At 37.4% G+C, this 72,089-nt stretch overlaps 2 protein-coding genes across 2 annotated transcripts; one reads left to right on the forward strand and one right to left on the reverse strand.

Annotated features, from left to right (window-relative positions):
• Positions 1-15,645: 15,645 nt before the first annotated feature.
• Positions 15,646-38,407, forward strand: PNPLA4 (patatin like domain 4, phospholipase and triacylglycerol lipase). Its single transcript, XM_009485182.2, has 8 exons — positions 15,646-15,945; positions 16,703-16,829; positions 22,522-22,706; positions 26,692-26,786; positions 26,954-27,089; positions 30,519-30,584; positions 36,155-36,307; positions 38,276-38,407. The coding sequence occupies exons 1-8, from the start codon at positions 15,787-15,789 to the stop codon at positions 38,405-38,407; spliced, it is 1,053 nt and encodes a 350-aa protein (XP_009483457.1). The 5' UTR covers positions 15,646-15,786.
• Positions 38,408-48,793: 10,386 nt separating this feature from the next.
• Positions 48,794-54,026, reverse strand: LOC142594162 (uncharacterized). The gene is made up of 3 exons (XM_075715625.1): positions 53,549-54,026; positions 52,146-52,249; positions 48,794-49,042 (listed from the first exon to the last, which is right to left on the reverse strand). Exons 1-3 carry the CDS (start codon positions 54,024-54,026, stop codon positions 48,863-48,865), a joined length of 762 nt encoding a protein of 253 aa, XP_075571740.1. The 3' UTR covers positions 48,794-48,862.
• Between the last annotated feature and the right edge of the window lie 18,063 nt (positions 54,027-72,089).

Genomic DNA, 72,089 nt, shown 5'->3' on the forward strand with positions numbered 1-72,089 from the left:
GTAAGGAAAGAAATATTTTTAGTTTGACTTTCACCTGTAAAAATTCCTGCACTCCGAAGTTATTTTGTTGTTCCCAAAGTGCTGTCCCTGAGGCTTCCCAGTGGTGACAAACCTTGCCTCGGTGTAAGAAAGGTCTGGGCTGAGAAATGAGAAGTCCTTGTACATGGGCACACCTCTTTGCTCCTGCTTAGGATTCCTGAGAATCAGAGTCAGAGAATCATCATCTGCTGGCAGCTCTTGCTGCTTGCTGCCACTTGTGACCCAGATTCAGAAAGACTTGACCATTTCCCTGCTCTACAGTGGAAAACACTATGAGGTTACTTATGCAATGTCTATGAGGTCCATGCAAAGGCTCCTGAGGATACACAGCAAGAAAATATAATCAGAGAGGATTGCCATGCAAAGACAGAGGAATTTTTCAACAAATTGTTTTTACCTACAGCCACAGAACCGTTCAAATGAAGTCTTACTTAGAAAAAATTCTCAGGATAAGAAGGTAGAATAGTGTGGCCTCCCCCCAGAGTGACTTCATGTTTAGACAATGGTCTTCATTCTAAACCCAGCTCTGCCCCATCTGGAACAGATTTCAACTCAGATGAGCTTTTCATCACTTAGCTGTTTCAGGATAGGTATATTTCCACAGTTTCTGTTGGAGCTAAGCTATTTAAATGCCTACTGAATTTAAGTATCAAGAAAAAAATGTTAGGGAGATGGGAAACAATACGACCAAAGAGGATTTTTTATGTCTAGAATTCACATCTTAGAAATATTTATAAAACACTAGCACTGACAACACAAGTTAACTGATGGAAGCAGAGAGTTCTTTTATCCTTTTCATACAAGCCTTATTTAGACCGTTGTTAACTTCATCTTCCCTACATTCCCCCGCAGTAAGCTTTCCACTTGTTTCAGGATATCTTAAGTCACACAGAAAACAGTATTACTGGATTAAACTTCATCAAAACACCTGCTTTGTCAGGTTAAAATCTTGATCTCCTGGTAGATAATGTTATCAAAATAATCACACTTTGTTCACCTTTACCTGTCAGGAACATTTGGTGAATCTGTCAGAAAATGTTAGTACAGCAGTCATGGTTAGCAAAGATATTCCAGAGAGTGACAGATTCAATTTTGCATTTTTTTAAGACACCAGATAGTTTAAAGTAAACATTACTAAACTGTTGATATTTCACATTTTTTTCTGTCTGGCTTCAGTTCCTCACTAAATTTCTTCGAGTCTGGTAACTGTTATTATTTTGTGGTCATAGTTGGAAAGTGGAGGATATACACAAAACATTCAGCACCTGAACTTTGTGCAGGTTGCTTTGAAGGACTGAAATTTTACATCTACTTTTGCCTCCTTTTTAAACTATTTGTTGCATGAATATATTGTATTTATACACATGTGTCTATTACAAGATCTCCAAGTCATTTAAGCAGATACTTACTATAAAAGTGCAGTCTTTATGGTGGTAGAATCCTAAGAAAGGAAAGGTCCTGCAAACAAGTCATATTTATAGGTTTGTTCTGTCTCTATCGTAGAGTACAAATTAAATCTGACCTTGATATACTACAGTAATATAGAAAGAGCTTAAATTAGCAAGTGTTTGTCTTATGCATATATTGTTCCATAGCTTTTAATGAATCTGCCAAGTATCATTACAATAATGTCTTTTGCTCATTTTACAGTGATGGAGATGATTTTTGCTAGTAAAGTTTACTGGCATAAAATGCAAAGTGAAAAATAGAGCTGAAGGAGATGTGGAGCTAAAGCAGAACTCAGCACAGGCAGAACTGATATTTAAAAAAAATACCTGAATCCATATGTGCGAAAATAGATCAAAACATGAATAGCAATTCAAAAAATGTTGTCTTCTATCTCCTTCTGTCTACAGAAGCTCTTATTCAATCTTACAGAGCCCTTTCCTTTTGCCCTGGTCAGCAAATTTTCTCTTGCTTTGCACTGAACTTGCCGCAGTTCCTTGCAAACAGTTTATTTTTAGCTAAAGAAGCATGCTTTGTCATACTAAATCAACAAATAACTTCTTCTCTCAGTCTCATACTGTCTCAACCAGAAAAGGAGACATTTAAGTTAAATGTTAGTGATGCTGTAGTTAATAGTATCTGTAGATAGTACAACGAGATCATGTGCTCTTGGGGTGTGTTACCTGATTGAGAGGACAAGTCACTTTGGTCACTAAATACCATTTGTGAGCACTCTGAGGCTGTGTTGACCCATCACATACTGTCTGCATGGAAAGAGGAAGCTGTGTTTTCACAAGGAGGGGAGACAATAGGTCATTCGGCGATCAAAAATGGCCCAAAAAAGCTAGGGTGATCATTCATGTCTTTATTCAGGGAGTCTGTTTTTTTCCTCACTTCTTCGTATTTTTACAATGATGAAATTCTTGCCTAAGTACAGGAATCAAAGTCTTATCTGTCCCTTTTACCTTTCTATGCATAGAAATAGAAAACAAAGATGAAAATGCATTAGTATGTTGAGAGCTCTGTTTTAACATCCAAACATTTTTTATGTCTACAAACTCAGTTATGACCTTTTTAATTCTGAATCAGTAGCTACAAGGAATTAATGAGGCCTAACTAATCCACTTCATATTCACACCATTAGTTTATTTAGATAAATTTTCTTTAGTGTTCCTATGTGGACAAAAGCTTAGCAAAGACCAATAAATTGATAGAAAGCATATTACAAAAAATAAACTGAGTGGTAATTTGCTTAATTAGTCACTGAAAGACAAATGTTGTTACCAGCTACACTATTTTATAAATGTCACTTGCAAAATGTAGTGGATACATGGGAAGTACTTATGAAGAGATATGATGTAAGCACACTCATTAAGTTCACCACTGTACATGCTTTCAGTTGGTTTAACATGTGAAATATAGACAAAATAAAACAATGGGAAGGTGTGATAAAGGGTCAAAAGAGGACAGATGGCAAGACGATGAAAAAAACAGATTAAAAATAATGACTTCTGGTAACTGCACATACAATACATTATGCAATACAGGGAAGTTATCAATAGTATAAGGATTTTAAAATCTTTTCCAATTGACATAAAAGATGTTTTCGCAAAGGTAGTACAGGACTGGGGGAAAAAAGATAATTTCATAGAGAAACAGGCAAAAATGTAATAACTTTTAACAATCTCCTATGGTTGAAGTATTAGGGACTGTGAACGATGTAAAAAACCTAACTACTTGCATATAGAACTGGAACTTGGAAAGGAATGATAGCCTACACATCAACAGTGGTGATTATGAGCTGTCATTGTTTACAAACACATCTCTTCTCATTCCTGTACTGAATCTCAGTTACTCATATTTAACAGAAGAAACAACAAACCATCATCTACAGAAGGGTTTTCAGACGAAGTGGTAGGGAGAACACCACAAAATCACAGAATCACAGAAAAGTTTGGTTGGAAGGGACCTTTAAAGATCATCTAGTCCAACCCCCCTGCCATGGGCAGGCACATCTGTCACTAGATCAGGTTGCTCAAAGCCTCATCCAACCTGGCCTTGAACATTTCCAGGAATGGGACATCCACAACTTCTCTGGGAAACCTATTCATGGGCATGGCAGCTGTGAACCTGAACACAGGCATCCGTGCAGGCTGTGACAAGAGGAAAAAGATGGAGTGCAAAAGTAGACACTTTAAATAATGTGTTAGGAAGTGAAATGAGACAAATTGTGAGCAGATGGAGTGACTTAACAGCAATGTGCCATTCCCGTTCTATATTGTCCATTTTTCTGACTGAATTTTTCATTTAATGGATGACTTCAGGTTTTGCTCTCTGGCTTCCAGACACTAATTCATCTCACCTCAGAATTTCAAGTGATGGTGGACTCAGCATTTGGCAGCCAAGTGAGTCTACACTGGTGCCAGGACAGAGGGTCCTTCTGCCAAACTTCAATCATTTACCTCTGAGGCGGTTTTCTTAGACCTTCTTCAATGTCAATAAAGAAAAATAAGCAGTTTTAGAGAATGATTCACCTAACATATTTTAAAAGTTTACTCTGGGTTGAAATTAATTCCTTTCCAGAAATATCTGTTTCTCTTCACTGACCAATGAGGCAGCTTAGAATGACTAGCTCAAATATCCATGTCTAGACTGTAGCCCATGCCTGCATTCCTTTGACGAATCCCACCCAAGATGACAAAAACTGAGAGGGAAAGCATGAAACTGTCTGGTTATATGAAAACAAACAAGCAAAAAATCGCTGGGCCTTTTATGAACTATATGGACATTTATGAAAGATAACCCTTAATATCAAACAACATGCATACCTTAAGGATGCAAAAAAAATTTGTTTGGGGGAGATTAAAGAACCAAGAGCAATTCTAGACTGCCGAACAAAAATCTTCATTGTCACTTAGGTCTTTGGCTTCAGCTATAATAAAATCAAGCAAAAACAGAATAGAAAAAGAACAAAAAAGCAAAACCACTACCCCTGTTGTGACTGCTCCTAATTCCATTGAATATTCCTGTGTTTTGTTCAACAGATCATAAATTACCAGGAAATTTTTAAGGACAATTTGCAACATATGAGAAAGATCTTCTTTATATTTGCAGATTCTTAATAATTTCTTGGGGCTTTTTCATTGACGTTTTTCCCCCAAATTAATCCCTTCACAATATTGAACATATCTTTTTATTATTTTTATTTAGAAAAGATTTGCATGTCAGATTTCAGCTTGAATCCTTGGCCAGATCAAGGGTACTATGGAAGTGGGAATTGGAAAAGGCAAATGCCATTTATGTTGACAATATTGATCTGTGAAGACTAGACAAACAGCAGTGCCACCTACTGTTTAGACTTTAAATACAGAAACTCCTGCAAGCTCGGTCCAGGTACCTTATGCACGGTTTGCAGTAGGAAGTTCACTTAAAGAAGGAATTACTTTCTGTAACTGATACAGCATAGCTTAAAAAAATAAGTTTAAAAGCAAAATTAAAAGCAAAGAGCTGTGCATGGATGGGATCACTGTCTTCCATTTCTGTCTTATTTTTTCATGCAGATTATTCCAGTCAGGGAAATAAGAAATTTAAAAATGGTTTTACATTAAGGAATAAAGTGGGAAGGCAACTGCTTTCATAGCCAAGTAATCCTTTGATTTGTTACATGATTTTGGAACGTATCAGCAGTGCTTGACCTTCGTTCTCTCTCTCTCTTCCCTCCTCCCTTCCCCCTCCCCCCACCCTCCAAATGGACTTGCAGATGGAGGTATTCCTGAAATTAATCATGTGTTCTCATACAGACAACTTACAGAAAATAATGTTATTTTCGTATTAATTGATAAAAGGCACATAAAATATTAGCAGACCTTATTTGGAGGAAATGTTTGTACTGAAATGTTTAATAAGGTAACCAGAGGCAGCTCTTACCGTAGGGGTAGCGGGGTCCATCCACAGAGGAACTTTATAACCCCTCAGTAAATCTTTGAGTCTCATTTCATCCCAGCATCAGGCCAAGGGACAGCACATGCCAGGACAGAGCCCGGCACCACAGATGCCAGGATAGGATGTGCACTGAGCCTGTGCATCAGCGCCCCCCCCCCGGTGAGGATTTCCCTACTATCCCCCAAAACCCCTACTTCTGCCAACAGGCCTGGGGCAAGTGGGGCTGAGCATGGAAAGTAGCACAAATGAAAACGTTACTAGGTCCTTTGGGAAATAATGGCCATTTCTGGGGTTGGGGTTGTTTTTCCAACTTACAAGAACTACCTGTCCTCCTGTTATATTACCCAGGTAGGGAATAACCTACAGTGCTCATTTCGTGTGTTTGCTCTCTTAAACCTCAGTCATGTTACACACGGGTGCACATGTACACACCAGCCTGTTACAAAATTTTCTGTTGAGATCATCACCAGCAAAAATAGCTTTAGAGGGGCTTCTGGAGACACCATTCTAGAAAGCTGGAAATTTTAGATTCCCCATCCCTCTTGTAAACTTAATACAATTACAATATTCCAGTAATATGCGAGTCCCTAAATGTAGGATACGTGCTAATAGTTGGAACCACCTGACAGTGAGGCTTCTAATTCAACCACCTTGGGTACCTGAAAGAAGAGAGGCCATTCAAAGGGTGACTTGCTTCATCTTAAGATACGATACGAGCTGATTTAGCTTACTGCAAATGAATGTCAATGTTTACCTTACCTTAAACAAATAAATGAATAAAAAAAATTAGCCAAACTTAATAGGGCAGGAAAATCTTTAATATGGATCTTTCAAAATAAAGAATTTCAATTCTCATTTCAGAGCAATGCTTTATTTTAAAATTCATGACATTTATTTTTCACAGAATAAGGTGTACCTTGACCTGGAGTTTTTTGTTTTGGGTGTAAAACAGTAAGTGTCTCTATTCGCTATCATTCCTTTTGAACAAACTCCTCAGCACATTTGCTATGTGTGGCAAAGAAAAGCACAGATTAGCTTTACAGGCTACATGTCAGTGAAGACAAATTTTCTTATCAGAAGTGGTCAGTTGTATACCACAAAGGACAAGCAAACTCTTATCTTATTTCCCGTATCTGTGGTACAATAATAATCAATACTGAAAACAACTTTTAATATTATAACTAGATGATAATATAAATTATGTAAAGGCCCAACCTAAACTCTCAGAGACCACTGGGAGATGTAGAGCTCCTAAAAGGCTGATCTAGTAGAGTATCTAGTATCTAGTAGAGTAGGTGGCAAAATCAGATCAAATGCATGATTTAAATAATGTTACTCTGTTCAGTCGAGATACATGAGGCCTTTGGAAACTGAGGAAGAACCATCTTCTCTTTGATATTTAGAAGTAACTTGAACATGTCATTTTTGGACTAGATAGCAGCTGTGAGTCAACCCAGGGGAAATCTCACCCTCGGTCTTTTTGTGAACTGCTGTTACTCAGTTTTAATTAAAAGAATGCTCCAGATAAAGCACAGATAGGTGCAAGGGAATAAAAATGAAGAGTACCTTGTCTACTCAGCTTGATCAAAGTAAATATAAGTGGCACCCAAGTGATAAACTGGGGGCAGAAAGGAACAGACAGAAACCAAGATAAGGACAAACTTTAATCAATAAAACCATGAAAAACTAGTGTTACATGTTTCCCATAAACAATATTGTGCCATTTTATTTAAGGAGCCTTAAATCACACAATGTCTGTCTTCACAATATTTCTGTTTTGTTTAGTTAACTATGCCAATTATAGCCTCAGTTGCTGCTCAAATCAACTACAGGCTGGTCAGCCTCCAAGTTATATCATATAAAGCTAGTATGCAATGTTGGATATGACCAAACTCAAAACAAATTCCTTCAGGCTTGGACTGAACCTCTGGTAAGGTTCAGCATATCTAATCAAGTAATACGTACTACCTATATACTATATTGTGTAGTATCTTTTTGTTCAGAAAGGCTGAGACTGTTAGCCTTCTGCCTTGAATGCTTTTCTTGGCTTAAATCAGCTAAGTAGGAGAACTGTCTCACACTTTATATATATATATTTTTTTGTTGTTGTTCTGATTCCATCTAAAAGGCCATATTACAGGGCTGCATCAGGAAAGTCCATTGTTCAATGGACTTCTGGTAACCTATGTTCCAGCTTTCTAAGTTGCAGCTTGAGATAGGTTCTTATTTCATAAATATGACAAATAGAAGACTTCTTGAGCATTCCTAAGAACAGTTGAAATTATGCAGTTTAGGGGTTTTCCCCCTTTAGTCAGAATTCTATGATAAAGGCTTATTCACCCGTTCAAGTTTTAGATTTAAAGGATAACAGATTTTAGATTTCTAAACTTTATTCAAACTAACGATGTCTGTCCAGCTGATAATGACGGTTTTCTTCTGCTTACACGCTGTGGAGAGACTTGGCTTCAAATACTGGGAGACACTGCAATTATTCAGCTTATAATCAAAAGAATAGTCAGAAACTGGTAAGTAGTAATTAATAATACAATGCCATGGTAATTACTATTGTAACTAAAGTTACTTGTTTTCTTAAGCAGCAGTTAAATCCACTTTCTTCTTCATTATTTTTGCATGTTTTTCTGACATTGATATATCACCATTTTCCTTTCCTCTTCACACTTTTGGATCAAATGTGGTATAACTTTCTGGAACTTTTAACTTCAAACACATGCATCTAGCTCTTCTTCCCAGTAATCAAAAATCTGTTTTCTTTTTTCTCTGGAATTGTACTCTTTTTTTATTTGCAGTGACAAACGCAACAATTAATGCAAGCTGCACCTGTTCTATAAAATTCAAGCCCACCCTTAATAGTGGACTGTTCCTTAACTGTTGGCTTGGCTTCAGTAATGTTACCATTTACTAACAAAGTTCACTAGCAAAGATGTAGGCCCAGTGTTTTATATGTGTTTCCCACAGACTTGAAAAGAAGCAGGTCAGGAACTGGAAAAAGCAGTTAATGAAAAAAATAACTGCACTTCCTGGTCTGAGAAATTTTCTTCCCATATGATGACCCAAACTGCATTTCACCTTCACATTTATTTATAGTCAAGCTAAGTCTTTTTTTTTTTTTTTTTTTCTCTCTTGTAGATATCATTCACAAAATACATACTTTTAAAAAGTACTTTTTCCTGAAAATTCTTTTCGGCACTATGCCTTAGAAAGATTCCAGTCATGACTTAATGACACATTGGATCTATTTTCACCTTGCCTTTCAAAAGGTGAACTTCATTCTGGGTTTTTTTTCCCCCTTTTTATTAAATATTTCAATATTATGTCTATATCATAGAGAAGATCTTTGCTAGAGGTTGCTAACTGGCCTTCCAAGCCAGTTGTCGAACTTTACGTTCTGAAAGCTTCCTGCTATGGTTCTTCTATCTCACGAGCCTCAAAACAGCTTCAGCTTTGTTAACACCTCCTTTCTCACACAGTTCCATTGTAGCTAGACATTTCCACCCTAATTCCCCACCCCCCTTCCACCCTATGAAGTCATCAGTCTCCCTCCAAAACCAGTTGGTTTTTATCTGGAAGCACCTCTGTTCTTTTGAGCTCACTTTTTGAGGGGACAATTCCTACACTTCCTTTACCTGTGAACTTCTATCTACTGTAATCATTCCTCTTGGGTCACTGTTTGGACACCACAGCCAAACACAAAGTGATTCTGCTAGCAGGATATACCCAGCTTGGGGTATAAAAATTATTTGTTTGTTGTCATACACAAATGATCACTGATAGGTTAGGCATTAATACGCTCAACACCTTTTATAAGGCACGTGCAGAGTCTGCTACTGCTGTGGTTTAACCCCAGCCAGCAACTAAGCACCACACAGCCGCTTGCTGTGGGATGGGGGAGAGAATCAGAAGAGTAAAAGTGAGAAAACTCGTGGGTTGAGATAAAGGCAGTTTAACAGGTAAAGCAAAAGCTGTGCACGCAAACAAAGCAAAACAAGGAATTCATTCACTACTTCCCATCAGCAGGCAGGTGTTCAGCCATCCCCAGGAAAGCAGGGCTCCATCACATGTAACGATGACTTGGGAAGACAAACACCATCGCTCCAAACGTCTGCCCTTCCTTCTTCTTCCCCCAGCTTTATATGCCGAGCATGACGTCATATGGTGTGCAATATCGCTCTGGTCAGCTGGGGTCAGCTGTCCCAGCTGTGTCCCCTCCCGACTTCTTGTGCAACCCCGGCCTACTCGCTGGTGGAGCAGTGGTGAGGAGCAGAAAAGGCCTTGACCCTGTGCAAGCACTGCTCAGCAATAACAAAAACATCCCTGTGTTATCAACACTGTTTCCAGCACAAATCCAAAACACAGCCCCATACCAGCTACTACGAAGAAAATTCACTCTGCCCCAGCCAAAATCAGCACAGCTAGCCAGGCAGGCAAGAGTCAGGAGGAGTGGGGCAGTTCCTGCAGCTCCTGGGAGCACAGCCGCAGTGGTGCCATCTTGACACCTTGGTTTTTCTTTATGATTTTATACTTGCCAATGTTGGTATTTTTCCTTGTCTTATACTGTCTGCAATTTCAGCTTTCTCATCTCACACGAATGTCCTCTTCAGACTTTCTGACAGCTTTGTTTTTTTCCACAACTCAGCAATTTCCTCAGAAGTCTGATCCATCGTTATGTAGCTGTGCAGTATCAGCAACAGGCCTGTTATCCTTAGAGCACAGATGCCCGAACAGACTTCAAGACAGAGGGAGTCACACTCTTCTTTTTTAGCACTGAGATGACTGTGACACAGGAGGTAAGGAAATGGATTAGTTCTAAGTGGCTACCAGTCAAACCTGTAGGTTTGAGTATCAGCTGCTCAATGGTAACCTTCTATATGTTCATGCTTACCCCATAAGAAAAGCTTATCCTTTTCCTTGTGATACACCATTAGGCGTTTCTTCAGATGTTAATATACTGCAATAAATCACTACCTTTTCTTGAACTTCTCAATCCATGTATCAGCATTTGGATCTAGGCCAATTGAATTAATGTTGCAAAACACTGCATTAAATCCTTTAATGACACCTATCCAAAACAAGAATCTTCCATCTTCCCCATGAAAATTTATTATGCAGAGCTCACAGAAAAGAGACATTCAGTAGGAGACATAATTTTAAAATATATACAATTCTGAATATTATGCATAACATCTTTGTCAGTCTTCTCTTAAGACTTTCAAGTTAAGTTTCACTCTCAAAGACTTTCTTTATATGTCTCCTCATTTTCCATGTAGGACTCAAATCTGTGACGTAAGAATTCAGTCTTACTGGCAGAGACATATTATAGCAGTCACACCTCTAATCAACTTAATCATGCTGACCGAAAATGTAACAAAGTTAAAGTCACATTACCAAAAGCTCCTTTTGCTGCTGTAGCTTAGCCTGTTAAGGGAACTGATTTTACACACACCTCCAAATCACTTGAACTTAACTATATCGGTGCTCCAAAATACCTATTCTGGCAAACACCATGTTGTAAAATCACCTAAATGTTTATATAGCTTATGTAAGCCCTTTTTGGTGCATTTTATTCTTAAGAAAATGGCAGAGTATTACAAATAACAACTATTAAAGGAACAAAGAATGAAAAATACGTCATGCTATAAAAATTTTGAATATGGATAAATATATCTAAACGTGAACACACAGCAGATAAAAGAAGTTCTGACACTTGAAGGAAAAGGGTCTGAGCAAGTCTAGCTATGGGAAAGGGAAAGAGAAAGGAATGAGTTGAGATAGGGAGCCAAAGAAGTCTTATTTACACTTTCTTCTAAAAGGGCAATAGAGACACAAGTGCCAGCTGCTACATTTGAGAGACACTATCTCCATTTGCTGTCCTTGGCAATGACCTGCTTTGCCTATACTTGGACCTAGCCCTGAATAAAGGTTTAATTCTCACCAACTCAGAAAGCTTAATCGACATCACTCATTTTCCAATTCATTAATAGATCAGACACAGTACAGAAGGAACAAGAAGACAACTAATGTACTTGAGTCCACATCTGGAAGAATGAGAACAAAAAGGGTTCTCCTGCCGTGTTTGTGACCTTTGTACTTGCATAGACATCAACCAAAGTATTAATTTAGATGCAAGTATAATTAAAGCAAGATTTTTTTTTCCACCACTAGGGCTCATCTGACATCCTCATCTAAAAGCTTGTCCTGTAAATATGGGGAAAGAGTGCAGGACGATGAAAAGAGAAGGCGGTAACTCCACCACAAGACAGTTTGCTTGTTGTAACACAATCCCAGGGCTCTCTTTTGCAAGTATTTCTTTTTACTGTGCATTTGGGCTGCAAGTCAGTTGCTGTTATTGCTGCTTCCTCTTCCTGCCCATACAAAATATTTGCAGTACATTACAGTTTAAGTAAATCCCAAAACCCAAAAACCACCCACAACTCCTTTTGTAAAGTATTAAAGGACTATTTCTTATGAACACTGAAAATTCAAAGGACATAGTGTTTTATGCAGAAAGATTTTAGTATAACTTCCATGAATACCATGGAATATGTTCCTGTTTTATTGCAAACTGAAGTTCAGTAACAACAGTGATTCAGACTTTGCTGTTTTCACTTCCGTCCAAAAGTTGGGTGCAGAACTTCCTACTTTTTGCAGAGATGGACAGCACTATATTATTCAGTGTAGTGATCTTTCTTTGGAGATGGGCCTGTTTTATAAATGCATGTGTGTCACAAACAGGTTTAATAAAAGTTAAATAAAAGCTTGTAGGAAACTTAATGACCTCAAATTCAGTATTGGTCTATGATTACAATTGTATTAACACAGTGAAATAAAAAGAGGCTCCTTTGTTTCTTAAGTATTTTCTATTTCCCATCCTGAGCAATGAGAGGAACAATGTATTTTACTGATCAGCTGAAGTAGCATCTAATATTGCTAATCATGCCAATCATTTAAATTAGGGTAAGAATGAGATAAAAGCAACGGGTAGCAGGAATGTGGAAAAGGTAGAAAGAAGGGGAGGAGAAAAAGGGAGTGCGTTAGTGGGAGATGTACTCAGGTCTGTAATTTTTCTTTTTTGTCTAGCTTTTGCAGATCACTATTCATGTAAAAATATCAGAGATCCACTTCGTGTCCTTGTGAAAACTGAGACTGAAACCTCAGATATTTCTGTATTGCCCTAATGAGAAGCAGTTTTAGGATTATGCCACTGATTAATTTAATTCTCTTTCCTCTTCCTTAAAAGCAGTATTTTAATTTATAGATTGATAACATGCACTAGCTATCACACAGAAAAAAAACAGACTCACAGTAAGCAATTGCAAAGTCATGTTGAACAAGATGCCTGTAACACTTAACATTTTGTCAACGTTCATATTTCACTAGCGTGAGTCACATTAAATGAGCTTTTTCCTTACACTGAGAAGTAATATGTAAATCAGTATCTTCCAATGTTCAGACCCGCAGATGTATACCTGGTGTTCTCATTTCTAACCATCTTCAAGTTGCTGATAACATACATACATAAGTGAATTTTCCTATGATTCACCTTTTAAATATTACAAGCCCTTTCCTGTTGAAACTCTGCTAATTTATGCTTCATTATAAGCTAGGAAGTGCAATTGTGGATTATGCTGCAGTAAGGTCTGTAGCCTCTATGTAAGAGATACGTGCTTTGCATGATTCCATGTAGAAACTATCCTGCAAACTTTTATTCCAGTATTTTCTATCTTAGCATACCATCATTACAAGCCTACATCTGTTAGTAAGATGTTGGGGTCAAATTCATTAGTGGGAAAAAAGACATCAGTATTATGTGCATATTCTGTTTCCCACAGGCATAAATTTGATAAGCAGCAAGTTACAAGTCAAATTTAAGGACACTGAAAGTTTGAGCTCTCTAAAGGAAACGTGGCCATTCTTTAATATTATAAAGTCTACAACAGACTAAGCTGAAGCACAAATTAACTATTACTTATTAAAGCAAATACTTTAAGAGTAGAAAATTTAGCAGTTGAAAAGATGACTAAATTAAATGGTACACAACCATTTCAGACAACAGAAGTTGTTAAGGTTCCCCCCCAAAAGTTGCACCTCCTTCTATCCCAAACCTGTACCAGCCCCTCTCTTACAGCAGGAAAAAGTAAGAGTAATAGATGCCAGAAGTGGAAACTAATCTTCCCGAAAACTAAGGTGGTTTTGTTTTTTTTTTTTCCCCCAGCTAGTTTAGTTTTAACCCCAGTCAGACCCCTGGGAGAGTTCACACATCTACACTTTTATCTCACAGGCCTCTTTGTTCTCCCTAGTTCTCTTCATCCGCTGTTGGCTACAGGATCCCTCTCCATCTTGAATCTGTACGCTCTGTTGACTCTGGCGCTCGTCTGCCAAAAGGGTCAGCAGAGTCACCTTATTAAAACACACACACATCAAAAAAAAAAAAAAAAAAAAAATCAAGTTCATGGCCTCCCTGAGGTCAGCCCTTCAGCAGCAGGAAGCCCCTCCCTACAGCGCCCGGCCCGGTACAAGGGCCGTGCTCAGCGGCTGCGGACAGCCGCCCACACGACGTCTCCCGGTGACAGCGGCAGCCCACAGGGTGACGGCGTGAGGCGGGCGGAGAAACACCCCGCGGGCCTTGTCCCTCGGGAGGCCGGAGGAGGAGGCGGCGGCCCGCCCGCCCAGGCAGGCAGGGAGGGAAGCAGGGAGGGAGGCAGGGAGGCCGGCTGGCCGGCGCAGCCAGCACCTGTCGCCCAGGTGGCGGAGGGGGAGCGGGCCCACCTCACCCGGCGACAGCCTCCCCTTGAGGGCTGCGCCCCGCGGAGAGGCCGCTCCCCCACGGCTCCGCGGGCGCCCCCGTCCCCCTCCGCGCCGCAGCGCACCGAGGCCGCGCCGCTGCCGCCGCCGCCGGGGGAGGTAGCGCGGCGGGGGAGCCCCGGGCGTCTCGCGAGCTTTGGCGCCAGGCCGCGGCGGCTGGGCCCGAGCTGGCGGCGGCCTCGGCTGCTCCCCGCCGGAGGCGGCTCCGCGGCCCGTAACGAGGGAAGCGCCGCCCTTCCGCGGCCCGGGGAGCCGGGCCGGGGGTGGGGGGTACGGGCAGGGCGCCGCCGCTGTGTGGCCTAGGCCGCGTTGGACCCCGGGGGGGTGTGAGGCAGGAGCCTGCGCGGAGGGAAACGGGGAAAGATGGGGGGGGGCGGCTATCTTGAACCTAAAATTGGAAGGGATGCGGCCCGCTAAAACATCGCCCTTCTGTCGCACGTTTGCTAGTTCCGAAGACGCAGTGACTTTTCTTAATGCTGTGAGCGCTTCACTTGTCACTTGACTGTGTTTGTTACGTGTACAAATTTTGTCTCACAGTTTCAGCTCAGCTTTGCTTGTTCATACTGGTTGTTTACTGAGCAAAGCAGAGGGAGGAAAAATCAAATTGCCTTGCGGGCCTCATCTCGTGGCACACAAGATGAAACCTGAAACTTCCTTACTTGTTTTGGGTTAAATTTGAAGTTGGTAGTATACCTCCGAGACCTGCCTACACGGAATCACACTGGGTTTGTTTGCCCTGGTAGTCAGGGCAGTAACCTGTTTTTCTTTTCATGTGAACAAGTGCATTTCCATATGTTATTCTTTATGGTCAAAGTCTTGCTAGATGTAAACCAGACTTACATTTGACTTGTGTGTCACTCCTACGATACCCTTGTAGCATAGATGATCGATTACAAGGCTTGCCTTGTAGCAGCCAGCATGCTGGAGTTTTTCTTACTAAGATCTCGACATCAGCACTTTGTGAACAGTTGGTTTGAAGTCGCCGGAACACTCCTTGCACGTTTTTCCGCTGAGGTAGAAGGAACAGTGTATTCATGTTTTTAATTACAAGGGACAGTTTGTTCACTTGTTCTTTGCATTATTAACAGTTTTAGTCCTTCCTGTTTTGGAAATGAGCAATGGACTTTATGGTTGGTGGTGAACAACACAGTGCCAGATGGAGGCTGGTGGGAGAGACAGTAGCTACAGAACAAAAGTTCTGCCTAGAACCGTTTCATTGTCAAATGAATCAACTGTTAACGCATCTGTGTTTTGGGTCGTGATCCCTTGAAAGGTGACCGTGAGAGGGTTGTGAAAAGGGCCTTGTTACAGTGTCAGGGCTTTGATGTGCAGCTACCTTTTAGCTACTCTTTTTTTTCTTCCCCCCCTCCTTAATGTTTTTAAACAGGTTATGTTTAAAAGAAAGTTTCTGCTGTGTACTTCTGCGGTGTCCATGCTCATCTATTGATACTTCCTTTGTAACACCATGGTAAAAAAAAGATTCTGAGAGTATTAGTTAGGTTGCCACATCATCTGGATCCAGAGGTCACTTTTAAGAAAATGTGGACTGCTAAAAGTCTTTGCAGTGCTCAAATACTGTTGCTTCAGTTGAAAGAAGGCAGATTGTGTAGTTGCATGTTTCCAAAAAGTCAGCAGTTCTGGACTGGAATTCTAAACTATTGCAACATAAGAGTGCCACATAACAGAGTTGAATTCCAGGTAAGTGTTTTTGTGGTGCTCTAGGTATAAGTGATATGCATCAGTATAGTGATAATATCATTTCTTTTAGAATGTACAGAGCTAAGCTTTTGATCTTGCAGCCTTATTTATGAATTGAAGATGCCTATCAAGGTAAAGGGGCGGGCAGCAAGAACTTGAGGGAGAGCCAGTGTTTGAGAATGAACTTTTTGTGTCTGATAGTTCTAAGCTGGGGAGAAATACTAATTTTTTTCAAATTATACTTCAGAGAATACTGCTTGATAACTGACAGGCTTATTAGTTAGAGTGACAGCTGTTTAGTGAAGAGTAGGACCAGAGTTCTCTGGAAAACTTTTTACTAATGTAATATTGCACAAAAAAGGGGGGGAAAAGTCAATTTTTATTGGATCGGAAAGGGAGGATAAAAACATAAAAGTTTGATTATAGAAAAAAAATCTGTGGATATAAACAAAAATAGTGGGAAAGGACACAAAATTAAGGCTAATGTTGGACTTTGGCACTTCCAAATGGCAATGTTTTTCTTTTTCTAGATGTCTAATTAAGTTAATCTTTAAAATATAAATTGCTGCATGTGCTTTATAAATACTAGAACATAGTGGTTTCAACTAGTTTAGGGGGGGCTAAGCAATTGAAAAATTAATCTAGATGGTTTTACAACTATTTTAATTTATTAATCTGTTTAAGGATAAATAATGTTTATCTTATATTTGCCTGTTGTTCCTCTTTTAAATATTAGTATTTGACTGTATGATTGTAGGTTTCCAAGGTAGATGATAAACGATCGGTGGTAGATACAAGAATGGCTACTAGGGCAGAGGGAACTAAAATAGCTGCTGGAAAAAGTCCCAGTGGAGTATGTGGAGGAAGCCAACATTCATTTGAAGGTATTAAAGCTTTTGCCACCCTATTCCTAAGAAGTCAGCCTTCCCTGTCCTTTCTAGACATCTTGTGGTAATGATCAAGATGGTCTAAACTCTTAATGTGAAAGTTTTGTATCATGTGATGTGTTTATTTTTTAATTTTAAGGGTCTTCTACGCAATTTTTATAGTTTGCAAAGACTCATGTGACTTTCCTAAGTGTCTTAATGGCTAATTGGATTGTGTACTGACTATTTTGTGTTGTTATTATTATTATTTTTCTTCAACTTCATTAAACTCTTACAATGCTTATTCCATGTGAATGGATAGATGCAAAACTTTTTCCCATTCTCTTGTTAGCAACTGTAGTGACTCTTAAGTAGAGTATAATCTGTTGGATTGTTTTGTGTGAGCCTATTTTTGATTGGGAGAATCAGTTTCTTGAATATTCACTGAAAGCTACGAATGGTCTGTGATGCTAGTGAACTTTTTTTCTGTTATAAACGTGAAAAAACAATTCCAACATTCCTGTGTGAGTGGTGATTTCTGATTCAGGTAAATTAGTAGTTACAATTATGACCTTTATTTTAGCAAAGCTGCCTAGCTAAACAGCTCTTTCCATAACTTTGGTTGTTTTGTCATTCCAAGCTAGTAACTAATCCTCAGATATGCTGTTATGCATCATACGTTTTAGCTCCTGTGCTTCAGGGTGCTTGGTCACTTGCATTCTATGTATATTTAATTTTTGTTTGTAAAGGTTTTTTAGGCAGTTGCTTTGGGCATTTTCCACTTTTGTTTACAAATGGGTGACACAGAGGTAATTATGACTGGTTAAGACACTGAGATCGCATACTGTTTATATAATTATATTGCTCAGGAAACACCAGTATGAGAAACTGTTGTGCTATTTCTTGTCCATGACAATTAGGAAGACAGTACCTGTCCTGAAAAAGCTATATTGTACTATATCATAATTCTGCTGTATAGGTTTGTCTCCTTAGATACATTCTCTTGTAGGTTTGCATTAAAAATGGATGAGGTACTGCTGAGTAAACAGAAATGCCCGCCAACCACCCAGTATATTTTTAATCACCAGTGAATTCTTTTATTTTTTTGCAGATGTGAGAATCAGTTAAATAGAACTCTTAGGTTTATGTTTATTCCTGAATGCTCCTGCATTATCTGTAATTAGATCAAACAGCCCCAGTGGCCTTCTAGTTTCTTCTTGTACTTATCTTTACTTATGCTTCTGTTTTTTCTTGTAGACAACAAAAGCATACCTATCCCCTTAGCCAGTTAGAATCTTTATATTTTGAAATTTGCCAATCATGTAAGATGACAATGTTTTTGCAAAGTAGCGGCAAAAGCATTTGCTATGTCCTCTTTACATTGTATCTCTATGGCATGTGCACTGTTTAGCTGAAACGTACTTGTGCATCTTTTAAGGTTTATTGAAATTTTTTTCTTAGCGCATGCCAATATGACAACTTTGAGTTAAGAAATAATATCATTAATAGTCAGAACTTATGTTAAACCCTCTGAGAGTGTTTGTTCTGAAGTCTTGTGGAATAGGTGTTTCATAACCATTTCTAAGATAGCAAGATTTCTGCTGTTTGCTCAGGCAGCTGAAAAAGCTGTCTGTGTCCAGATGTGACTGTGCTCCTATTCTGGTACTCTGTAAGAAATTGGGAGGGAATAGTCATACTGTAGACTTAACTAAGTTTCTCTGTATGTCTTCTTGGGAGTTGTTATAACCCTACTATTCTTGTGATCAAAAAAGCAGTGATCTACCAGATCATCGAAGCAAAAGACATTGTTGAATCATACTATCTCTGAAATACACCATTCTAACTTGCAAATCAAGTGTTGCCATAATATATTTGCAAGATGCGAAAGAAACAGGAAAGCTTATATTCTTACAAAAGTGAGTGTCTTGGTTTCCTATTTCGTGCTTTTCTGATTTTACAGGACATTAATGAATGCTTTCTTATCTTTTCCTCTTACTGAGAGATTCTTTTGCAAAGTGAAACAACATTGCTTAACTGCCTCTGTCAAGCAGATAGTTCCTTATAGAACCATAATTCTTATTTATCTGTATCATCTTTGTAGGTTAAGTGCTTTGTTACAGATTGTTGTAAGAGGCCTTCAATTCAATGTACAGCACCTCCCCGCAGGTAGATGCATAGTGCTGAATGAAGATGTTAATGTTCTGTTTATTCTTCTCCATAATGCTGATTATTTGCAATACTCTACTGGTTTTAATATTGTGAACAAATGAAAGAAGACCTGATTGTTTCACCCAGCAACAGGTACTAGCTATCACTTAGGAGCTAAATATTACATGATTTTTCAAGTAACAACTGGATAAAGCCCTGAGCAACCTGATTTGATCTGATAGCTGACCCTGTTTTGAGCAGAAGGTTGGGCAAGAGACCTGCTGAATTATTCTATGATTCAATGATTTTTTTTTTTTCTTTCATTATTTACCCACTTGTAGGGTTGTTACATGTATGTGCAAAACGCATTTCTCAGTCATGCAGCTACATGTAACCACTGGATCTGTCATTTGAACCTGAATGTCATCTGCCAATTAATGTTTGTACTGACGTATTTTTAAATTTCATGTATATGTGACAAATACATAATGTAGACCTGGGAACAGACCCTAATTAATAAAAATGTAGTGGCTTGATAACACAGCCATGCTGTCACTACTTTTGATTTGAAGTTCTCTTGGGGAATCTGTAAAACTGCTGCATTGCATGCCATACAAATCCAGTGAATCAAGTACTTCTGTTTTTAACAAAAAAAGTATTTGTTTTTAACTGCTTTTTGGATTGCATTCATTTCATCTTTTTAGACTTGAAATTAGTCTGCTCTTAACAGTGTGAGACTAGCAGCATTCTTTAACGGTATGTCTTTACTTGAAATCTTAGTGTTCTTTTTTCTTTTTGCATGTTTGTCTCTCACTGATTCTTTTTGTCAGTCAAGAAACTGATCTGAAGACTCATTAAATAATCTCTGTCTCTTGGGTTGGGGAATGAAGAAGGAGGAAGAGAAGTATGGGATCTAAGTGTTAATGAATTAACTGTCATCGAAGAGTGAATGCCATGTATCCAGACAAGAGAACAGTGGTTACTCACAATAACTAATAATTAGATAGGACTAAAGCTCATATAAGAAAATAAAACTTCGTCGTGAAGCCTTGTAAGAGAAGGCATGGACATCTGACTTTAGTCAGTGTATTTTCAGTAGGTTTTGAACTGAGATTCAAATAATCTCTTCAGTTCACATAACCTCCTTTTCTGTTCTCGCTTTAGAGAAGATATACCAGCCAATTCTTTATACGTTGAAGGTGTGATTGTCTTCTACATTTGTAGAGATTTTTTTTCTTTTTAAAAAAAAATCCTTTAAAATTTCTTGCTGTAACTATGCTTTAGATACTCTCTTTAGTTTTCATCTTCTTTTGATTTGTGAACATCTAAATATTTTCCAGGAGGAGGAGATACCTTTTAGAATGCTTTGTAGATGAGCCTTGTAGAAGGTTTAGAAGATGTGTATATATACATGTACATAAGCTTGTTTTTATTTAAATAAGCTTGTTATTTTACACTTGTGTTTCTTAGGTACATTTCATAGGTCCCTTAGATGTAATTCTTGGGATTTGTGAACTCTTAACTTCATTTGTTTATTTTCTGACACATCAGCTACATAAACGTTGTCCTTATTTCATATAATGTTTCACATTAATAGTGTCTTGAGCCTGAAATCTCTTTTGGACAAAAGCGGGAGTTAATTCTTCCATGCATGCTTTTCTTCCTACTTAATAATGCATTTGCTTTAACCAGCTTCACCTTTTTGTCAGGGTGGCCCATGATGCAGATGCATCTTTGCTCCTAATTTGCAGAAGGCATGGAAATAGCTGCAGCAGTTGGTTAAACTACTGAGAATGTAACTAGCCTGAAAGAAAGCACATCATGGCATCATACTTCAAAGTCTATTTTAGTTTTTTCCCAGTCCACTAAAAAAAAAAATCTTCGAAGTAGAATTGTGTTTGTTGTTTCCCAGTAAAAACTTGAGTAAACTTTTTTTTTATCTTCTATGCAGTACAGTGATTTTTCTTTAAATTAAAAGATCCTTTCTTTTTAAAAGTAGTAACACGATTTATCATTTGCTTCATTGCAAATGCCTTTCTCTCATATTGCCACAGCAAGAGTCAACCTGAAATCCTTTCTATCAGTACAAATGTGTTAGATACAAGTTACAGGTATTCATACTTACAAGTGGATATGCAAGCATTTCCAGTGTAAAGGGGGTAAAGCACAGTTGATAAACTACCTTATGATAGTGTAGTGTTTTAGCAGCATGCCTGATGTGCCAAACAATATGCCCTGGCACTATGAGATGTGCATGCTCTCTTTTGGTTTTTGGTTGGGTTTTTTTTTTTTTTTTTTAAGGAAAATAGTAAACCTAGTTAGACCCATCCGTGGTCTGATTTTAATCATGTTATGGGTAAAGCAGTTGAGTTTAGCGTGTCTTCTTATCTAGTGGTTTTGAAAGCCGTTTCTTATCCTCATTTTACCTGCTGTTCCCATTTCCAAGCTGAAGAGGCAACTTAAACCAAAATCTGTTTCTGTATGTTTGCCTCTCTTCATCAGAACTGATACCACGGTGCCTGTAGATGATTTCCAAAAGAAATATCTCATTATGAACCAGAAGAATCAAGTCTAGTCCTGAGTATACTGACTTTATTTTTTTTAAGTCCCATTCATATTTATGTGTACCTAGATGTACTAGGAGTTTGTTTTTAATTCAATACTAAGATAATCTGTACAATATCATGTATATCTGTACAATATAATCTGTGGAATACCTTGCTCTCGTAATAGTAGTTATTTGCAGAAACAGAAAAGCTGATAAAATTTAAAGCCTTTTTTTTTTTTTAAACAAATCACTTGTAAGGATCTGAACTTACGCTTCCTGTTTGTGTTTTTTGTTACATTTGAATTCTATCCTTGACACCTTCCAAGCGTGTGTGTATGTTTTCATACATTTAGTGCTTTGTATTTTACTTTGGTTGTTTTTTATTCCTTCTTATTTTAATAGTAGCAATGATATGTTGTGTGTTTTTCTTTTCTAAATAAGAAATTACTTTAAGAGTTCGTTTATTAATGATTACTAATAATACTAGTAGGCAAATGAGTTCCAAAGGTGAAGGAAAAAATGCTTTCTTTTATATTGGGTTCAAGAATATAATTGAGAATTATATTGGCTTCAAGACTGTGTGTGCAAGGGGAGTGTGATGACACAGTAGCCAGCAGTTTTGTAATTAATTTGATTTTTACTGTAGGTGGCTAACAGTGTTAGCTCTACAGGAGCATTCTTCTATCACTTTTGAGTAGCTACTTTTATTTTGTATTTCTTTGACAAATTAGGTGAAAATGTGCAGTTACATTGTACATAGATATATATATTTCTTGATTGAAGAAGGGATTTGTGCTAAGGAGTATTTTAGAGTTGTTTTCAATTTTGGAGATGCTAAACTAACTGCTACTTGTTTGATGTATTTGGTAATAAAAAGTTTTTACTGTTCTTAAATAAACTGCCTTTTGTTATCTAGATATACTATATTATGTGTTCCATGCCAGAAGAATAGATGTATATTATAAGATAAAATTAACTGATCCTTTTTCTGACTGTGAAATTTTATTTCCACAGCAAAAATGAAACATATCAATCTGTCATTTGCAGCTTGTGGGTTTCTGGGTATTTACCACTTGGGGGCAGCAGCTGCTTTTTACAGCCATGGTAAGAAGTTACTGAAAGTTGTGAAAGCTTTTGCGGGAGCTTCTGCGGGATCACTGGCTGCCACTGTCTTATTAGCAGTACCAGAAAATATAGAGGTAAATTAATAAACTTGTAGGTATAGGACATTTTCAAAGGATATTTTTGATATAATCATCTACCATTAGTTTTTTTTGAATATTTTGGTTCTTCTTTTTCTTTTTGCTTCTTGTGAAACAACAGGACTCCCATATGTGTTTTCATTAACAAAATCTGTGACTCATGGGCAGAAATGTTTATGAAGCACATATTTCTTTGTGACAAAAGTCTGTCAGACAGACTTTATATTTTAAGCTATGTAAATATAAATTTCATGTGTGTGAACGTTGAGTTGTATGCAACCAGATATGCTTTAATATACTGAAATGTATATGCACTTATTCACTGTATATTACAAAGTTAATCATGGTTTTCTTGGCTAGAGGTGGGCTTTGTTAAGCAAATGCATAGCACCATCCTTTCATCCTTTTGTGAAAGGAGATGAAAATGGTAGCTGGACTGTATCTTCATAAAGTCGAAGAACATCACTGGCTCAAATTTCTTCCTTTCTGTCTGTGCTCCATTAGGCAGCGCAGGAAGTGGCTTGTGCACCTCCTTTAGGCTCAGTACAGTTCATGACTTAACAGCAGTAGCCCCACTGTATGCCAGGGAGGATCACCCTCACAGCGTTCTGTTCTGACATGCTGCATGTGTGTTTGGGTTTTTTTTTTTTTTCTCCAGCGATGCCACCCTTTTCTCACCATGGATATGGTGTCATGTAGAGACAGCAAAGTGGTATTCAATGACTACTCGTACAGGTTCTGTGGGAGAGCATTAGCTGGTCTTTGTTTCCCCTTAAGTTAAAGCTGCTTTGCCCTCCTGAAGTGCCTGTAGTGACTTTGCCTTCATATATGTATAGGACTAAGCCTTGCCAAAATGTTAATATTTCTTTGGTGTTCTGAATTATAATAAACACCATTATTGGCGGGGGGGGGGGGGGGGCGGGAAGGCTGTTATATTTTTGTTCTAATTACACTTAGGTTTCAGTCTAGTGAGCATCGGGTACCTTTCTCTGGGCCTTGCTTGTTACAACTTTTACGGAATTTGATTCAAACAATAGTCCCAGCCAATACCACACTTTGCCACTGATCTTTCTGTTCATTGTTTGTTTCTGCTATGATATGAACTTAGCTTGCAGTTAGCTGTACTTCTGTTGCTTTCAGCAGTAAGTTTTTCCCTGGCCTCTTTCCACCCCACCACGCCCCAGGTGCATTCTTTATATGATTTGGTATTAGGAAAGTTCCACTCTGTTGTGAAGAGAACATTACTTGTGTTCTGTTCTGGTGTCACTCCTTTACTGTAGCCTCTGATTAGTAGTTCAGTTCAAGTTTGCCTGGTATAATGCATACCTCTGACTTTAGTATCCTATGTGGTGAGCATAGCAGCTAGCCTTTTCTTAGCCCAAGGAAATTTTTCTGCTTGTTCTAGGCTTGGGGTATGAGCATTTGTTCCCAGCCTGGTCCAACTTACAAAAATCTCTCTAAGTAAAAGTATTAGAAGAGTTTTTATTTTTTTATGTTTGTGGAAACTAAGCCTATATTACATTGAGTCTGATGGTTTTTTTCCTTGAAAATATGTCAACTGAAGAATGTTTCATGAACTTTTTAGTCCTTTTTTTATTATTATTTACTTTTTAGTCATTCTTTTATATAGTTTAAATGGAAATTTGGCTGGTTTTGTTGGGGGAACAATTATTCCTAATTCTTATGGTATTTAAGTGAAGTCAGTGTTGGGTACTGAATAGCATTAACTTTTCATATCAGGATAATTTTATTATTACCTTTATTACATTTCTAACTTGAAATATTTTATATCCACAAATATAACTCTTATATCAGTTAATTATTTTTTTCTTTTTTAGTCCTCTCCCCAGAGATGGCTATGTTAGACAAGCTATAATTAGGACTTTCTCCATCTCTTAGTCTCAAAGCTCTAATACAACCTTTCCTTATCTTGGAGAGAATGTAACATTGTGGATTTCTTGTTTTGACTGTTGCTATTCTAACATGACAGTTTGAAAATGTTTTTCAGTCATATCTTGGATTTTTGTCACTGTTGAAAAGGCATGGGACTTGAAAATTCTAGGGAGGCTTATAGAATTATATATAAGTACCTATTTATTTCAAAAGTACCTTGATCATGTTAGATGTCAAGTTTTCGTAACTCAGTACAAGTAGTTACAATTTCTAAACATGTCCTCAGTCACTATTTAAAATTTAGATGTATTGTTTAAAGCTTCTAGCACTATAAACAATTTGTAGCTGTAAGAAATTCCCTTTTGGCAGCAAGAATTATGTGGTCTATTCTTAGTACTTGTAGTATGGAAAGTAGTTTTCTGTCATTCACCTAGGTTTGGATTCATCCAGCTCCCTATTACTCTTAGCTCCCTGTCACTTTTATTAAAGCATCTTAGATCTAAATATAGTAATTCTGAGGTGCTTCTATGTAGGGTTTGTGGGTTTCTTCTCTATTTAGAGAGAGAGGTGTTCTGAATATGGCCCTTTCCAGCTGATTGACTACAAAAGCCTAAGTGCCTAATGTACCAAGTCTTGAATTTATTCTACATGTAACTAATTTAATATATTTTAATTGGCTTGGAACTGGCAATGGCACCTACCTCCTAGGATGAAGGTGCAAATCTAACCTATGTGAAATGAATTAGCACAAATCTTTACAGCGCTTGTTGCTTTAAGAGGTATGGATCTTTTAATGAACTTTCTTGATACATATATTCGAAGGCCATATAGAGAAAGTGGATGCAAGAACTACGTTTCTGTATTTCACTTAGGTGAGTGCTCTGTCATACAAGTTACTTGAGGAAGTTAAACTGCTCCAACCAGCTTGCTCCTGATCTCATAGTAATCCTCACCCCAGCTCTTTCCTTTTCCTTCTATTAAATCCTGTACCGTCCTCCTCAATAGGACACATTAGCTTCTCTCTTTATTTTTTTTTCCCCTTTCCCCAGTCACATCAATCATTTATTTTGTTACTAGCAACATACTTGTTTTTTGTGCAAGAAGCTAATATAGGCCAGGAACCCCAAACTTTCCATAGACAGATCTTTTATTATGTAAACGTGGTTATGTAGGTGAGTATGGGTATAATGTATTTATTAAATACCAATTTCAGAAAGTTGCATGAGATTGGATTTAGTTTTTTCCCCAGTCCCTAAAATCATAGAGAAGTCTGCATGAAAAGATAAAAAAAGGAATACAAATGCTAAATAGTGAGTCTTAAGCATTCAGAATGATAATTCATTGTTACAGAATCGTTTTGCTAAAAAGGAAATGCTACCTATTCCTTTTTTCTCCTTTTGGAGATCTTATGGCTCACACTTCAAGCTGTTTTTCTGCAGTCATTAATGCTAGGCATTTCAGCTTGCGTAAAAGAGGTTCTCTGTGCAGTGGAATCTGTTGTCTGGTTTTCTGCAGTTGTCTTTTCTTCCTTTGTCTTCCATTGTAGTATTCCATTCATTGAATACTCCCATAATATTTTATTCATTAAATATGTGTATTTGTTAGTAGCATGGTTTTTGCATTAGTGAGAAGAAATTGCAATAATTGTTATTTTTTAAATTCTTATAGGCATCTTAAGGTACTTGTGTGTGGTTTTAGTACTGAAGTAGTCTTTAAAATAAAAGGTGGCTTTACACTTGAAATATAAATGAGTGTTCTTGTAATGACATGTTTCAGAGAACTGATTATTTACCTGTGGTGATACATAGAAAAAAGGCCTTGAACTTTGCTTGATTGTTAAAGCGGTATTCTTATGAGTTTATTATTATTTAATTAGGGATGTTGTTTTCTTACAAATTATTTCTTATAAAAGGATAAACATTTTGTTATGCATACCTGGTTACAAACTAAGCACATATGGGAAAATATTTTAGTCCGATCTTATAGCTCTCTTAATTAAAGCTTTAGCCACTAGTATGTTTTAGGTACCACAGTTGAACATACTTCCCATAACTAAAACATCCTTAATGGTGAATATTTTAATTTGCAGAAATGTAAGCAGTTTGCCTATGGATTTGCCGAGGAAGTTAGAAAATTGGACTTTGGTGCTGTAACGCCTGGTTATGATTTTATGAAAACACTTAGGTACCTATCTTAATGCATTTATAAGATCATTTTTATGTGAAGCTCTCTAAATGAAAATGGAGAGTGTGCATAATTTTGGGGAAGCTCAGCACTCTTTCACCCTTAACAAATTTCCAAGGTTTTTAAATAATGATGGTGAATAATGTTTAGCATTTTCTTTGCTCTAGAGAAGGCATAGAGTCTATTCTTCCCTCTAATGCTCATGAGAGAGCTGAGAACCGGCTCTATGTGTCAGTCACTAACGCCAAAACTGGGGAAAATCACTTGGTTTCAAGTTTTGCATCCAGGGAGGACCTCATTAAGGTAATGAAATTGAATATTACTGCTTTAAATAAAAATGCTTGAGTTTCTTCAAGGATTAGAAGTATGTTGTTAGCTGTACAATAAATCACTGTTTTACTCAAGTAATCACTTGTACTATCAGTGGTGCTACAACCATAACATAAACAATGGAAGCAGTATTTGATCCTGCAGTTTCACAAATTTTGCTAAAATTTATTTTTGTGTGTGTTTGCTTCATCTGTTTTTAAAGTACTACCTTGTAAGCAAAGTCTGTTTAAAAAAAGTAACAGGGTAACTAATAGTTACAGCAGATGAGAATAAAATAGAGGATCTCCAAATTTTGTGATAATTCTCTGAGTCGCTTTGTATCTCTTACTTCACTAGTACCATTTACATTATGTTTCATCACAAAAGAAAGTAAAGAAAAGAAAGTTCCTGTCTTTAAAAAAAAAAATCCAACACTTTCTATATGTCCTTGTGGGGAATAGATATAATATAATGTTAAGTACCATATATAAACTGTAATTTAACTGTTGCTGGAAAGCTTATGTTTTACTGCCCATCTCTTTTCTTTTGAATGCCACTTTTAAAATTTGGATCAGGGTTGTATACATAAGCTGATATGAAACAGTAGGATGAATTCAGGTGCATGTAAAGCAAATGTTCTTTCTAGTAATTGATTATTTCTTAGTGGAGGACATCATAAGATATAGCAGAATAAAGGAGGAAATAGAATGAGAAGGAATTCCCTCTTTCCCTGTCCTTGTGGATGCTTAGATTAAATAAGAGATCCCTTATAATTAACACTTAAACAAAAATAATGACGCTTGTTAACAAAATCTCAAAGTATGCATTGGAAGTTTGCTTTAAAGGCATCATTTTTAAAAATCTTGACCCTGTTATATTCTACACGGTCAACCAGTTCTCAAAATTTGTAGTACTTCGTCATGCAAAGATAATTATGCCAAAAAGTTTATCTCAAATTATGCAGTGTTATTTCTAGCTATGGTAGCCAGCAGTGACAAGCATGAAGATTATTATTCTGTAAGTTTATGGATTTTTCAGTGAAATCTTCCAACCTGAAGGCAATTAAAAGCTTCAAGGCGACCTTGGAAATACGTATATTTTATTAGTATTTCAGTAGGTCCTTCATTGACTTAACCATTTCTGTTCTGTTCTTTTGTTCCATATGCTAGCAGTGGAATGGGTTGGAATAACAGTAATCAAATTCCAAATAATCACTCATTGGAATACATTCATATTGTCTGTTCTTTCAGTGCATCGTCATACATGTTGTTGTGCATGCCTTCAGCTATCCATGTATCACTCATACAACAGTCTGAACATTGATGGCTGCCCTGGTAGCATGGAGGGTAGAGCTTGTTAGGTTATATCATCGTATTATGCCTTTCCTAGACATGATCTACTATATCCGAGGCATGGATAAAGACAATGCTGGGCAAATGGTGGTTTATAACAGCAAGATTTCCCTACCCTCTGCCAGAAATCTTTCAACTTCCATATGCAGTTGGTTTCAATGCTTAACAAGTTTCATGGTTCCAAAGTTTTTCATAATGGCTAAACTGAATATATGTTGCTACAGTTTTAAGCTTTTATTTTCTTTTACTGTTCCCAGTGGACATGGAAAGGCAGTTAATAATCTCCCAGTTTTGAAATAGTCTTTACATATGTGAAGGCAATCATCATGTACCAGCATTCCTAGACTTGCGGTTCTTAAACTGGAGGTGAGGGAGAAGAGAGGCATGATTTGTATGTTTGTGAGGGAGCAGGGCACAGAACACTGTTGTATTGAGTTTGGAAAGGTGGGAACAGTGAATAGGAGTCCACGCTGGTCTGTTAGTGGTAAGGAAATACTGCAAGCGTTAGTTCTTCAAACTTGTCCTTCCTTGCCTCACTCTTGAGATCTAAGTGACTTCATAAGGAAGGCCAACTGCTTTCTTCAGTCGTCTTGAAAAGAATTCACACTCTGCAGGGGTCACCTGGTTTTGACTCTTTTTCCTTCACTAAACCTTTTGTTCCCATTTCTCTTGGTTTAGAAGGGCCAAAGTTACTGAGATGGAGTTGAAGGAGAGAGGAGAAAGGGAGTTGGGCAGGGGAAGAAGCTGATGACGTTGGGAACTTGGGAACCCTGCAGGATGTCACTTTTGAAAATCTGGAGAGTAGCGGTTTCAAGGGGGACCTTATCTTACGCTTTTGTGAGGGAAAGGCCTGTCTGTTAGTGAAATAGCTACAATTTCATATTTGGAAAATAAGAAGAGAAAGCCTTTTTATCTGAGCTCAGACAAAGCTGTGGTGCTTTAGATCACTGGGAAGAGAAAAAGGCCAGAAAAGAGTTCTCAAAGTGGAAGTTAAAGACTTCATATAGAGTCTTAATTATAACTTGTTAGGGGAGGAGGGGTGTTTAATACTGAAAGTAGTTTAATGTATTGTAAAAATAAATTTAATTCCACCAAGAAAAGCTCAGGCATTTTCTTCCGTAATCTCCGTGAGTTTTTTTGCACCTGATCATCTTTCATGTAGTATATGCTCCAGTCTGTAACTTGCTTCTGTTCCCCAGATTTGTTTCTCATGCTACCATGCAAGCACATTTAGCTATGTGAAAATTTCTGACATACTGCACTTCATCCACACATCTACCCCTTCTCTTTGAAATGCTGTATACTAATTGCAGATATGGGTGAATGCATGGGTGTAGAGATACACACACACACACACACACACTCATAGATATTACTATGAGTGGATAGAAAGGTATGTGTGTGTGCACATCTGTACATGACAGAAGAGGTGTCCTGGTCTAAAAAAAAAAATAGAAATTGAGAACTGCTGTAGACAGCAATGTAGGCTTGCAATAGGATAAGTAGTAATTTGTTAATACTTGAATGTATTAAATGCAAAGTATTGATAAGGATAAAGATACACATTTTAATTTCAGGCTGTTTGTAGTATTTTGGAAATTTTTAATTCTTAGAAAATCAGATTTATTAGAAGAGTAAACACTATATTTACATGCCAGCAGAATGGTTGGGGTCAGCTGCTTCTTTGACAATACTCTTATGGTATTTTTTTCAGCATATACATACTTAGTTTCTGCAAAATCACAGATTTACTTCACATTGTGTAAGACTAAGTTCATACTGGTTTAGAATCACATTAATCAATGAGTTAATTTGTGATACTTTGTTTTGAGGGTTGTCACTGTTAAATCATAAAAAAACCCCAAACCCTACTGAACAGTTTTAATCACATTTTGACATACCACAACAAGAAGACATTTTGAGATGACAGTGGTTTTATGAAAAACTAATATATTAACTGGTTACTGTTATATTATTTAATACAGATAAATATGTATGAAAATATGTATTGGCTCAGAATTACTTTGTTACCTTTTGTTCACTTCTGTTCTCTCTTCTTTCTTTTGTCTAGGTCCTGCTAGCAAGTAGTTTTGTACCAGTATATGCAGGAATTAAGCCCATGGAATATAAAGGAGAGGTAATTTTTCATTACGTTTAACTATCAACTTTTATTTTTTTGTAAGAGTATTCTTCATTTATGATGTAATTATTTGATCTTGGGGGAAGGGTGAGTGGGAATTACAGTACTGTGTTTTGTAGAATAGTTACTGTTTCTGTTGATACTGTAGATTAACACCATGAAAGATGACATGAGTCTGTTCATGTGTTGTTTCAAAAATTGTGGGTGCTGAGACTGAAATGATCCCTGTAGCATGAAGCTGTTTGCTAAAGATAATGTCTAATGCTTACCATGACAAGCAGCTTCTTGTAGTAAAGATGCTCCTCATGACAAGCTGTGTTACCAACTCTAAAATATTTTTTGCAATTAAAGGGACCACCATTCTGCTTTTCTGTTTAATAGAAGGAATGATAAGGGAGATCTTGGCAGCTTGGACACTGGTGGAGTACCTGTGTGTGTCTACGTATGTGTTGTAATTCTGTACAGAACATGAGAACATGCTTACCAGGCACCTTCAAATCTCTTACCCCTGGACAAACATTAAAGAGTAAACTTTTTTTTTCCCCTATAGCACACGGCTATGCAGTTTTCAGAGGTGTACACTACTATAAGAAAACCTTTTCACGGTTGCCTGTTCTTGGTTTAGCTTCAGGAACTTTTTTGTCTTTCTTATTCTTAAAATATTCATATATTTATATAATTTTGACTGTTTAGTCTGTTTGTAATTACTAGAAGCATGCAAATAGACATTTTTTCTTTCTGAGAAATACTACATGATACTCTTTCCTTTATTTCCTCATACGCATTCAAATGGTGCCTTTAGAACACCTATGATCCGATCCTCACAGTCACCTTGCCAAAAAAAACCCACAAAACCATATGCATTTGTCTCTAGCAACAGGGAGTTGGAGTTTGTTATGTCAGAAAGCTTGTCAGCTTTAGAATTATGTATACAGCAATACATACCAGCTAAAATGTTTGAAGGGTTTAAATCAGTATTGCCTGACTGCTTGTGTTAAATGGAGACTGCTTGCAGCTTCCCAGGGTCTTGAAATTTTGCTGATTGGAGTCTTTTTATATGTTGCTTGTGGAGCTGAAGGGGCATGCAGCGTTGTTTTAGGTTCATTCTGCCATTAGTTAAAGGGAAGGAAGTGTCTTTGTTAAATTTCTTGTGTTCTTTCAATTAAGAAAGTGAAAAGTTGGCTTAGAGTTTTGTCCACAACTTATTTAAAACGCATTTTGCTGGATGAACACTGCAATTATGATTTGCCTGAGTATTGTAGTATTTACTGAAACACCTGCAGCGGCTTCTTAGTGGACAGTTCTCGTTTCTGTCCAACTTTATTTTTTTGAATTCAGAAGTGAAATCAAGGAATGTTTCACGGAATGTGGTTCTTCTCTTACCTGAAAGCTTGTTGTCGTTCCCAAAGCTTCTTACTACTCTCTTTAAGTGAGATTCAGAAAAGGCAGTTTCTGAGAAGAAGGTTGCTTTCGTTTATTGTTATTTTTTGGAATGATTAGTTCTGCATGTCTGCACTGACTTTTCTCATACTCTGTAAAGTGAATTTGTGGTTTGGAGAGGTTTTTGGTGTTTGAGAAAATTGTTGCCCATAAATGAATGTGACTTCCATTCTTTAGTCCAAAACACTTAGAGCAGGGTGAGAGCAAAGACTGTAGGATTTCTATTGCAATAGTATTTCCATGGCTTGGCGTAGTGGGTAATGAGGATATGTGGGTGGGTAATAGGGGCCCTAAAGCATGCAGTGTAGAGCCAGATACATGGCATGTAACCTCATGATCCAGACATGGTAAGCACCGAAGTCAGCAAGATGGACTAGATATTGGTTTGGCTCTCCGAGGCCACCTATCGTATTAGCATCATATTCCAAGTTCCCTGAAAGCTTTACTGTAATAGACCAAACTTCTGTCTGTCTGCATTTACACTATTTTCAGGGAGTAAATTCCTTAGGCCGTATGGTCCGTGGCAGCATGGAATTGAGCTTACTCCCTGCTAGCTGCTCAAGTCTTATCTGTGCTTCAGAACAGTTGGTCTGGATCTTCTCTGGGCTACATATGTCACTTGCATACATATCACTATATCACTAGGTCATCTGGGAGTGTTTTTGAAATGTATTTCAGTATGTTATCTGAGGTACATGTTGCATGATACATGAGGGAGTATGGTGCAGTTTTGCTGGAATAGTATCAGAAAATAGCCAAATCTGTTGCTTTTTGGAAAGTATTTGGCTCACACTGGAATTAGCTAGCATACCTGTAAGTATGCATGCTTGGAGGCTAGACTTTCGGGGTAAATAAGCTGAATTGCATGGTAGCATAGGCATAATGTCAGTCTGTTCATAGTATCTTTTCTTCTGGTTTGGTGAGCCTAAAAATAATCTGAAGGAAAGGGGAATGTAAAATAACATCTGAGAATTTATAGTCTGTTAATGGCCTCAACTAGCTTTTTTACCTGGGTTGGGTATTTAAGGTGTCCCTGGACTAGTCTTCCCGTAACAGCAGGGCATACTTGCTCCATGTAAAATTATCTTTTTTTGAGTTGGTTTGGTGTCCTCTGAATCTCTGGCAAGTTTAATCTTTAAGACAGATAAAGATCCGCAGATGATTGAGTTGACTGTATCTGATGATGAGGCTGTAGTTTGTGTCACTGTAGTTCTTACAGAACAGCTTTGTAAAAACCGTCTACTGGTAAATGAGTAGATTCTTGTTAGGTCTACCCCACATCCTTAATTTCATTGTCTGGTTTGGTTTTCATTGCACATTATTTTAGAACTTTCTCTGTCTTTGCACTCTACTTACAAAAAATAAACTAATTCAGAAGTTACCAGGAATTTGCCTTATCAGCTAAGAAGCATTTTTCAATTCAATGGAATTAAAATAATCTGGGGGATTATATCTCTTTATTTGCAGCATATAAATGTTTCATTTTAACTATGTAACATGAGGGACTGTGAAGCCGAAATATTTTTGACCAAGAAGCAGTTTCTCCCAAATGTTTGAAAGAAAATAAAATGACAGAGGGCATGTCAGCCAGGAGTAACAGAATCTACAAAAGATAGTGCTTAATGAAAAGTATTGCCCTTGCCTTGGTAAATATTTTGACTTTTGAATAAATACTGAAGTTACATAAGAGGAGAGAGGAAAAAACCTAAATAATCAGAATTTTTAAAAGTGGGAGAACTTTTTAAGTGGTAAAAGTACTAAGCGAGACTTGTGAAAGACATTGTTAATGTCGTCTGTTATGGTGTCTTTGACTTGGCTTAGACAGGGACTCCACTGTTCTTGTCACTGTAGGAATTGCAACAAAAAGCCGCTTAGTACTCCAAGGAACATTGCATATAAATCAATAATAAATGACTATTTATAGACACACAGAAAAAAAAGCCTTGGTGTTAGAAATGTAAAGGTATGTTGCAGCTTTGCTCACAGTTATTGCAACAGTTGTGTAATAGAGTTTGAGAAGTCTGAAAGATAGCTTTAAATGGCTTTGGAAATTTTTTTTTTATCTCCTTTTCTAAGGCAAATCAGTCTTAATCCTAAGCATTGAGAAATATGATTTTTGTGGAAAGTGAAGGAATTCAATGGTGGTTTGTGGGTACTGACATCAAGAGCCAATGTCAAGAGGCAAGCTCTAAAGCATGTTATGAAGTAATAGGGTGAGAAGGTCTATAGAGGCTATTGAATGTGAGTATTTCTAGCTTATATTTTAAGCTCAGGAGCTTAAAGAAGTGTGAAATGGCAAATTCCATCTGAGAAAGTGAAGAAGGGGGCAGGGTGGAGGGACAAAGCAACCTCTCCCCCCCCCAAATGGTGCTTGCTATATATCCATGTCTAAAAGAGCAAATCTGTATATTGTCAGATATGAGAGTTGACAGTGGAAGGAGGGGCAAGTGACAACAAAGTCTTTTGGTTGCATGAACTCAAATGTGGCACTGGGAGAAATCTATACCTATAGAATTAAAGGGAGTTTTGCTTTCAGTGAGGGTAAATGACACAGCTGAGAGGGATCTATACAACCAAGTGACAGACCTCAGAGAATCTCAGGGGCTTCTGAAAAACAAACACTGTAACCTGAGATAATGCTTCCTGTATAGCAGTCACTGCATTGAAAGCTAGTGTTTTGCCAACAGTTTGAAGACAAGTTTAATTTAGATGTCATAAACAGCTTCCCAATAGTATACTTTTTGTGGGAGATCTTTTTTTTTAATTTTGTGACTAAATTCCTGTGGCATTTTCAGTAATTTTGCTGTTTCATAATGGTCACATATAGTATCACCTATAGGCAGAAGAGCAGTCTCCTGCCTGACTGGTGCTAAAGAGGACTGGTGCTAAAGAGTACTGGTACCATTTGCCATTTGTAGTGTTGTGTGTTAATGAAACTTGAAGCTGATCTCCTGAAGTACTCAGTTTATCTTTGGGCAGGTCAAACCCTTAAGAAACACTGGAGTCTTATAATCAGCATTTCAACTTGACTAGCTTTAGCTGTCTGCAGTAGTCTACATCTTACAAAGTTAATGTATGTTTCCTTTATAATTAGTGGAGAAGAAAGTACTTTTTCAGCACAATTCAAATCAGATGTAAATGCCTACTTTAGGATAAGGTGGATCATGTGCTAGAAGTGTTTTCTCTCCCTTGACGATAAAGGAAGTGTAGAATGACTAATTTGGCTGTAGATACATAAATTCGGTGAGATGCATCTGATCACCAGACCTTATGTATGATGTCAGTGAATGCATCTAGCCAGTAGACTGGTGTTGAGTTTTGGGTTATGCATATAAGCACAGTAAGAAATATGAATGTATAAAACATATTGGAAAGAGATGTCATAGCTGTCCCTGCTTATACTGGGATGGAATTTGGCTATGGTCCCTGTGAAGATCAGGCTTGTGCCCCTAGACTGCCTTTAGAACCAAGAAATATGTGGGGCTCTGCAAGAAATTAATCGGTTGCTTTTGTTTTTTCTTCCTCATTCTTTCCCATACTCAACTCCTGTAGCAGACTTGATGTCTGCTCCCTCTTATGTGCCGTAGTTGTTCAGCTCCTTCCCACCTTTACCCTCCACTTTCCAGCTATTGCTGTCTTGTGTTGTATATGTAAGAAGACACGAGGCTCTGGAATAAGAGAAAAGTCACATTTGGTTTAGCTTGGGAAGTCAGTTTACCTGCACATGCAGATTGTCCAGCTCCTAATTTGACTCAGAGTAATGTTTTAGAGGATTATACTTTATCTGATATGGTTAACAATCTTATCTTTTCATGTATGTGTTGAGAAAAATTCTATGGGGCATTTTGTTGTTAGATCAACTAGAAAGCCATATCAATAGCTTGATAAATATATTACACACATATTTACACATTATGTCAAATGCTCATTGATTAAACACTGTGTGTACATTGTCAGTTCCTTGATTTTTATGCCTCATACTCAAGCTAATTCATGGTATTCTGAGAAGGAAACCTGCAAGTTTTCTTGAGGGTGGCGTAGAGGAGGCAGGGACAGGAAGGATGAAGTATTCAGTTACGAACATACTGTACTAAGGTTACTTTGAAAATATTTTTGTTTTCTAATAGAAGTGGGTTGATGGTGGCCTTACCAATGGCCTTCCTATCTTGCCTGTTGGAAGAACTGTGACGATTTCTCCTTTCAGCGGTCGATTAGATATCTGTCCACAAGATAAAGGACGTGTGGATCTTTATGTTAAATTTGCAAAACAAGATATAATGGTGAGTTGCTTGTTTATTAAATAACTTCAGAAGAAGAAAAGGTAGTTGAGCAGTTAAGGTTCTGCTTATTTTTAAGTGTTTATTTTCTATGTATAGATCAACTTACGTAATGTTTCGGCATTTTCTGTTTTGCAAATGGAGTGTAAACTTTTTCTTAAACACAAGGGAAGGAAAATGTAGAATAAATTTTGTCATAAAGGTTGAAAAGCATTGATCTAATACAAAATAGAGCAAATTATCACAGTCTTTTATATGTAAATAATCTAGGTTTGCTTTAAGTATCATCTGTCTGGCTAGGCAAGAGTGTTCATAGGAAAAAAAAAAAAGATGACTTCTGTAGAATACCTCAGGAGAGGGAAACAGCAGAATATCCCTTCATACTTATTAAAATCGGCTGCTCTGACTGAATTTAAAATACAAGTTTGTCATACATTCCAAATGGTATACAGTGACTTGTCACCTCATTGCTTGAGAGAGCTCGTGTTAAGATTTTGAACGTTTGTAACCACATTTTTCCATAAGTTATTTTGTTAGGTGTTACAGAAACATTTCTGTATATTGAAATATAGGCTAAGACTGATTTTTATGGCCTCCTTTTCATCGTTGACACTTCTGTCTTTGCAAGCTCTGTCTCACAAACTTTAAGCACAGTATTGCTTCCTTTGACATGATGAAAGAAAATATTGAATAGCAGTAGACCTAGCTGTCAACAAAACTCCATTAGAAAGAAGAAATAAAGATTAGCAATAACTGGTACTTTGTTTTTAAAAGTTTCTTTTAGACAGTTCTTAATATGTTTTCTAATTTGAGTAACGTAATCCTAAATTGGTCCTATTTCTGAATCTTTATAATGTTACACAGAGAGATTTTAGTCATAGTACTTGGTAAATGATCATAAAGCATGAGATTATGGATTTCATATATATTGAAAAGGTATGCAATCGCTTACTGTATATTTCTTGATTGTGATTTTTGTCTAATATCTAGTGCATCTAGAGGAGGAAGAATGAGCTGGTGATCAGTTTAGAGACAGAAAATTAATTGCAGAGTTACAGGTCTTCTGGGGTCCTACAAGTGCAGACTTGTGTAGAATCTCTGGCAACATTTTAAACTATTCCATTTGAAGCACCCTTAGCTTTTAGAGCTGTAAAAATGTGAACTAAGAATAATTTTTTTTCAGCAATATTGTAATCTCCATAAAACGAAGAGTTGTATATCTTCATTTTATCTGGATTAGAATGTGAATAGTTTTCTGTCTCTTTAAACCTCATGCATCTATTAGTGTCAATTTGAATAATTGCTTACTTCAAATAATGAAGATGATTTTGATATTGTTTTTCAAAATTGTGTATAATAAAGTAGGTGGCTAAAGTATTAATCATGTAGATTAAGTGTTCAGAACTTTATTAAATCTAATTATATTTTTAATTTTGTTGTGAACAATTTAATAATGTCTTTATTCAAGTATAGAGTTCTGAAATCTCTCTACACCATCAAAGTGACCACTTGAGATGCTGAGTAGTTCTTAATTTGTTGGTAACACAAGCTATATTTATACTCACGTGTTAAACGTTGCCAGGGAATGTTCCCAAGAATGTGGCTGTTTGCACTAGCAAGCTGTCAAAATATTTCCTTGCACAAGCTTAGCATCTGCCAGCTACCACTCTGCCAGGCAGTTCTGGGAATGTTTCTGAAGTTAAAATGTTTCAGAAACTTTGGGCAGTCTTACAGGCAGTCTGTCTTGGAGGCTGTGAGTTTAGTAGTATATATGCAGACCGTTTGTGCCAGTTTGTCTTGGTGCTCAGCAGTGTACCTGGACATGGTTAATTTACTAGTGTAGACATAGCCATGCTGGTCTTTTGTTTTTACATATGCTACATGAAACAGATGACAAAACAGACAGCAACAAAGTCAAGTCTAGATAAGTTGCTTTAATAAACTAATTTATAGCTTCTCGCTCTGTTGCAGCTGTCTCTGGCCAACCTAGTAAGACTTAATCAAGCTTTGTTCCCACCAAACCAGGAGAAAATGGAATTGTTGTACCAAAATGGATTTGATGATGCTGTACATTTTTTACTGAAAGAAAACTGGTTTGAATAGATGGTACGTAGAAAATTAACAAAACCTGATAGCTGTTAAAACACAGCTGCAGGCATCCTACAGAATCTAAGGGATTGCTGTCCTAATTCCAGTTTATGGAAATAAAAATCCCAATGGAATTGCATCTGCTTCTGTCAAGAAAGTATCAGTTGCACTCTGAAGAACTGTATAAACGTGTCAGAATGGGAATTGTACTTGCCTGGTAGTTACCTTGTTCTGAGGAGGTTCAAGCTTAGATCCATTTTGCCTCAGCTGAGGACTTGAGTGTGGGATTTGTAAAAAAACTGGTGTTGTCATAACTGCAGAAATTTGAAAGTCTTTTTTCATGTTATTTGAGAAACAAATCAAGGTTGTACCATGAAAAATTACAATCTTTATTGTTCAGGTAATGTAATAGTTGCACCTGCTAATTGGATGCTGGCAATATTGCTGATCTAATACATATCTTGCAGTATTCTAAAGGACTTGGAACACTTAGCACTAGCCACGAGAAAGAAAACATTTGCACTCTTTGATATGTGTATTTTTCAACTTTAAAAGTTCTTGCCTTTTTCAGTGAATGTGGTCTTTTAAAATTTGAAATACTCGTTGAAATTTGTAACAGAAGTGTGATGTGTGAACGTAAAAATATCTTGTAAAGAAGGGTGTAAGAAATTGTTATATTTATTACATTTTCTTCCTCTGCTAAAATTGAATAAATATATTTTCTTGAAACTTTTGTCCAGAACTCATTTATAAATTTCTTGGAATACTGTAACAACCTGAATATCTGTAAAAAACCAGTCTGTTGGTGAGAAGTTGAAGTAAGTCAGCAGGTAACGAACTCAGACACACGTATCTTGTTCTTGTACCATTCACCTTGCATTGACTACTTTAAGTGCAAGTTCAGGATTTTCAGTCTTAATGCCTAAATCCTAAAATCCACAACTGTTTATTTAAAAGAAAACAGTGTTAGGTTTTTAAGTGTGTTTTTAAGTTTATTTCTTAATACTAAAATAATAATTAAAAAAAAATTGGAGATTGAATTAAACAGGTATGAAATTACAGAATTCCCCCAAACCAATAGAAAATCTGGGGAGGTGGGAAATAACATTAAAAAAAAAAAGATCTGCTATAGCTGTTTGAAAGCTTCTTCAGCACATAGCCACCAGATCTGTATTGATATGTAGATTGCATCAGATTAGGATTCATGTGGTAGGGATTGAATTCTTTTATTGCTGTTTTTAATAACGGAAGAAATAAAAAAAAAATGTTGATGTAAAGCACCTTACTTTCATTTTAGAACAGCAACTCTTTCTAAACGCATGAGGTTCTGTATACAGTGAAAACGGGATAGCTTGCAAGATTTCCAGATCCATATGACAGCATTTTTACATGTAAAACTGAAATAAGTTACCTTTGTGCTACCAGGGCACCTGTGCCTGGCTCACTTCCATACCTGTTTATACACAGCATAACTTTTGGCGTGAATAGAAATAGTGAATAATGCTATTAAGGAATTCTCTTCTTTCACACTGATCTGCTATGGCCTAAGTCTCTGATTCAGTGGTAGTGCCTGGTTTAGCACTCTGGTGGAAACTTGAAACAGCTCTTTTTCACTTTGCATTCTGGGGGCTTGAAGCTACTCACAAGCATATGTCTTCTAATCGGTTACCTTTCTGAGTAATAATGGTGCCATATATATTTAGTGAACCTGTACAAAGCTTGTTTATCTGGATGCAGTTTTTTAAGAGTTGCTTTTAAAGGAGAAGGTTACTAAATGCTAAGTTCATTTATTGATGATGTGTGTTGCTTTTGAGCATCATGTCATAGTTTGCTATTCTCTTTAATCCATAAAAATCTGACTTCTTTCAGCATGTATTCAGCATGTCACCCACAGGAACATATGCAGAATCATATTTACTGAGCTCTAAGAGCCATAGGTGATGTTGAGTGCTTTAGAAATTGACCTTCATAGGTTTATGATAGGAAGATACAAGATTTTTCAGGAAGAATAAAATCATATTAATGCCAGATAAGATGTAGAAGTGTTCACTGTGATAGGAGTAAGTGGTGGGGTTTTTTGTGTTGGAGCATAAAAGTTGAAGGAGGACCGAAATCTGTTCAGTTTTAACACTAGCATTCAGAGTGGATACTGCTGCATGCATAGCAAGACTCAAAGATTTTTTCAGCTACCACAGTTCTATAAATGTTTTTTGACTGTGGGTGACCTACCTGAAGCAGAAGGATGCAAGCCTGTTTTCTCTAAGTTGTTCAGTTGGTCCTAATGAAGCAAGGTAAAGCACATTGAGAAATGCGATATTTTCAGCCAACTATGTTTAAATTCATTTTGTTTGTGTGAAAAGTATCTTCCTTGAAAAATGGGATATTTCTTAGCATATTTGGGAAATATTTGCAGAAGGTAAATCGGGAGGATAGTCATAGTCTCTTTGTTTGATATAAGAAGCCAAGGCTGCTTCTAAGCATTCAGGTTTTGTGAATACTACCAATTTTATTTCCTCCTTCCCCCAGTCCCTCCACTGTATCACCTTGAAAATATCAGATGTAAAGTTTAAAGAAAACCTATTTTTTCTAAGCAAAGTATCGTTTTTACAATAGGGACATAATCTTATTAAAGGTGAATCTATTTGCTTTCTGGTTTAGTCTCTGTAATTGTATAACTTGGTCATGATTTCCTTGTATTTATCTTTGTAAACTTCAAAGCCTCCTAATTCAGTTTTGTGTTTAGGTTTGTATTTACTGACTCAGCTATTTCAGTGTTTGAACCTGGACAGAACTTTCATTTTAAAATCTCTAGTTTTAAGTGCGTTTCCCATATCTTATAAAATAGCCATGTTTTTATTGCTGAAAATGATCTAGAACAGAGACCATATGGATGTGGGGAATGTCGTTTCTGGTTTTGCGGCATATACGTGCCATTCACATTCACTACACAAATGAGGGGAAACCAAGGAATGTTTGCAGAGGTGGCTTCTAAGTTAGGACGGCTAATAAGTACCTTTACTTAGGTCAGTCTGTTTCATGAGAAAAGATCTAATCCTTTTTAGATAGTCTCCTACCTATCTTCATCTGTATTAGTACTGATCCTGTCCATACCCCATCCCAGCTTTCCAAGTTGGAATATGTATGGCTACTTGTGTTCCTAACCTAATCATTTTTCTGTTTTAAATTTCGTCTATGTATAGTCTTACTGGGCAATTACACTTGTACATTTTTATTGTTTTGTTTTTTTTTTTAATTTAAAAGAGGAACTGAGAAATCTAACAAGATCAGAGCCTCTTAGACTTTGTTTTCTATTAACAGTAGACATATTCTTCAAGAGGTGAATATTAGTCTTTCTGAATGGAGGAAGTTCGGGGATTTTTTTACCACTTTGCAAGTTTTTCAGTTTGGCTAATTATGCTGACTAATAGCTGGAATTTTCTGTTAGAATGTCATAAATCAGTTCTGCTGAAAAAGGATCCTAGCCACCTTGTTTACATTTCTCACAAAAGCCTAAGGTAGTAGGGTGTCCTCTTTCAAAAAGTCCTGAATAAATGGGGTTGAAAATCAGTTAGCGACTGTCCTGGTTTCGGCTGGGATAGAGTTAATTCTCTTCCTAGCAGCAGGCATAGTGCTGTGGTTTGGATTTAGTATGAGAAGAATGTTGATAACACACTGATGTTTTAGTTGTTGCTAAGTACTGCTTATGCTAGTCAAGGACTTTTCAGCTTCCCATGCTCTGCCAGGGGCACAAGAAACTGGGAGGGGGCACAGCCAGAAGAGTTGATCCAAACTGACCACAGGGCTATTCCATACCATATGACGTCATGCTCAGTATAGAAACTGGGGGGGGTTGGCTGGGGAGCAGCGATCGCTGCTCGGGAACTGTCTGGGTATCGGTCGGCGGGTGGTGAGCAATTGCATTGTGCATCACTTGCTTCGTATATTATTATTATTAATATCATTATTATATTGTTATTATTAGCATTACTATTTTACTTTCTTTCAACTATTAAACTGTTCTTATCTCAACCCAGGAGTGTTTCTCACTCTTACTCCTCCGATTCTCTCCCCCATCCCATCGGGGTAGGGGCAGTGAGCGAGCGGCTGCGTGGTGCTTAGTTGCTCGCTGGGGCTAAACCACGACAGCGATCTCATTTGTCAAAACAAACCACATTGAAATATAATAATTTGTAACTTTAAGAATATTTCTTAAATAGATTATGTTGTTCTGTTCTGTTAGGGGTGTTTTAGGTATAGTCCTTGTGTGGCTGAAAGCAGAACTGAACTTGTCAGAATTTCATCTCCTGATGGACTTGCTACATAAATAGGCTGCATAACTGTTTTTAAAGAATATATTATTAATCTTTTAAAAGGCTGAAGGAAATGAAACTTGCTAAGACTCATGCTTATTTTGTAGCATGATGTTAAGTGGTTGCAATGGCATGGACGGTGGGACTGAGTGCACCCTCAGCAAGTTTGCCAACAACACTAAGCTGTGTGGTGCGGTCGACACGCTTGAGTGAAGGCATGCCATCCAGAGGGACATTGACATGCTTGAGCGGTGGGCCCATGCAAACTTCATGAACTACAACGAGGCCAAGTGCAAGGTCCTGCACATGGGTCAGGGCATTCCCAAGCACAAATACAGGCTAGGTGGAGAATGAACTGAGAGCAGCCCTGAGGAGAAGGACTTGGGGGGTGTTGGTTGATGAGAAACTCAGCACGATCCAGCAATGTGCACTTGCAGCCCAGAAAACCAACTGTATCCTGGGCCGCATCAAAAGAAGCGTGGCTAGCAGGTCGAGGCAAGTGATGCTCCCCCTCTGCTCTGCTCTGGTGAGACCCCACCTGGAGTACTGCATCCAGCTCTGGGGCCCTCAGCACAAGAAGGACATGGACCTGCTGGAGCGGGTCCAGAGGAGGGCCACAAAGATGGTCAGAGGGCTGGAGCACCTACTCTGTGAGGCCAGGCTGAGAGAGTTGGGGTTGTTCAGCCTGGAGAAGAGAAGGCTGTGGGGAGACCTTATTGCAACCTTCTGGTACCTGAAGGGGGCCTACAGGAAAGCTGGAGAGGGACTTTTTACAAGGGCATGTAGTGATAGGACAAGGGGTAATGACTTTAAATTGAAAGAGGGTAGATTTAGGTTAGATATAAGGAAGAAATTCTTCACTATGAGGCACTGGAACAGGCTGCCCAGAGAAGTTGTGAATGCCCTATCCCTGGAAGTGTTGGATGGGGCTTTGAGCAACCTGGTCTAGTGGAAGATGTGCCTGCCCATGGCCGGGGGGTTGGAACTAGATGACCTTTAAGGTGCCTTCCAGCCCAAACAATTCTATGATTGATAATTGCAAACAATACTTAATTTTTTTTTTTTTTAAAAGGTACCATTTCTGCTAAAAAGTTGTTACTAGCTCTGCTAGCTGTGTTGTCTGGGAAACGATTATTTTGGTTTTGGTTTGGGGTTTTTTTTAACTCAGATCTTACAAATTCTTTTGAAAATCATTAGTACAGACACAGTCAAATCTAGAAGATGAGACAGGATAAGGTAATATTTTTTTTCCTGAGGAGGAATATGGTTTTTTGGTATAGGCGTGCCCTCTGAAAAGACAGTTTGCACTAGGTCTTCAGTTAAAACTTCTGTCTCTTTGGCATGCTGAGGCAAACACGACAGCTTCACCTATTTTTAGACCTGTTGAGGAGGATCACTTCAGTTCTTGAAATGAAAGAATCTTTGATCTCATTCCTACCTGGAAATTTGATACTGATTGGGATGCTGCACTCAGTTAATGCTTGCATTCTTGAATTTAATAATTTTCCATTTTTCAGAAGTGCAATGAATTTCTAGCTGAACATGTCAATGCCCTGTCTAGGATATTCAGGAGTAATTCTGCCTTTTCTAACAGCTCTTGTTTTCCTAAAAAGACTTTGAACTCTGCTGTGACCTTCAAACCTTTGGTCACCTTTGTTTGTGTGTAAAGACTGGAAATGAAGATCACTGTAAGTATGCAATAATTATTTTATTGGCTAATACAAATAGTAATTGGCTGGGAGTAGCAGTAATGCTACATCCCAATATAGGTACTCTATGAATGTCTGATGCCGAGTACTTTATTCCTTCAAGATCAGTTCTTCATATGAACTTCAATACCCATCCTTTCTCATATCTCACTCTTCATACGAACACCAATTTCAATCCTTTTTGCATCTCTGTTCCCTTCTCTAGAAGCAGAAACTGTATGGCATACATGCTATTACTATATACATTTTTCTGGGGTCCAAAAATTCTGTGAAATGTTTTCAGACCAGTTTTCCACATTCTAAATGTATTTATACACAATACATCTTGAAATCTGTAATTACTGTTAAAGTCCTAGCTGAGCATTCATTTAATAATCCTTAGTACCACATGAAGTAATTGGAAGTTACTGTTTCAGTTGCTGTTTTCCTTTAGCATGTCTGTTTCCTGTCAGAATATATATTCAAGAGATTTGAAGGTAAACCCGAGTCCTCCTAAAATTAGCAGGAGTTCTGTCTCCAGTTCCTAGAGGGCTAAGACTCCATTCTTCATATCTTAGGTCATGAACTTGAGGTTCTTCTTTCAAGTCATTTGGAACTGAAGATATACATGTGGTCCAGAGGGACCTGGACAGGCTGGAGAACTGGGCTGAAGAGAATCATATCAAGTTCAACAAAGGGACATGCAAAGTCCTGCATCTGCTTTGCACAGAAGGATCTGCAGGTACTGGGGACAACAAACAGACCACGAGCCAGAGATGTGCCTTCATGGCAAAGGCGGCAAACAGCATCCTGGCCTGCATTAGGCAGAGCATTGCCAGCAGTTCGAAGGTGGTGGTCCTTCCTCTCTGCCTAGCAGTGGCTAGACCGTATCTGATATGCTGGGTCCAGTTCTGCGTTCCCCAGTATGAGAAAGTTATGGACTTACAGGAGTAAGTCCACTGCAGGCCCACAAAGATGATTAAGGACTGGAGCATCTGACATATGAAAGGCTGAGAGAGCTGTGACTAAGTAGCCTAGAGAAGGCTCAGGGGGATCGTATCAATTTGTACAAATACGTGATAAATGAAGAAGACAGAGCCAGGTTCTTTTCAGTGGTGCCCAGTGACAGGACAAGAGGCAATGGGCACAACCTGAAGCACAAGAGGATCCATCTGAATGGATGAAGGAAACTCTTTATTGTGAGATTGACTGAGCACTGGGACAGGTTGCCAAGAGAGGTTGTGTAGTCTTCCTCCTTGTAGATATTTAAAAGCCATCTGGACGTGGTCCTGTGCAATGAGCTCTATCTTATCCTGCTTGAGTAGGGAGGTTAGAATACATCATCTCCAGAGGTCCCCTCTAACCAACTGTTCTGTGATTCTTTGACTTACTGTAGGATCAGCATTTCATAGAAATGTTAATGTTCTGAACACTACAATGTGCACTTTTTTAAAAAGAAGTATAAATAGAAAAAAGTGATATTTCACATGTCTAATATTAAGAATTGTTTGTGTTCTGAACTCATTCTGAATTCAGTCCTGATGTTTCATTCTGTGCTAAGCTGCCGTAAAAATCCATGACCTTGCTGACTGCAGCATAACATGTAATGTCTTTTTACTATCCTTGTGCTGTCAGTGTTAGATGATGGAACATATTACCTATTACTTGTTTTCAGTCCCCCAGAACTTTCTGAGTATTTAACCTTTCAGACTGGAAGCTTATGTCCAACTTCTTTGGAAATACTATGTAGAAAACAGCTCAGCTGTTTGAGAAGCACGTGAAAAAGTGCAGAAATCATGTTGACCTTCATTTGAAGGGCCATTGATCTGAAGTGGAGGCAAGCGGTACAAAGTGGAAAGAAAATGGCCTCATTCAAGTATATGAGTTATCTGAATGAGATGCTTTTTAAATGCACCTTCTGGTTACATCTACTAGATTACGTATGAATTCTTGTCATTTTTGCCAAAATGCCAGAGCTGGAAGGTTTCACTGAATGCATTGACCTCTTTGTGCTTCTTGTACTTGAAGGTGACTTTGGTTCAGTGACTGCCACCTTCAGTTCTTCTCTTCACAGAACTGCATCTTTGGCTCAGATGGACTTCACACCTCACATTGTGAAAGATGGAATGGCTGATTTTCTCTCCGCTAAAGCTCCATGTTGAAGGCATAAACAGTCCCTGCATTTAAGCCCTTAATATTTAACACAGTTTATAATTTTAAAGTTAAAATGAAGAGTTAGACATATATGATATGCAAAGAGGATTTTTTTTTTTTTTTAAATTCTTAAAATAGAAAATCTGAAGTGCTTCTGAAGAGATAGTTTTGCTGGAAATTAGTTACATATTTACATCCACAATTAGAGTTTGATTTACTGACTCTGGAAACCTAAGTATGTGTGACTGCAGATTATCCTGGTTTCAGCTGGGATGGAGTTGATTTTCTTCCTAGTAGCTGGCATGGTGCTGTGTTTTGGATTTAGTGTGAGAATAATGCTGATAACACACTGATGTTTTAGTTGTTGCTAAGTACTGCTTATGCTAGTCAAGGACTTTTCAGCTTCCCATGATCTACCGGGTGCACAAGAAGCTGGGAGGGGGCACAGCCGAGACAGCTGACCCAAACTGGCCAAAGGGCTGTTCCATACCATACAGCATCATGCTGAGTGTATAAACTGGGGGGAGTTGGCTGGGGGGCAGCAATCGCTGCTCAGGGACTGGCTGGGTGTCTGTTGGTGGGTGGTGAGCGGTTGCATCACTTGTTTTTCCTGGGTTTTGTTTCTCTCGTTGTTCTCCTTTCCATTACAATTTGTTGTTGTTATTATTGTTACTGTTATTAATAATATTATTATTTTATTTCAATTATCAAACTGTTCTTATCTCAACCCATGAGTACTCTTATATTTGTCCTTCTAATTCTCTCCCCCGTTCCCCCGGGAGGGGGAAGGTGCGTGGGTAGCTGTGTGGTGCTTGGTTGCAGTTTAGGTAGAGGAGGAGGGAAGACCATTGTTTAATTCCCACTGCCCAAATTAAAAAAAAAAAAAAAAAAATCATAATTGTCCTCCCCCACTCCAGATGCTCAAGCACAGTCTATCTGTCCCTCTGAAAATCACATTTCACTATTTCTAAGTGTATTAGCCAGCACTTTCACCAAAAGGAATGAAATGCTTATATCAATTTCTTAAATGAAAATTATTTGGCATTTTTACTGGTAGAATAAGGAAATATTTTAGAAAAAGAGGCTAGTGATGAAATTGAAGCTGAATCCACCTAGCAGTGTGTGTCCACTTCTTAATGTCCAGCCCTGAGTGTCAACTATATGACTTGCTATCCCCTTTTAAGTGGAGAGAGTTTACTCACTTTTAATAACTACTGCAGAATTAATGTATAAGGCTGTAACCTCTGTTATTCTATGAACCATTTCCTTTTACATAATATATTTTCAGTGGTAAGCAAATTTGAAACACAATATTCAACTTGCAACATTTGACTGGGCAAAAGAAGAAAAAAAAAATCATTTTCAACAATGTAAATACTTTGTCAAAGTATTAATTTCCTTGAAGTCACACATGTATAACTATACCAAGGCAGCGCTTCCTCAAGTACTTTGTTACTATACAAATTATGATAAGCTCTTTCTATGCAGCCAAGTTCTATTGTTGTTTACATAGATTCCACAAGTATTCTAAGCACTATAAAACAAGTTTAAAAGACACTTTTTTTAATCCAAATACTTTATATTATAATCTTAGATATGGCACATAAGCAATAAGATAAGCCTTGCAGCAGTAAACTTATATCTATGTAGCTTGTCTACATGTCAAGTTGATTTCAGTAATTAATGTTTCTTCAGAAAACATTTGAGTTGCGACTTCTAAAAACACATTAAGTATTTTCATTCTGTTGGGAGATGCATGTACCCAATATGCATTACGTGAGTGGTATAGCTGGCTAAATAGCTAAAAGTGGAAGAAGTTGCAGGGATTTGTAAATGGGGGGGAACGTGTAGGGAGTTAGAAATAAGGTCAGACATTGCATGGGCAGTATGTAAGGAATTCCTCTCTGAGAAACTCTTCTTTAAATCTGTCATGACAGTGGACAGATACTGTATTACAGAATTGCCTTTGTAAAGCAAAGAAGCTGTCTTAACCCGGGTAAAAACAAAATTCCAACTGTGTCCTTGTGTTTGAAGTAGAAAAAAAACAGTATGTGTGGTCAGATTTGTTGGCATTGGAAAGAGGTATGAATACCTTTAGCTTTTACAGTATTTTGATGGTAGTTACATACAATAAAGCTCATTTTGTTTGTAGCTGCATGGAGTGGTAAAATAAATACATGAACAGATGAAAAAAACTTGAACAAAAAACATTCCAAGTTAATGAATTGATTTGTGCGTATGTTTCTTTTCTACCTTGATAGAAGTAGTACACATCACACATGCTCATATCTTGGTTACAACTGCATGCACCTCGTTTTTCATATCATTTTCCTTCCAATGTCACTGAAAGTTCTTATTAGTGACATATCTTCGTATTCTTGATTAAACCCATTATTAACTTGTCTGGATGGCTGGTCATAAATCCATTCACTTGGCAGGGTAGCACTGCTATTTGTATTTCTTGACTCATTCTTGCACTTTTTACAGCACTGGTGAATCTGTTGCAACATTCCACAAAATATATTATTAAGCAGTAAAAATGTTTCCATCACATATCCCACCTTTTCAGAGAACATATTACTAACTTTACTGAGATAGCAATTCCAGCATTTATTCTGATTTTTTGTTTTTAGTTGTTATGCGTATCACAGTCAAAATGGAACATGGAAATACTAATTTTAACTACACCTTCATGAACTGACAGACTATTCATGTTTATTATTAATAATAAATGTTAGTGATATGTAAACTAAGATACTAATACCTATGTAGTTATTGTTTTATAGCTTATCTGGTTCTAACTTAATAAGTGCAATATAGTCAGATGTGAGCCTTATGATACAGCAGAACAATTATAATACATTTGGGTTTAAAATAAGAGTAAGAACTAATATCAAACAGTGTTAATCTATTTCAGTGAATTAGCTTCTTATATGCTGAATTCTAAGCCTTTACAGGTTGTTTCATATTATACTCGAGAACTAGGCAGAAAGTGTGTCTGACTATACCAGTTATTTCATTTAATACTTCTCCAATTCCCAGTGCTGTCCTTGAAGACATATGTGTGCTGTTACTTCAGAAAAAATAGAGTATGGGAGTTAGGGGAAAGACATTTTCATTCATTTTTTATTCTTACATAGCATAAACAAATTTTTTGGAGAGTGGATGAGATGGCTGTCTTCTTTTGGGGAGAATCCCCAAGTGACCACTATAATGGTTTCTCCATAAAACAGACACAACTGTCACAGGTGTCATCAGGATAATGCATTGCTGTGCCCTAGTCTGGACATGGAAGCACAGGAAAAGTTTGGCAGAAGTAAGAAGCAAGGGAACAGCTGAGAGGACTTTAGACTTTGAAAAGGCAGGTTAGACCTCTTCTTGAGGTTAACAGCTCCTTACAGAAGCCCCCTGAAGGACTTAACCAGCCACGACACACTGGATTTAAATAGTGGCCTATTAGGGCCAAAGGGCCTTTGAGTCATCTAGTCCCACTTTCATTAGTTTACACTCTGACTTTGACAGTGTACGTTTACATTTGTCATTGAGTAAAGGAATTAGCTTTAAAAGTTATAAACTTCCTAACTTTATAAATTTCATGTCTGTCTGTGTGGTGGGTTGACCCCAGCCAGTAGCTGAGCACCCACAGAGCTGCTCGCTCACTCACTCCCCATCCCCAGTGGGACTGGGGAGAGAATATGAAGAACAAAAGTGAATAAACCTCATGGGTCAAGATAAAGACAATTTAACAGTGAAGGAGAGGAAAAAAAAAAAAAGAAACCCAACAAAACAACACAAGAATAACTGATGCAGAGGAAATCAGTCATGACCTCCATCCGGTGGACCAATGCCCAGCCAGTCTCTGAGCAGTGGTCACCCTGGAAGAAAAAAAAGCATTGGCTTTTGTTGCTGAGCATGACATGTGGTATGGGATACCTCTTTGGTCAGTGGGGGTCCGCTCTCCTGGCTGTGTCCCCTCCCAGCCTCTTGCCCTTCTTGCTGGGGCAGCAGAGTAAGAAAAAGAGAAAGCCTTGATGCCACTCAAGCACTGTTTTAACTTCAAATCTAAAACACAGCACTATGTGGACTGCTATGAAGAAAGTTAAACTCCATCCCAGACAGACCCAAGTAGAGTTTGCTACTGCTTGCTAATTGTGCTCACAGTGACTCATTTTAGAAGAAACTACCTTGGCTCACTTTGTATATTCAGATGTGAAACAGCTTCTGGCAGGCTTCTGCTGCTATTGTATTTTAGCAAGGTTTGACTGTTTATGTCTCTCTGGTATGAGTTTACTGTCTCCCTAAATACATGTACCTTGTCTCCTACTGCCTGAACTGTGTGAACGTTTCTGGTTTTGATATGACTTTGAGGTAACAGTACTTAACAACTGGTTGTTAAAGAAAACAAAACCTAAACCTTACTTGACCTAGAAGGGTAATCAGATACCATAAATGTCTTTGTAACTCTTGTAACTTATGTCACTGGTACTGAGTCTTATATAATAATGAAGTTCTTGGCTGTGTGGTGGTATCAGCAGAGAGGGAGATGTTGCCACCATGCCAGGTTCAGTGACACTGAAGTAGCCCCTTTAAACGGCACAAACTGAGGAAGAGAAGACAAGGTGAAGGAAATCTTGCCTTTCAGTCAGGACTTGGCTACCTGAAAGATCAGTCTTTCTGGACTTAAGATAGCTACTGGTTTAAAACTGTTTTGATTCCTCAAGAGCTGTTTTCTTCCTCAGATTTCTTCACCTCATGTTTATTTCCTTCCACATGGTTTCATTTACATAAAGGTTATTCCCAAGTAGGATCAAAGTAGAGCTATTCATTAATAGCTAACTTTTTAGGTTTTGGTTATATAAAAAATAATTTATTAAAATGATTATGAAGCTTTTCCTGAAGTGGGGAACAGAGGCACAACTAGGAAAGAGGGAAGGATTTTTAAAGTATCATGGGGAGCATAAGAAATCAGCCCGGGTTTAGACAATTTTGTATCCAAAAAAATGTTTTCTCCTTCTCTTGCAAAATATTTTCAAGTTGCCAAGGTGCTGCACTGCTGACCAGGTAAATGTCAGGCAGTGGCCCATACCAACTAGTGAGTGGGAGTGGGCATAAAACTCTGGCATGACTGGTTGGTTGGCCAGAACACGAGTAAGACAGAAGACCAGCAGACATTGATGTGTGTCCAGGGGAGCTCATGAAATTAGGAGCTGGAGCCCAGAATCATCGAAGGAGCAGGGTGTGTTTCAAACTGCTAATCATTTAGACAATTTTTTTTTCCCATTCTCTTTTGTTTCCAGGTAAAAGTAAAAAATTCAGCCAGCAACATCAAAAATAGCTTCCCAGTTGTCAGCAAGCTCATAAAACCCCAGATGTAATTTCTCTATATGTCACAGCTTCCTTTTTTTTTTTTTTCATGGCCATGCCCTCAAAACATTCACAGGCAGGGGGTTATACCTCTAACTCTTTAGTTAACAGAAAACAGAGTGACTTTTTACTTTGCCACAGGTGCATATTCAGGCTAATCTGCTTATCATTTCTTTCCATCAGAAGATGCCACCCATCTTCAGGTTTGTAGTATTTGGTTCTGAAAATATTACTTACACCAAAAGCTATGATAACTGTGGTGGCAAAAATGGTGTATCCAAGAAGAACGAACCAACTCCACCAGGTCTTATCTGATCTTACACAGTCTTTGCATTTGAAATCTAAAACAAAGAGAAAGAAAATTATTTGTAAAAGAAAAAAAAAAAGTTTCTTTTCTGATAAGATTTCATTTGAAGAATTAGTGAGGATTGACCAGGCAGCACAGTTGTCTTTATTTTTACTACATTTTCTTTCACTGTTTTTTCAGGCTGAGAGGTTAAGCTTCTCATGAGAGAACTGCTGTCTTCTTTTTACTTCATACATGAGATTTTTGAACTTTTATAAGCTACTTTTTTAGTTTACTAAAAGTAGCATATCCAAAACCGTCTTTATTGTGTAGCACACACTTAGGTAATGATGAAAAATCCAATCTAAATGACAGTTATCGTACTGAGTCTCAGACAACTTTTCTTCTTTTTTTTTTAAAAAAAAAAACTAAACCAAACATAAGCTTATGGTGTGATAGTCAGAAGAATTTCATTGGCCCTTGTGGTTTTTTAGTTTTAGTCAGAAGAATTGCATTGGACAATTGTTAAACATAATGTAAAATCTAGATTGAGGGAGATGCTTTGTGGCATTTAGCATTTACTAGTCTGGAAAGTCCATATGGAGAAAACTTGGCTCATCTGAAACAGTGTATCTCAGTCACTGAGGTCACATCCCCAGCAGGATTACAGAAACTGGATTCATAATTTGAGGATGGGGGAAGAGTTATAAGGTGTTGGAAATTATTTTACAATCAAATGAAAAGAAAGTTTCACTCCCACATATCCCTACTTTCATGTACACTCTCTCTAAAAACACTCACACTGCTGTAGGAATTTACTATTCATTTTTTGGTAACTGGAAGTGGAAGCACAAACTACGTATTTCAAAATAGACCATTGGCTTATAAACAGTGAAGAAAATGACAAAAAAGTTAATGAAAGACTTTCAGGGATTTTATTTTTTGTTTGCCTGTTTGTTTTGGTATGGAGTAAAGATCCAGCAATTGTTCTGGAGAATATTAAGAAAAAGTATTTGTTAATATATATAAAAACAATGTAATTAATGCTATATATATTCCTAATATTTTATAATTTTTAATATATAAAATATGGAATCAATGTTCTACTGCACAGTGAACTGGTTTAGATCCAAAGAAAAGTCTCTGTCCCCAAGTAGACTGTCTGTCCAGCTGTACAAATAGTTCAAATAAGAGGCATGCCTTCCCTCCCCTACTCATACAACTCTAGACTGCTTTTTCCCACCCTTTTTCTGGCAGAGGCGAGTGGTGGGAGAGAAGGCAGTAAGGCTGAAGGAGAATTTAGTTCACCTTGTACACATCAGGTCTGTTTCTGCCACTCCCAAATGCTCCTTACCATGCACTGTCAGCTTGGTGCCATTTCCACATTTGCCCTGGATTTTCTGCGTTAACGTCACGTCACAGAAATAGGAGTTACTGGCGTTCTGGTCAACGTTGCTCAGTTTTAAGATGGAGAATCCCCTGAGGGTGTTCTTTGTAATGTGTACCTGTGGCCTGCCCGCACTGGGGCTCGACTGGAGGCTCTGCTGGTTGCGGCAGTCGGGGCCTTTCCTCCAGTACACGACTGGCTCCTCGTCCTCCTCGCTGGGGTACTCAAATACACACAGCATCCACACCGTGGAGTTAAGGAGCACGCTGGCATCTTCAGGGTATTGCATGACCAAAAGCTCTGGCCCACCGCTGGCTGTAAGGTGCAGATACAGGACGTTCAAGTAAACAGAAGTATGCTCTCTCGGGAAGGGTTGTCTTGGCCAGCTGAATACATGGGCATAGCCAGTATCTGGACATACAGAAAGCCACAGCTCTAAGCACATATAGCGAAAGGTGCACAAGAGTGAGGCAAACAACAGTTTTGCTACTGCCTTCCAAGAAACCAATGCTGCAGTCAGTATTCAAAACAGAGTTAGGAAGACAGTCGTTAACTTTGCCTAAAGATCATGTATCAAATAAATTACACGTAGGGTAGAAGAACTGCAAGCCCAGGAGGTGACAAGGTAGCAGCTGCAAACAGAGCAGAGGACTTCACTAAATTTGAGTACAGTTCCTATTATTCTTAAACTTTTGGGATGCCTTCATAACAAAGCTTTGCTCTGAGAAATTTCAGGCAATATTTGCAACTTGTAAAAAGTTCTAGAAAAAACACACATACTTTTCAAACAAGATGTTGTTCTGCAAGTGTCTGCACTTCATCGAAATATTATATTTCCTATGTATACAATAGTTTCTGGCTCAAATTTTATTGTCTCTGTAATAGTTTGTCAGATACATTTTTTGCACAATTAATAATGTCTTGATAGTCATTGGGCATATTAAAGTCTGTATGAAAATGAAGGATGACACCAAAACTCATTTTGGCAACAGTTTACTGAAAGAGCTATGAAAATACCTTTATTCTGATCAACATGCAAAACTGAAATTCTCTTTTCATAGTTGCTGTGTGTGTGCATATACGATTTTTAATGAAAGAGTTTTACCAGGAAATACATATTGACAATAGAACAGATACAATTAACAGTATGAGATAGTTATGTCATTATTAAACTAATGAAAAATGTGAAAAATCTATATCCATGCTGTGAATTTGAAGGAGATCTGGGGAAATATGGCAGTCTCAATTGTTCTAGAGGTCAATATCACAAAAAATGCCAGGATTACATTAAAATGGGATTAGACCAAAGGAACTAAAGATCATTATTACCTTCATTAAAAATAATGTTAATGCTCTGTTAATTTTATCCTATTATTTCAATATATCATTATTGAAATATTTGCATGCCCTTTGTTATGGGCAAGAATACTGGAAAAGAGGGAAACACAATTACAACTAAACAGTAAAAATTAAACAAACACAACAGTTATGAATACTTTAGGAAAAAAATAAATTCTATGCTTGTATTAAACTACATACAAGGACTATTCAAGTTTATTCAGGCTCACTGCTTGGAATATTTTCTATGCAATCTCAAAGCAATCTTCAATTTCCATAATTTTTCAGCTTTGGTAGTTCCTGACATCACATCCCAGAGTCTTTGGGTATTTTTTTTTTTTTAATTTTTCAAGTAAAACCTTATATGGATACTATGTGCACATAAACTACTTGTGTACAGTTAATGCAGAAGGATAATGAATCAATAGATGATGGATATTTTGAGAAAATTCTTGGACATATACAGGCAACAATGAGAAAAATGACTGGGAGCATGCCTGAAGTAAATCTATTACTGTGCTTTGAACAGCTAAAAGGAAAAAGAAAAAAAGGCAGAAAAAGTGCCGTGAACAAGACGCACCTCAACAAACAAATCTGATATTAATTCCAAAGAATCGAGAAGGCTAAACTGATAATGCATTTAGAAATTCCCCTTCCAGAGGCAATCGCTAACCAGTCTAAATGTTGGCAGGCTGCAACATCTGCATTTCCTCCCTCACCACAGGCATGATGCCATGAGCCAAATCCTGGAGGTCACTGAGGTGCATGTTACTTAAGCAATCCTCAACTGGTGAGTAGTTTGAAGGGCAACATAGTGATGAACTCTTACAATTTCTTGTGAATAACAGAACAATCCCCTACTTGACATGCATTTCAGGTCACATCTCACTCTTTTTAGCACCTTACATGACTAAACTTTATCTGCAGTTGAGTTTTGAAATTTTAATAAATAAATCACATGAGATTGTTCTACTTTAAACTCAGTTATTTACACTTCAAATAGCCACATTTAAATGCCTACACTTAACCGTACTCTCCCTTTGTGGTCAATAAAAAAGAAATAGTATCTTAAAGGCAGGATTAATTTCATCCCACAATAAAGGTTTAAGCAGATAAAATGATGGGGTTTTTTTTTAACTATGAAAGCACCTATTTCTCACATAGACTAATGAGTTCAGATAAAGACATTAAAAATTCTGTAAAAGGAGTCTTTTCCATCTGAGGACATAAAACTAGATTTCCATCATAAATGTTCTTGTATTTGTGGAATTGCTTTCAAATGAAACAGTTCATCTTAATTTTTACATCTGCATTTTTATACGGAGTATAAAAAAATCGGGAAGTCATTACTAAGAGCAGACAAAACATGCTTTTTAAAATGTAAGAACAAATCAATAAGATGTTTTAAAACAGCTGGTTACTCCTATTTTTATATAGTCATTCTTTTTAGACTTTTTGTCTTTTGAACATATATATTAAGAAATGTATGTTCAGAAATGACTAGGCTGTACATGAAAGAGATTCCTGAAAGCTAACATGAAAGAAGTTTTAAAATGGAAATAATCCAGAGGAGTTTCTGGGACACACCTTTCATCTGGGTGAAAAATAAATATCCTAAAAAATCAGTACATTGCATTGATAGCAGTATTTCATTATCCACAGAAAACCAGTCTCATCTCAGTCAAGGAAGGAGAGGTAGCTAACTTTATGAAAAGAAACAAATGGCTCATATGTGAAATATCTTTTGCATTTTCATCAGGCTATAAAATTAGAAAAAATTAGCCCCAAATAACTTATGTTGTTTTTTTTTTTTTAAGTTCGTTGGTGTAAGTGAACACATACACTTTTAAAAGTACTCCAACATCCAGTTTTATAAAAATCTTGACATAATCTTAATATGTTGTCCAGTTGACCTATATACAAAAATATCAGTATAGATTCCTAACATGCAAAAATGAATCCATATTTTTCTCCTTTTTCAGTCAGGTGTAATTTTAGTTTCTATCTACTCTTTTAAGTACTTTTATACTTTTTTCTCATTTTTGCTTTCCTCTAAACAACAGCAGCTTGAAGATTTTACAGAGTAAATCTGAGCAACTGACACTTTCATGCTTGATTAAAAATTAGCGCTGCCTTCCTTGATCAGCTAGGGCTGGAGAATTCTGGGGTAAAATAAAAAAAAAAAAAAAAAAGCTAACCAACAAACCCCCCCCCCCCCATCACTTACCTGCAAAGTGAGCAAAGTAAGATATTGTAATTAATATACCAAGCCGCATCATTTTCTTGGGATTGCTAATGCAGAGGTTTTAAAACCTCAGTCGAGACTAGTGATACCACAGCTTTCAGCAAGTAGTTGAAAAGTAAATTAAAGGTCTCCTAAAAACATGTTTTTAACCTTGTTTCTAAGGGGAGGTTCTTGTGGTTTCATTCACTGTAACTATTTCCCCTTCTACCATCACACATCCTGGACATTGCAACATATTAGCTTCTAATATCATGTTTCAAACTGAACTCCACTGGGACTATTTTTCCATTCTGAGCATTTTCTCCAGATCACTAGGAGGAGGATCAGTTTTGTATGGCAAATTTACTCAAAGCTGCCCATCTGAAAAAAAAAAATACTAAAAAAAACCCCCAAGATTGGGAGCAGTGGTTATGATATAATGCAGCAAAGTTTGCAATAGACACCCAACTCTGATGCTCTTGCTGAAAGTCCCGTTTGTGCCTTAAATATCACATGCCTGAAGACGACTTTGCTTTATCTAGTATTGGTCTAATTAGACAAACCAAATATACCACAGGAATGGTTCAGAAGAAATATTATTTCTCTTTGCTGAAATGATACTGAATGTCTAATTATCATCCTGCAGTCCAAGATACATGAACATTAGCTGCCAAAACCTGTAACATGGCAAATAGGGCAATGTAGTTACCCTTCCTAACATATACCTTCTGAATTTACAGGACCCCATTAGGTTAGCTAACATCCTTGTAGCCTCTTGTATAGACTATTAAATTTAATCCAGCAAAGTTACCCCTCGGCTTAAGTAGAATTTGTTTTCATGTAGTACTCTGCCTCAGATTTGAATGTCTGGGTTTGACTAAAAGTTAACTTCCATGGAAATACCCAGTTTTGATCTGGAGGCTTTGAGAGATAGTCTGCCAACTGAATGGTTAGCTGCTGCGATGACTAATCACTGGCACTATGAAAGGCTGTATCTTCTGCTCTGTGTCTTCAGCTTTTCATCACTGAAACAGCTTTGACACCTTTTCTAGAACCCTTAAAAAAAAAAAAAAGGAGGTACTAAAAATGATATTTATAAACTATATAGGATAATCTCCTGATATTCTTTTAAAAAAAAACAAACAAAAAAAAAACCCAAAACCCAAATTGCATGCAAGTCTCCTGCTGTAAGACATCTCCATCCTGGAATAAGGTATCTGATTCTATTTCTTGTGATTGATATCGACGTACATTAAAGCTGGACTGCTTAAAACCCCTTTATTCAGGGTTAAAAATCAAATTCGTACTCTTCTGCCCCTGTGTCTTGTTTACATATCCAAGGATATTCCTCCACACAGTCCTACTGGGACATCACTATCAGCTGTTTTTCTACTTGAAATGTTGTGTATCTTTTCAGAGTCACTGCTTTCTAAAGGGGTACAGGTATATCACACATTCCTTAAATAGCATTAAGGCTACAACCAAACCCTCCAGATTTTCAGAAGATGTTATTTAATGACATGTCCTCAGTGATAACTTCTAGAGATGTTTGTTAAACTGATCTTAATTCACTGATTGTATACTCTAATAATTTTAATTATTTGCACTTATATCTTGAAGAATTCCATTCTCTTAATTCACATTCATTCAAAAGTACACATCACAAAAAAAAAAAAAAATTGTTACTTCATTTTATTATCAGCAGATAAACAGAAGTACTTAATTATTTTTACCAACATCTGAATATAAGAATATGTAATTGGAGATGATTCTTATTGATCACATCTGATACTGATCAGGTTGAAGAGAGAAACAAAAAAAGTGCCAAACTGTTCACATTTCCTGTTTCTAGATAGTAACTCCTCAGATAAAACTCTATTTTTACCTATAAAGCTTTGAACAACAGTGATAAAAGCCCTTTATGATACTGACTTGAATAAGAAATAATTGATTCAGAGAAAACTGATCAAAGACAAGCATAAGCAATTTAATGCAGCTGGTCTGGGATTCACACAGGCATTTAAGCAGCTATTCAGTATCAGAACAAACAGCGTGGGTTTTCTTTTTTCCTGAAAATTAATTTAATTAATCAGATAGCATTAGAGTTATTCCATACTCTAACTCAGTGTTTATCTTGGTATCTTGATCCAATGAATTTGGCTCAGCTAAAGTTTAACCTGGTTTTAATACTATGTAATTACAATAGTGCTGAACTATACTACTAAGTAGAGTTTCAGGCTGTAAATAAGCATTGGTTTATTGGCTGAGTATTCAGCAAACAGAAAGGCTTGCCTACAATTGTTACGAACTAAGCCATTAAAAACAGGTATTTTAATTGCCTTGAAGTTTATGCAATAATTTTATACAAGTCAGGAATTATATATCATCTTTCTAAAATACTAGAGAAAGTTGCTAACGAGCTGAAATCCTGCTTTGAGTTTCAGCTAACCAAAAGATTTATGTTCATATGTAATGATAAACATGTGATTAAGTCTTTTTCTATTCATTAAAGGTGTTTGAGAAGAAACTATGTCACATAGGAGTGATGTGCATGTGACATAAGTCCTCTCATGAAGAGAAATCAGATTACTTTTATACTTAGCTATGCAAGTGAAACTTGTGACCAAGAAAACATGATGAAAGATTTGAAATAATGAAGAGTTTAAATAAGATGAAATCTAAAAATGATCTTTTATGGTATAGAATAGGAACTATTAAAATGCTATCACAGAAGAAGTGCTTTGAATTTCTAGCACTGGAGAGATATTAATCTTTAAATATTTTATATTCTTCCTGTCCATGAAATGGCTGACAGAGAAGAATTTTAAGGTTTGAAACTTAAGACAAGTTAAGAACTGGACAATGACATTCTAACTCTTAAAAAAGAAGTGCATAACTTCAAGATACCTAAGGGTTAGGGCATCAATGTGTAGATCTATAGCAGGACCATCTCATGGTGATGAATATAAGAATCAGCTCTATGAAAATATTAGAGAGATACCAACATATAAGTACAATCATTTAGATCTTCTGTCAGTCCTGTGTCATTTCTCATTACCAGCTTCAAGTATAATTTCAGGGAATTTAGAAACTTGAGTCTTTTTAATTTTCTGCTGAAATAAAGATTAGATATAGGACTATAATAATGACAATACCTATTAAAAAGACCTTGATTCCAGCTGATTATTGTCCTTCCACAGGACTGGAAAAAAAGATGGATGGATTTAATGAATAGGCTGTAGCTCCTCTAGCATTATTTTCCACTATGCTAAGACGTACATGAGTGGTGAGAGTTAAGAAAGTAACTGAATGGCTGCCTCACTGCTCTGTGGTTGCAACCTGGAGGAGTGGCATAGTTAAGTAATGTCTAAATGAAAAACAAATACACAATCTGTTTTTAAAAGGTATAATGGTATCACCAAGAGATGAGAAAATATATTTTATGCCAATTTCCAGCTGAAGCAATGAAAAAGGATAACAAGACATGAGGGAAGAACCAATCTCAGATAGTAATATCTCTTCAGCAATCCTTAGGCTGTGGATGTCATCTACCTGGACTTCAACAAAGCCTTTGACATCATCTCCCATAGCATTCTCCTTAGGAAGCTGGCAGCTCATGGCTTGGACAGTCCTAGTTTTTACTTTCATTATAAATAATCCAGCCACCAAGCCAGGAACCATGAAATTGCTACTCTACCCTTTATTGGTTTAGTGGTGGACTTGGTGATGTTAGGTTAATGGTTGGACTGAATGATCTTAAAGGTCTTTTCCAACCTAAATGATTCTATGATTTGGAGGTATTTGTCCATGAGAAGCAATTAAGCATTTTGAGGTCTGTAAAAGTGGAGGTGAATGTGGCTGTGTGAAATAAGACAGTGCTTTGTAGTTTGACAACTACTCCAAAATAGCTACTTTACAGTACAGAACAGCTTAAAGTAGCCATCTCTTTAGCACATCTTTAACAAGTGGCATAACTTGCATTCAGTTGATTGTTTAGGTTTATTCATCACAAATTTAGAGTCCAGCAATGCAGGCAAACACTATAAAAGCTTCCTAATGGTAAAGAACAGCAGACCTCTGGAATAGCTTCTCTAAGAAGGCTGGAGACCTCTGAGAAAGACGAGAAAAACATGTGTAAAGAATGACATGGATGTAGTGGATCCTGCACTGGCCAGTGATGGAGGACATGATTTGTTGCTGATGAGTGCATATGGCTGCAAGATTCTATGATTTCTCTGTGTTTTCTTGTACAAGGTGAGAAAGAGTTGCCACAATAGCACAGGCTGAGAGAAACTACCTGACCGCCGAAGCTGCTTTATTTCCAGTGACTGTTCCTGAAAACATCAGAGAAAATCTACAGGTTCCCCAGTTAAGGCAGAGTATGTAAATTCCTGCTGGGTGTCTCCATAACAATGCATCCTTTAGCCTAGTAGAAGGATAAAGGCACTGCAGGATCCTTTCTAATGATAACCAGAACAAAATAGGAGTAAAAATTAAATTCAGAAGGGAAAAGCAAATGCTTTAATGGTACTCTACATTCATAATTAGGAGAGAAACTGGATGAAATCACAGGTTAAATATGGGAAGAGTATGTAGTCTCATTTGACCAAACTTACAAGCTTAGTTTAATTATTTAGCAGTTCCTAATTCTTATAGCCAAGAGAGGAAATTCCATCAATACCAGAACATTTACCATGTGTATACATTTCTTTACTAACCACTATGAATTGAAAGTGCCATTAATCATTTGAAATCCGGAGACGAAATTTATGCAGTGTTCCTTTCAATAAGCAGGTATGGACGGAGAGGCCAACAGTGCGTGTCAGTAGTAGATCTACAACTTGCAAGTTGGAGTCTAGAGCAAATTGTTAATGAAGTCAGCTGATTTCAGACCCCAGGATTATTGTGCGTTACTAAAAAATAAAAAACTAATTACTGTTTGAACAAGATCATTGGAGGAAAATAGCTTTATTGAATTTAAAAAATAAATGTTATGCAATTGAGAAAACTCTGTTAATGAACATTACTGGGTGGCATCTTGGCTTCTCATTTAATTAGAATACTTGGAGATGAGGAATTTGACACTTTCCACACAGAGGAATCTGGAACCTGCTAGCAGTTCATTGCTCTCCATGGACACGCCTACACACATTGCTGGATTTTCCTCCGTGATGAAGCATGCTTCCACATTCTGGAGGCTTCTTCCATATTCTCTGAGTAGGAGTAGAATAAGCTTGAGACTAAAACACCTGCATTTTGCTCTCTCCGTGTGTAAGGACTGTTTGAGCTGCCACCATACTCAAAGGAAATGCAGTCAATATATGCAGTGGAGTCTATGAGACATTTCAGCTGACCAGCCGATAGGATTCTACAGTATATTGAGATGACTTACTCTTCCTGGGGTGTCTTTTCTTGATTCCAGTGCAGAGATATCCAAACTAGTAGTTAAATCCTTAACAAACAACCCACGCAGGATAGTGGTACTAAATTGTAGCAGACTACATGAATCAAAATATTTCTGCAAAACCCAACATAACAGTTCTATATTCTGATCCTGGAGATACCCAAAAGTGATAATCCATAGTTTCACTAATCATGAATGGTCCTCTGAGCTGTCATATAGACCACCCCAATTCTTCACACATGCTGAGAGGATTCTTAACGTACATGGTCAGCTCTGAACTGTCTCAAAAATGTTGTAATGAACATATTTTTTTCCTGATGTTGTACAGAACTTGTATAAGAAATGGAAAGTTGCAGTCCTTCCTCAGTTTATCAAGGTGAAATTTTACATTTCGCAAAGCCCCAGAGTGCAATACGAATCAAGCTACTATGGAGTCAAAACACCCTTCCTTTGTCTGTCTTTCTCCATCCTCATTCCTTTTGCTGTCTTCTGCATTGACAATGGACACCACATTGAAGATGGCCCTCTGACCTGCAAATATTTACCCTGTTAAACTGAGGACATTTTACTGCAGTGCTTTTCACTGTCTACTGCTGTTGCATAGAAGGGAAGCAGTTTATCAAATAGGCAGAAACCAAACTATTTTGGTCTTTATAGATCAATATCAAATCTTTAAAATCCACGCAGAGATCTGAAGGCAGCTAGGACAAAGCACAAAATCATCATGTTATATATGAGAAATCAATTCAATAAAAAAGCCACAGATTTTTATATTGGCTTTGGTTTCTAAGCTGGCCTGAGGTGAACTACATTTAGGGTGCCCTGCAGTAAGATAGTCCTAAAACGGTAAACACAAGAGTCCCAGTAAACCAGCGAGAATATCTGTTTAGATAGGAGTTATCATATTCAGATGATAGGACATTATTACATGGAAAACAAAACAGAAGTAGAAAAAGAAGAAAACAAAACATACCTTCTTGCACATCTTGTCTGCACAATGATGATATAACTATGATGTAAACTGATGTTTCACTGCCTGGAAATCTCACTGCTTGACTGTAAAAAAACTGGCAACCACACACTGCCAGAGAAATCTTCACCTTGCCTTATGTTTTGAATCATCTACCCTACCAATTAATTACATTGTGAATTTATTGGACTGAGCTTCAGCTGCCCAGCTGTTATCTCTTAATTGGTTAAGAGTGCGATAGCCGTTATGAGAGTCTCTCAGTCTCCTGAATGCTACCACCACAGTGAAAACTCTGAAACAGATGCTCCTACACTTCACAGTCCTGCTGGCCAGAGAAAAGACTAAGCCAGGTATAAGACAATCCTTACATGAGATACAGAATAATTTTTTGTCAGAACTACCCTTTGAAACCTCCAACAGAAAAGATGAAACCCTTTCAAGAGTAGTTCTGTTCAGTGCCAAGTTAACAGGTCTTTGTGCTTTCTCATAGCAAAAGTAAGCAACACACTTATAAAGACTAACATAAGTGTTCTTCATCTGTTGGCAGGAAGAGTAAAAAAAAAACCAATGAGGTCTTTCTACACTACACATCAGTTTCAACTTCAGACATATTCACTCTCTTTGGAGCAATTCCTTTGACAGAATCTGATAATTTCTCCCTTTTAAGAAAGTAGTAGTTTCATTACCTAGCAAGGAATCTTACTTACTTTTTTTTTTTTCTTCCAGTTAACTTCACAAACAACTTGAGGTGCAGGATATAAGTCTGAAATATGACTCTGTTCCTTGAAGTATAGGTATTTTTCTAGTGCTTATGTCACTGTTAGTGGACTAGTATTGAACAAGACAATCGCTCTGACTTAGAAAGCACTATGTTAATGCCTTTCAAATCCCACACACATTATCACACTATTTAGACATTCTACCACTTGGATATCAATCCGTGGACTTTTATCTCTACAGAAACTGTATTTCATGCATGGAAATAGAAAAGTCAAAGAGAGGAAGTAGAGGAAGTAAATGTTAAGGGAAGATGAAAAAGAGGAAGAGAGCATCCTAAAGATAAATGTAAAAACACTAACTTATTTGCATATCTTTAGATTAGTGGTCCCCAACCTACAGCTCCGAGACATTATGTTTCCTGTAAGACTCTTTGATGTTCTTCACAGCTGCACAAATGAAATTACTTGATGAGAGTCAGTTTACTGTATGAGATTGAACGCTGCAATTCCTAAGAAAAGTTTTGCAATCAATAATGAAAAATTAATTGTGAAGTTAATATTATTTTGATCCCGTATTGTGATTTATCTGTAAACCAGTAACCTAAATTGTCAGAAATTATCTTCTGTTTGATTGAGATTCCAAAATGTAATTCTAGCATTTGAATAAATATCCACATTTCTTTCTTGCCTGAGGCTCATTGTAATTCATAGATTTTTTCTCCTTTCAGGGCTGTGGATCTGATGAAGAGAATATGCTTTGTTCATCATAAGGAAATGAAGAAAAATGGCTAGCTTTTGAGAATTTGGAGCTCCAGATTCTACTATTAAAAAATGTGAAAGGAGTTTTTAAAAAATTACTTTAATGAGTGGCCTCAGGACACTATTTCCTTCAGGGTAAAACTTCAGATGCTGTCCAAGTATCTGGAATGTGGAGCTCATGGCAGTAATTTTTTGCTAATTCCCTTGATACAATCAATTGATTCATATAAATTGAAAGGGAAAAAAACCCCCAAACCCAAAGACACCCATACAAAAAAACTCCACCTTGAATGACAGAGAAAAACTTAAGCTAGAATTGGATTATATTGGCAGAGTGATATACGGAAGCTTATATTATCACAGCCAGCCTTTGTCTTTTCCTTTAATAAATTTATCAAGAGTTTTCAGTGGTAGCAGCCTTCCACCTTTGTCCAGCATTAAACGACCTTCTAAGAGTAAGGACCTGAAAGCTAGTATGGCTTTTTCACGAACTGAGCATATTTGTTCTCAGCCAGCAAAAATCACAGGTGTTAAAAATGAAGCAACTAAATTACTGGTTTCAATCCCTGTGGAGAAGTGAGCAGCAACCAGGGAAATAGATGGGCTAGCAAGAGTGGTAATTCAGATTCTTATACACATATGAGATTAAACTGCAAAATAGTTTGTTCTTACGTTAATCAGCAAATGTTTTATATGTTACACTGTCAAACCGAAACAGTGAAAATGCTGTGTGTGTTAAACCACCAATAGTGACTGGAAAGATAGAACTTCCTCTTTTCAATTTGCTTTCTTGGTTTTTTTTTTTTTTAAAGGCTAGAAAAAAACCACAGAAAAACTAATGTTTTCTACTGCTAGTCTAGTGAGGTTTTTTCCCCTTTAATTTTAAAACAGAAATTAAAAAAGATAAATACATAAATTGTATTCCAAAGAGCAGTACCATTAGAAGTGATACCATGAGACCCATAGGGAAACATTTTTATTGGCCCATGTAATCTTTTCCTTTGACATAATATTTAATCCACTCCTCCTACAATTATAAAATATCCAGGAAGCTGTCAGACTTCTTGAATTTTTGTAAAGTGTTGCCTTTTTAAAAATAATTTTATCTGTTTTGGTTGTGGCGACAGTTTTCCTTCATTCCTCCCAATTCCTTTTCAATCTCTGGAAATTTCCTATGTAAACAGTTTTCAGTCTGAGTAAACTTTTAATACACAATTAGGCTCAATATCACAAATATCATGTAGTTACCAAAAGGCAGAGTTTAATAACATGAGTCAAAGAGAGAGCTTATAAAAATCCTGCTGAGCTTGCTTAAGTCCTAAATGGCAGTTGAAAGCCAAGAATCATGGCTTGACTATTCCATTTCTAATGCTACGTGGTCTTTCCAAACTAAGCCTCTTTCTATGTAAGTGAATCCCCTGGAAGACCCCATGCAATCCAAGAGCAATGTAGACCTATGCGATCGAGTTCAGAAGATGCAACCACCACAACTTTCATTCAGTAATACAGCCAGCAAAATGAAAGGTTCTGCAAGCCAAGTCTGACAGGCAGATGCTGGAAGGTCTGCAGCGGAACAGAGGGAGCAGGGCTCTGGATTTCACTCTAAAAGTGCTTTATTGTAATTGAAGATCTGGCCATACACAACTCCCTGTTTTGGCTAGCTGAAGCTAAATTTGAAACAACTTGAGCCAAAAAATGTTTTCACTTAAAAAAAAAAAAAAGTTGAAAGCAAGGCAAAACAAAGTAATTTTCTATCTCCATAAAACTCACAGCATTATTAAATATTCTGAACAGTATTTGTTGTTTGAAGTAGGGACATCTTTAGAATGCCTGCAGGTGTCTATGCTGTCTACTCTGGTTATCAGACTGTATTGTGTGCTTATGGCAATGAAACTAAACAAAAAGGAAACCATCCTATTTCTTTCCATTCTCTAATACTTCCATCCACTGGAAATGTGAAGGCCCAATTCTCTGTTATGTGATGTTGGTTTGTTGTAGAGGAGGCAAAGAGTTTCAGAGTCAGATTTTATACAGCTTTTGAGCCTTTGAGGCCAGCCACACTGTAGTCCTAAAGGGGTGAACCTGAAAGGAAAAAGTAATTCTTCGATTTTACATGTCTGTTATGGGATCCCTTCGTTCTATCTGTGATGAGCACACACACATTTTACACTAGTAGGAAATCACTGACAGCATCAGCCTTTCTCTTTGTGCTTCAGAAGCTAAGGCACAGATTCTTCTGATGTTTGCAAATCCTGCTTTTGAAAAGGAAGTTTGGGCATTATTGACATTCTCTTCAACAACATTTAATAATGGAAGGTGGCTGACCAATTCAATGACAAATAAGGTAATCATGTGAGGAATGATTGAGGAAGTTGGGTTAGATAAATGTAGGCAACCTTTCACTTCTGTTTTCCTCCTCTTTTTCCCCCGTTTCAATTCCATTTTGTATTTTGTATAGGATCATTGTGTCCTGTTTGAGCAGTTAAATGTGGGAAGAATAATGGAATTGCACATAGTTCTCTTATTCTGGCTCTTGCATCATTAGTTTTTTAATTATACTGGTTTCTGAAAAGATAAATAAACCTAGTATTAAAGCCACGTAATTTAAATTTGTGTTTTTAGGCATAACACGTTATGTTGTTATTAAAATGTATCCAGTTCTGTCACCTATACCGTATTTAGATTACGATAAGCATGCTACATTGCTTAATATTTTTTCATTTACCATGTATATTCAACTAGATCTGCAGGCATATACTTATTGAAACATTGAATTTTGTTCTTGTTGTTTTAATCAGGTTTATATTGTAGAAATGTGGATAATTATCTGTGGAAAATATATAGGGACTTGTCATCATAAGCAAGTAACTAAGGAACAAATTGGTACACAACCTATGCTAAACCATTTAAACTTTTGTGTCTCAATTTACCTTTTGTAAATTTGGAAGAATAATAGTTTTGCTTGCTATTTTCATTCTATAGATTTCTAAGGTTTTCAGACCAGCAACTGCATTGTATTTTCTTATACAATGTAAGAGAGAAAAACTTTTTATCTCACTTGATGTGTTGTCTTTTTAGTGTTGTGATGGCACCTGAAGATCATGGGTAGCCTCTACTAGAACAAAGTTGTACAGGTAATCAGGGGAAAACAGGCTAAGTCTGGCTTTTCCCAAAAGGCTGCACTCTCACAGACCTGACACTGTCATTAAGTCTATTATCTATTTAAAACTGGCAGCTTCGCAGTTTCTTTTTCTGTGGGATGGGAGAAGACTGTTAAATTAGCAAGTATAAGCCTCAGAAGCTTAAAACTGTTAACATAGCAGTTAAATTGTGATGTTTAAGCTCCCAGAAGAGCATTCCTGAGTGCTGCAAGGACTGTATTTAAGAAATGTCCAATTACTTATAGTAGTAAAGGGGAAACAGTAAAAAAATACATATCCGTGCTGCAAGATAGAGCACTGAAGATAAGGGAAAAGGTCGGTACTTTTAGTAAGTTATTTATAACAAGAGTGTCAGAAAATTCTTAAAAGTCTTCAGTTGATAGTGATGAGTCCATAGTACTTTATCACTGTGGTGATAAATGAAACAGTTTTATTTTTGCCTTTGAAACTTGAATTAAATATTCTTCTTACATGAGAAATATTTTAGGAACTTTTTAATTTATGTAGCTAGTCAAGTTAGAAGCCAAGTTTTCTGCAGCAGGTGTAGTAGCAGAATGCTTTTTTCATTCAAGTTCTGCCTCCATTTGCTGAACCGTAAGTATTGTACAAATGGCAGCAATTGGCCATCATGATGCATCAGTAACATCACTCTCAGATGACATCCCTAAAGGCAGAGGGTGTCGAAACCAGCTACCAGGTCCTAATAAGTAGAGGTCAGAACAGCACATGTCTCCATTAGTGCACAGTTGCTGACACGCACAAAGCTCATTTAAATTTTGTTGTTGCTGTTAGTTCAATATGGAGGGGTCTTTTAATGAAAATATAAGATGATGAACTGCAAGTAAGTGGCGCAACTATCTTCCTGTGTGGTTTATGCACTTTAAAGTCAAGTAGCATATACCATTCATAATTGTTTGCTTTAAGTGTATGCCCAAAAATCTTCATCAGCAGATTGATAAAGACTCAAGCTGGTCTCAAGATGAGACTTGCGATTTCTAGTCAAATAGTATGAGCGTCACTATTATTTGATGGGAGGTATGTTGAAGTGTCACCAAGGTGACATTTTCATGTAAAAAAATTATTTCAAAGGCACAGTATATCCAGGTGGATTTAGTGATTTCTGAACGTCGAATATGACTCTCAAACATGGTTCCTGCTTCATGACTGTGTTTGTCTTTTAACGTTAAAAGGAGTTTTTAATCTGAGATTCTTTAATTTTAGAGGTCATTGCAGATGTATGTACACTGAAAAAGTAGAAGCTCAATTAATGTGCAAAAACTTATTTCTATATGATAAATTCCTACTTCATTTTTTTATGTGATCTTGCCTTTCCAATGTCTGTTTGTCTGTGGAGGTCAAGGTAAAGGGAGAGGGAGAAGAAGGAGAGGGACAGGAGACAGAGGCCGAGGCACAGAGAGAGAGGGAAAAGGAGGAAAAAATTTGGGGAAAGAGAAGAAGGAGAAGAGAAAGAGAAGTGAGATGAGGAGAGTGTAAAGTAAGTTATGCGTGACGGAGGACAGACAGGTCATTTTGAAATTACCAGGGCACACTGCTGAAGAAAGAAGTAGCAAGTTCAATTTCATATGTCTGTCTCATATGCCTGTGCAGTGTATTAAGGGGAAGCTTAATGTTTTAAAGTGTCTGTTTATGTTTTCCATCTCTCTCTGCTGTGATGAAACTGGAAAAGCGTTAACAAACTTCTCAAATATTGTTAGATATGTAGTTGCATTTTTCATTAGAGATCTGTGATTTGACTTTGAGAGCTAGAAAGGCAGGGTTAAATGGTTAAGATTTGCTATGTCTTAAGACAAGCTTCTCGTTTTCAGTGCAAGGAGGCCACCACCAGACTGGCCAAGGGATGTAGTTTTCTGGGCGTGACTCGCCAGAGCTACTTAGCAGGTGGTAAAAAATTTCCAGAATGCTTCCTTTTGAAGAAATCTGAGCTTGCCATAATTTCAGTTCATCCCTTTACCCTCTGCCCATTACCTGTCTTGGTGTAATGTTATTGTCAGTGGTTATAAACAACCGTCAGGGTTTTTTTATTAGTTTTTATTTTAATATTTCTTTTCTTCTTGATCATCACTGCAACAGCCCTAACGTTTTCTAATGCAGCCTGTAACTGCCTTATTCTGTTGGCAGCCTGCCCCCAGTGATGGTATTTTATTGCTAGTAGCAGTTGAGATATGAGGGGTACATAGTTCCCAATGGCGACAAACGTAAACAGAAAGCAAACAGACCTGTCTGTGAAACCCTCAAAAGAAACAGTGCTAACCAAAGAAACCACATGACATTTATGGGCCCTAAATGAGGTGGCCTTCCTTTAATCCTTTAGCTAGGCTAATTGTTTTTACAGTTGTCAGGACAGGCTCTCTTAAATATTTGCGGAGAAGGATTTATCTTTTCCTAAGATGGAACATTGGTTTTGTGGCTACGTCGTCATAATGGCAATATCACAAAAGCTTGCTAGTGTCATGTGGCAGAATACTACTACAAGGGGAATCATGTTATATTTCCTAACATCAATATGTTATTTGCTTCACTTTATCTAATAGCCCTTTTATCAGTGAAGACATTCAGTTATTGGTTATAAACTGTATTATTTTATGGCAAATACTATAGCAAATTAATCCTCCCTTTCTCCTTTTTAGCAAGAATTGTTTCAGACACAGGTGCCCTCTAAGCTCTGCATATCCTTGCACCTCTGCTGCATCATTTTATACGTAGCTTTGCTGTGAGATTAGTGTTTGCTCTGCAAGTTGCTTCAGGGTGAGATTCTGATTGTGGACAAGCTACAAAGAGACATTACTGCTTTGGTTTAATGTCAGGGTGAAGCAGGGTGCACGCTTTTGTGTGTCTTCATAGAGATGTGACCCAGGAATCAACAGCTTTCCCACTCACTGCTGGACCTTACCCTGTGCTCAGGTCTAGTGCTGTAATCCCTACTTGTTTCAGAAACATGGGCAAAACTGAATGTGCCACTCACAGGGACAATAAAACCCTGACAGGTTTATTGGTACCCACCTCTAGGTCTGAAAGATCACTTACCACAATATTTGGTTTTGAGAGAGGATGTCACTCTTCTGTCACCTCTCACAGAGTAACCCTGCCAGGAGTCTTTCTCCTTAGCACTTTCTGCATGGCTGAAAGCCAGCCTTGGTCCTGAAGCTGACCTCAGCTCAGGGCTGAGATTAGAGTATGTTAATGCCAGGAGACGAAATGCTCCTTTGGAGCAGCTCACCAGGAAGTTCTGGACACTCACACTGAGGCACACATGTTGCCTAAAATGCCAGAGCATGTAAGCAGCAGAGCCTCACTGAAAAAGCACCAAGAACAAAGGATTATAAGCACTTAGGACTGGAAATCAAGTCTTGATGCAATATTACTGAAATTTTTAACTAGAGGGAGGAAAACTGGCATTTGTAAATTGCCTTACAAATTATGTCACTTCTGATGTTGAGATCCAGACCAAATAATTTTCCTTGTAAATTTCCTCCCCTGCGCTATGAGATTACATATTGGAAGTATTTGGGAACTACCTTTGGATAAAAGCTTTTAATTTTAATGCGTTCTATACCATAGTACAAAGAGAGATTTCTGGAGGAATCGCCTGTGGCTTGCAGTGTGTTGGGCTGTGGAAAAGGCATGTGACAACCAAGCTGTTGTATTGAACATAATTTCTAATATTACTAAGCCATTCAGTGAGCCTCTTTTCCTGCTACTGCTCCATTTACCTGACTAATTTTCTTCATCTGTCTTAATACTTTCTTCTCTAAGTGCGCTCACATTTGCATTTATGCATTAGGTACTTTTCAGGACAAACCTAATCTATAATTTAAGATACCTACACTTCATAAAGTATAGATATTTTCTGCCTTTCTAGATTCCTTTAAGCCTACAGATCTGTGCCTTATTCTGAGTTAGAATTTATTCACA

This window comes from Pelecanus crispus, chromosome 1, assembly GCF_030463565.1.
Source record: "Pelecanus crispus isolate bPelCri1 chromosome 1, bPelCri1.pri, whole genome shotgun sequence".
Classification (NCBI taxonomy): domain Eukaryota; kingdom Metazoa; phylum Chordata; class Aves; order Pelecaniformes; family Pelecanidae; genus Pelecanus; species Pelecanus crispus.

Bases quoted from the DNA above. Each gene is read 5' to 3' on its own strand.
- PNPLA4 (XM_009485182.2), top strand. From the start codon at position 15,787: ATGTGGACTGCTAAAAGTCTTTGCAGTGCTCAAATACTGTTGCTTCAG. The intron at 27,090-30,518 runs GTAATGAAATTG...TCTTTTGTCTAG, and splicing joins CCAGGGAGGACCTCATTAAG to GTCCTGCTAGCAAGTAGTTT. The intron at 30,585-36,154 runs GTAATTTTTCAT...GTTTTCTAATAG, and splicing joins CCATGGAATATAAAGGAGAG to AAGTGGGTTGATGGTGGCCT.
- LOC142594162 (XM_075715625.1), bottom strand. From the start codon at position 54,026: ATGTGCTTAGAGCTGTGGCTTTCTGTATGTCCAGATACTGGCTATGCC. The intron at 52,250-53,548 runs GTAAGGAGCATT...TCTTTGTTTTAG, and splicing joins CACCAAGCTGACAGTGCATG to ATTTCAAATGCAAAGACTGT. The intron at 49,043-52,145 runs GTAAGTAATATT...ATGTTGCAACAG, and splicing joins CAGTTATCATAGCTTTTGGT to ATTCACCAGTGCTGTAAAAA.